Source organism: Leptodactylus fuscus, chromosome 7, assembly GCF_031893055.1.
Source record: "Leptodactylus fuscus isolate aLepFus1 chromosome 7, aLepFus1.hap2, whole genome shotgun sequence".
NCBI lineage: Eukaryota > Metazoa > Chordata > Amphibia > Anura > Leptodactylidae > Leptodactylus > Leptodactylus fuscus.
This window is the reverse complement of record NC_134271.1, coordinates 41675220-41747308: the sequence shown is the minus strand read 5'-3', so window position 1 is coordinate 41747308 and position 72089 is coordinate 41675220. Positions and strand designations below refer to the sequence as shown.

At 41.4% G+C, this 72089-nt stretch overlaps 1 protein-coding gene across 2 annotated transcripts; it reads right to left on the bottom strand.

The window, feature by feature from the left end:
* Positions 1 to 23039: 23039 nt before the first annotated feature.
* Positions 23040 to 35502, bottom strand: TPPP3 (tubulin polymerization promoting protein family member 3). 2 transcript variants are annotated; one of them, XM_075281726.1, is made up of 4 exons: positions 35256 to 35502; positions 26082 to 26276; positions 25701 to 25854; positions 23040 to 24853 (listed from the first exon to the last, which is right to left on the bottom strand). In XM_075281726.1, the coding sequence occupies exons 2-4, from the start codon at positions 26267 to 26269 to the stop codon at positions 24656 to 24658; spliced, it is 540 nt and encodes a 179-aa protein (XP_075137827.1). In that variant the 5' UTR covers positions 26270 to 26276; positions 35256 to 35502; the 3' UTR covers positions 23040 to 24655. The 2 variants fall into 2 exon arrangements, with proteins under 2 accessions (XP_075137827.1, XP_075137828.1); XM_075281727.1 differs by lacking the exon at positions 35256 to 35502 and adding an exon at positions 34853 to 34882.
* Positions 35503 to 72089: the final 36587 nt, after the last annotated feature.

The window sequence follows — 72089 nt, the reverse complement described above, 5'->3', positions numbered from 1 at the left end:
CATTTAGGCATGTAGACATGGTCAAGACAATCTCCTGTAGTTCAAACCGAGCATCAGTATGGGGAAGAAAGGTGATTTGAGTGCCTTTGAACATGGCATGGTTGTTGGTGCCAGAAGGGCTGGTCTGAGTATTTCAGAAACTGCTGATCTACTGGGATTTTCACGCACAACCATCTCTAGGGTTTACAGAGAATGGTCCGAAAAAGAAAAAACATCCAGTGAGCGGCAATTCTGTGGGCGGAAATGCGTTGTTGATGCCAGAGGTCAGAGGAGAATGGCCAGACTGGTTCGAGCTGATAGAAAGGCAACAGTGACTCAAATAGCCACCAGTTACAACCAAGGTAGCCAGAAGAGCATCTCTGAACGCACAGTACGTCGAACTTTGAGGCAGATGGGCTACAGCAGCAGAAGACCACACCGGGTGCCACTCCTTTTAGCTAAGAACAGGAAACTGAGGCTACAATTTGCACAAGCTCATCGAAATTGGACAATTGAAGATTGGAAAAACGTTGCCTGGTCTGATGAGTCTCGACTTCTGCTGCGACATTCGGATGGTAGGGTCAGAATTTGGCGTCAACAACATGAAAGCATGGATCCATCCTGCCTTGTATCAACGGTTCAGGCTGGTGGTGGTGGTGTCATGGTGTGGGGAATATTTTCTTGGCACTCTTTGGGCCCCTTGGTACCAATTGAGCATCGTTGCAACGCCAAAGCCTACCTGAGTATTGTTGCTGACCATGTCCATCCCTTTATGACCACAATGTACCCAACATCTGATGGCTACTTTCAGCAGGATAATGCGCCATGTCATAAAGCTGGAATCATCTCAGACTGGTTTCTTGAACATGACAATGAGTTCACTGTACTCCAATGGCCTCCACAGTCACCAGATCTCAATCCAATAGAGCATCTTTGGGATGTGGTGGAACGGGAGATTCGCATCATGGATGTGCAGCCGACAAATCTGCGGCAACTGTGTGATGCCATCATGTCAATATGGACCAAAATCTCTGAGGAATGCTTCCAGCACCTTGTTGAATCTATGCCACGAAGAATTGAGGCAGTTCTGAAGGCAAAAGGGAGTCCAACCCGTTACTAGCATGGTGTACCTAATAAAGTGGCCGGTGAGTGTAGATGCTCAGTCTAATAAAGGTTGGCAACCTCTGTGTAGCAGTATATAACTGTATACGTATCAAAGTGAACTTCGTTTTTCAGGTGAAGTTCTGATATTCTGTTTACTGTGCTATTCCTGATTGTACTTGGTGTTGTTCACCACCATGTTTCTGAGTTCAGAAGTGGAAGATATATGGTTTTGTCCACCCTTTATTTTTGTTTTTGCTGGAATTAAATATTACTTATTGATGTACAGTATACCTCTGACAGAAGAATCCGATGTACAACGTGTCTCTGTATAGTTATACAGTAACATATTGTATGTTATCCACTGCCTCCCATGTGTAAACAGTTTTGTATACATATGTATCAATATGTTAAGGAAATCATAGCAAATTATACTTTTCTGTAACGTGAAAAAAGACACACTAATGTATGTCAAAAAACACCCGGCCTTTTGACCTACAATTCTTGGGCCCTCTTGGGCCTGGCTTGTGTGCTGAATATGTTCACACAAGAATGGATCAGATTTGCTATTGGGGTTACATCTACACTTTGACCTAAATGTGGCTCTTCTTTAGCTCTTCTAGTTTGAGCTAAAATTTGCTAAAAGTTGCTGGAGATGCTGGTGTGGCATCTCACAAAAAGTGGCGTTGCTTAAATGCAGGGAACCTTCATCTGCTTTATCTTTTATTGGAGAAACGAAATAAATAACTCCAAGAAACTCACCGTGTACCAATCTCTACAAAGGGACTACACCATGGCCACCTACCTGGAGAGAATACGCCACCCCAAACACAGACAGACCCTGAGCCGGTACATCCTGAGCGCCCACAACCTAGAGATAGAGACGGGGCGATACAGGCAGACGTACAAGCCACGGGAGAAAAGACTGTGCCAGCACTGTGACCAGGGGGCCCTAGAAGACGAGACCCACTTCCTGCTACACTGCACCAAATACTCAGCTGTGAGGGCCGTCTACTACCAAAGACTCTGCCCACATCCCAGACTTCATATCTGCAGACGAGAAGAGGAAACTCTACATCCTACTGGGAGAAGAAGAGGCCACTGTGGAGATCGCTGCCCAATACGTGTCCAGCTGTCACCAAATAAGAGGAAGATGAGACTCCACGGACTGTTATATTTATCCCAATACACCCGCCCCACCCCACCCCCACCTCCCCATATAGCGGTCACCAACTAAGAGGAAGATGAGACTCCATGGACTGTTATAACCCAAACCAAACCACCCCCCCATACCCACCACTCACCCACCCGAATCCAACTCCCCCCCCCCCCTCCCGCCCACTTTACTAGCTTTGGCAATGCCAAATACCTATTCGGACGTGCCAATAAAGCTTTTTTGATTTGATTTGATCTATAGCATGCAGTGCTTGTTCTGATCCCCAGGCACTCCATTAGCAGAGTCTCATTCTTGCTTGCTAAACTCATTTGGACCAATAAACCGAGAAGCAATTCTAAATTCTTCTCCCAATATCCCAGGCCGTGTTCTCCTGACAGGTCACTGCCTTTGAAACAATCTGCTTGGGCTCTAACCCAGTTAAGACTTCTCCTCTACTCAGTTTATGCCATGATGGGGTCTCCCCCCCAGAGCTGTATGACCCATCCTATCTGTGGAATTGGGAACTTTATCTTAATGTCTTCTTCGCTGAACAACAAAAACAGAGATTGTTCTCCCTAGCTCATGGCTCATCATTACCCAGCCCAGGAAGCCGGCTATAAGATCCTGTCCAGGTACTAGCGGTTTCTCTCTAAGCTGCAAAGGCTACTACTATCAATTCCCTCTATTTGCTGGAGATGTGACACTGCAGAAGGGAACTTCCTACATGATTTTTTGAAGCTGTCTGGTTCTGGACTAGTTCTGGAGAGAGCTTTGGAGGATAGTCTCATCCTTCATGCATTACCCACTCCCTTTGAATCCTGCTTTGTTCCTGCTTGTTCTGTGTGACATTCTGGTCAAGACCTATCACCTTTCAATGCGGTAGGCTGCGTATTCCAGCACTATGGAGGCTTTGGGAACCCCCCTCCCTGAGGATTTGGTTTCAGAAGATTGAGGAAATATGAGTAGTGTTTTTTATTGGCGATTTTGCTTTATTTTTGGGTCAAAGTCAGGAGTGGATTTAACAGAATGGAAACATCTAAGTCAGTGGTTCTCAACCTTTCTAATGCCGTGACTCCGCAATACAGTTCCTCATGTTGCGGTGACCCCATTCAGTTTGGAATACGCGTCCATAACGGTGTGCGTTCCAGCTGAATAGCGCTGTTACAGACAGTAGCGCGGCTTCTCAGTGGCTAAAGCCATCAGAAATATGTATTTTCTGATGGCTTTAGGCATATCTCGCAACTTGTGAAGATTAGAAAGAGGGAGAAAATATGCGTCGCGCGTCGTGGCGAATTTAGCTCCGCCCACTTTTATGTTGACTCTGCCCATTCTCATTCATTTTTCATGTGCTCCCACACAGTATAATCCTCCTACAGTCACCCGTACATTTTATGTCCCCCCGCCATCTCTCCCCCAGTTTCATATAACCCCTTCATCTGCCCCCAGTTTCATGTCCCCCTCCATCTCTGCCACCAGTTTCATATCCCCCATCTCTTCCCCAGTTTCATGTTCCCCCATCTCTGCCCAGAGCTTCATGTCCCCCCATCTCTGCCTCCAGTGTCAAGCCATACCGCCCTTCATCTGCCCACAGTTTCATGTCCCCCATCTCTTCCCCCAGTGTCATGCCGTCCCCCCCTTCATCTGCCCACAGTTTCATGTCCCTCCATCTCTGCCTCCAGTGTCATGCTGTCTCCCCCTTCATCTGCCCCTTCATTATGTTCCACCTCAATGTTTAAAACAAACAACAACAACAAAAAAACACTTACACTCACCTTCCAACGCTCCCCTGCTGCCCACTCAGTCTCGCTCACTCATATAGTTGTAGCCGCGATGTGACGTCATCACATCGCGGCTACACTGCAGAAGTGGCAGCGCAGCGTATAAAGCAGGAGCTAGCTGTGTCAGCTCCTGCTTTAATCGCCTGTGTTTTCAACTCATCGGCGTCCTCCAGGCGAAACCGGGTCATACCTCCCACCGACCGGGACGGTTGGGAGGTATGTGGCGATCCCTGTGTTCTGGTCGTTCGACCCCCACCGGGGTCCCGACCCACAGGTTGAGAACCGCTGATCTAAGTGGTTCCTTTATATTTTCCACTCCTGACTTTGACTTAAAAAAACACAGCAAAATCTGCAACACTGCGTTTCTGGTATGTTGGGCCTTAGCATAATGGAAGATCTGACTGCTTACCTACTTAATCACAATAAGGCCTTGTCCTGGCATTAAGGACTGTGTTATCAGGACAAGTCAATATAAAAAATATTTTCTTTCTTTCTTTCTTTCTTTCTTTCTTTCTTTCTTTCTTTCTTTCTTTCTTTCTTTCTTTCTTTCTTTCTTTCTTTTTTATTATCATGGAACATAAGAAATCTGGGCAGTAAAGAGATATATTTAGTGAGTCTCCTAGGCTCACATCTCCGACCACCAAAACAGGCATAGACTATAGGTTGTGTTCGTTGAGTGTCTGTCATTTTTATACTGAAATCAGTGGAGAAAAAAGTCTTCCAGACTTGACTTTTCTGTTCTCTGATTTCCGGCAGTCTTTGCGCAGATGTGAACATAGCCTTAATAAAATTTAACTCAAAAAGAACTGTAGTGAGCGTGAAGCGTTTTGGGATCCAGCAGTTATAAATACAAATAAAACAGGATAATTGGAATAAAACTCAAGGGAAATTCTATGAACAAGGATAAAAGAACGTTGAATATGAAAAACATAGAATGTATCCACTATGTGACAGCTCTGTATTACTGCACTCAAAAATAGGGGGGAGAGAAGGCCATTAAAGCCATTAGTAATATTAACCCCATGTCTCCACAAAGATTTTTTGCTTTTCTATTTCCTTTTTTATTCACCGACTTCTGAAACCATAACTTTTTTTTATCAATCCATTCACAGAGCCATACGTGGGCTTCATTTTGTGAGATGAATTGTACTTTTGGTACCATTTAATATTCCATACAATGTAATAAGCTGGAAAACAAATCAGATTGGGTTTGTTTTTACATTGCTAAATATTTGGCTAAAATTACATATTACATATTCCGCAGGTTGGCACGATTAGAGTGATTTTATATATTTCTTTTGTTTTGAGTATGTTTTAATACCTTAAAACTTTGAAAATTTTTTCGCTCGGAGTCGCCATATAGTGACACCAGTAACGTTTTAAAATTATACAGGGTTGCATACAGCATATTTTTTTGCAGTGGCAAATTTGTACTATTTATTTATTGCATTTTGGAGAAGGCTTTTTGATCAAAGTTTTTTGGATGGCAAAGCCACAAAATAGTACGCCAGATATCGAGAACAGGTTAAAGGATATGAATTCAATAATGGACAAATTTAAAGTTTTAAATATGTCTCTCTATGTCAATTCATTATTATAATAATTGGCTAAATTTACCTGCTAATAACTATCTCTAGAAAAGTTTATTTTTTTTTTTACTTAATTTTGTTCTGTGGCTTCAAAAATTAAGAAAGAAAATCATAGTTTGGCGTAGACTGTCACTCCAAAAGGCTGCAGGAGCTTTAAGTTATGTCTCTGGTTATAAGTGGTGCAAGAACAATGGTATAACCTGAAATAAAATGTAAAAACTGATTACTAGGAATAATCGGGCAGGTTTATGATGCCCTCTATGCCAATTTTCTGTTGTTCAAAGGATAAAAAGTTACTAGTCTTCATAAATGTGCTCCAATGTCTTTAGTATATCACAACTGTTTACTATCAACACTGTAGGGATTGTAGGGTTATAGGTTGGACTTGATGGACTAATGTCTTTATCCAACTTCATCAACTATGTAACTATGTAACTATGTAGGCTTATACACAAAAAATTTGGTAAAATTCAATCTAAATCAGTGGTTCTTAACCAGGGTTCGACCGAACCCTAGGCCCTATGCACGGTTCATTTTGTGTACTAGTAAAAAAACATATACCTATGTCTTTAATTTGGAAAAAAATCATATTTGATTTATCACTAAAGAAGGGTTCGGTGAATGTGCATATGAAACTGGTGGGTTCGGTACCTCAAACAAGGTTAAGAACCACTGATCTAAATGATCATTATCGCTATCCGAGATGTAAGGAACCAGATCTGTAACTTATCCATATCATGTGGTTCTGTCCCAAGCTTCACAGTCCACAAAGCTCCGGTTTAAAGGGGTTGTCCCATCACAAGGATCCTATATATACTGCTTGTTAATGTGGATTTAAGACTTTACCTAAATACACTGCTTCAGCAAAACTGCTTTGTTTGTCCACTATCTTACTTTATTCAATTCATTGTTGACACAGCCCTGATGTATCTGCTCAAAAGTCAAGTGATGTATCTGCTGCTCTCAGGGGGGAGGGAGGAGGGGCTAAGTGCACGGGAGGGAGCCTGCGTCTCTAGCTATTCCTGTGTCTGCACCATGTGACCTAGGTCCTGCACTCAAATAGGGGAGAGGAGCTGCTTTCATTTCCGAACTCGTCTTCTGTTCTCCCAGTTATCAGGCTAGCTAATTCAATTGTGTTCATTATGGCAGAGACAGGCAGTCTCTGTATGTAACACAGAATGGAGTTGCTCCTGCCTGTACTTCATAGTCCAATATTGTACATATAGTGTTTAAGGACCTTTGATGACATCACAGGCCCTTCAGCCGCCCCATAGGATCATGTGATGCGGAGGGCGGAACTTCACAATAATTTGGGGGCGGAGCTAAACAAGAGGTTGCATGTGAAACCCCGCCCACCAAATGATGCAAGAAACCAGGAAGAAAGAAGATTTTACAGCAGTGAAGACTGGTGAGTATGCGACGTGGGAATACCCCTTTAAGGGACTGTATGAAGAGAACATAAATTACTATAGCATATCTCCGTCCCCACTTAACATGGGACCACATGCCATATCCCATTAGAGTAGACTGAATTAGTATTGAGTCTGACTGGGAATAAATCCTTGTAGTCATTTTTCAACACCTAGTAAAAAGCCTTTTGAGAAAAATAAAGACTATTATAACAGCAAATTATTCAATATTACTGCCATTGTTTTTGGATTAGGGTCTATTGATGCTGCAGTGTCCTTGTTATTTTGGCCATGTTGAACATTTACCTGTGTCTAAAGTACAATTGCTAGAAACTATATTATGTAGTGTTAGAACAAAGCATTATACTGTACCTGACTTTCAGATTATACAACTGCTTATAGAAAAAGAGGTGCAACTCGAAGCTCCAGAGCCAAATGCAAAACCCGAAATGGGGCCCCTACCTTGTGCCATTGAGAATACTGGTCTATTTTGTGATGCAGATGGACCTTTAGGACCCCCTGAGGGTCCCGGGCCCAGTAGTGACGGCTACCTCTGCACCCCCTATAGCTACAACCCTGTGAACAATCTATTTCTGTGCTGTATATGAATAGTATTTTTCTTCTGACTTTGTCAGGGAGTCAAGAACCAGCGCACATGTTGACTGAAGCCCTGTGTTCAGTCCAGTTTTATATATGAATGTGATAAGCTGTAGGAATCTAGGTTATTCTGATCACATTACCTACAATGCGTATGGCAGTGCTTTTCATAGAAGGGGAAATATTTGATTTCATGAGTGTGCTGTGGGAAGAGGGCATGCTATTTTCAGGGAAAGTGACAATGAAATGTAATGCTAATGGCTCTGAGGGTTGGTCTTCAGATGTAATGCTATGTTAGGTTAACATATGGAAGTGCGTTTTTCTAATGAATATTTACCTGAAGTATTCACATCTTATCAGTTATCAATTTCATCTCCATACTTACAGAAAAGACAAAAATAAGCACAAATACTCTGAGAAAGAAACTAGAAGATCTAAATACCAGAATCTCGAACCAAATGTCCGAAAGATAAGAATATTTTCTCATATGGTGAATGCCAAAATGGAAAATATGAAAATGGCCAGGCTGTATTTTTTTTTTTTTCATCATTTTCTCACTCCAAAAGTTGAATACAAATTTCAGACAACCTCCAAAAATGGTATCAGTAGTAAGAACAACTTGCCCCACAGCTCCATAGACAGAAATATAAAAATGTACAGTAAGTGTCATTTTGACTATACAGTGAATGCCGTAAAAGCAAAACTCAAGAAAATAGCACAAGTGCAGGCTTTTACTGATTCCACCCTATTTATTTATTTTTTTACAGCTTCCCAGTACTTTAAGCCCCCATACAGATCTGTGGACAGAATAATAAAAAATGTATTGCTTTTGAAAGTTGGGGAGTAAGGCTAGGTTCACATCTGCGCTCGGGTTTCGGTTCAGGCGGTCCCCAAGCGGACCCCTCCCAGCGGAAACCTAATCCGCATAAAAAGTGGTTACTTTAGGAAACCCGTGGACCCCATAGACTATAATGGGGGTCCACGTGGTTTCTGTTCAGTTTCCTCCCAAAAAGTGCCAAAAATGCGGGTGAAAAGTGCTACTTGCATGCGGAGAGGGGAACAAAATCCCCGTAAGCGCTGATGTGAACGGAGCCTAAGAAACAAAAAATGGCAGGAAGGGGTTAACCATAGTAAGAGGTATTGCATTTCCAATGGGCTCATGTAAAAGTGTTATAAATCAATTTATTTTTTTTCTTGTTCTTCTTTTCAATTTTTTTTGAAACTTTCATAGAAATCAACTTATTTTTGTCTATTTTTGTTCATTAAACCAGCTCATGGTTTGTATATTATAACAGTTTTTCTAGTCTTCACAATAAGCAAGTCTTCTACTCTATCTCAATGCATACCAACCATTAAACTCCCACAAAGGACACTGGTTGTTTGCATAAACTCTGCTGTAACTAATGGCAATGTTTTGGAGGTCTCTCAGGCAGTGAAGCAAGTCTCAGGGTTGTAAATGAGCTTACACACCCAGTGCACAGAATTCCCATTGGACATGGTCCATTGAAAGATGTTTCCTTTCCACTCTCTCATATGAAAAAATCCTAGAACAACAAAATCCTCATTGTTTCAACCCAGCCCTAATCTGTTATATCTCCTTGAATCCCACCTACATATATTCCACTAATCTGCCTTTTCTGGTACTAGTATATGAAAATATACCATATCAAATTATAAATATATAAAAATGTCTGGGGTTCTTTCAAAATATTCCCAGTGTCCAGTACTTTTTCTTAATTTTCTTCCTAAATCTAGGTTCACAACTGCGCTGGGCTTTCTGTCATTTAGGACCCAGAAATTATTTGGGTCCGCGAAATCAGCGGTTACCTGCGAACACCCACAGACCCCATAGACTATAGAGGCCAAGGATGTCTGTCGGGTTTCTGTTGTTTTTATACTGAAACTGGTGAAGAGAAAAGTCCTCTGTGCAGGATCTTTCTCTCTGTTGATTTTCTATGATGGAGTCTCAAACGGAGACTCCAACAAAGATGTGAACCTAGCCCAATGGATACACAACAGACTAAGACTAGGTGCACACTTGGGCTTTCTGTTGTTCAGGTTCACTGGGGACCTGAATGACGGACAGCCCGTCTGGTAAAATAGTGCTTACCTGTGGACACCCACAGACTCCATAGACTGTATTGGGGTTTACAGGGTGTCCGTCGGGATGCCGCCATTTTTATACTGAAACTGTCGTAGAGTAAAGTTCTCTGTACAGCACTCTCCTCTCTGATGATTTTCATTGGTTTCTGTGTGTGGGAGACTCTGAAGCAGATGTGACCCTAGCCTTATTGACAGTTATGCCATGATAATATCAAATTCTGTATCATTGGTAAGACTTGTGATTTCTGGTAATGTATCACTGAAAACCCAGAATAAAATGGCAGAATGTCTAATGGAATCAGGAAATAACTTTATATTTATCTGATTAAATTCCATCTTCTTTTACATAGCTGTGTCTCTGACTTTTATATCTTGGCATACATTTTTATAATATACAAGTGCCATATTTAAAAATGTCCGTATTAACCCTTGCAAGCTGTTCTGTAAGACTGTACAAAAACATAGTAAAAATAAATTTATACCAAAGTTTAAAAAAAAAAATCTTTACCAACTACACTCATATATAATCACAGTTTTTATATCCACACTGTATGGAGATTTATATTGTTTGAAGTCAGATATACATCCCTATGCTTACCCAAAGACATCATGTACGGTATAGAAAAAAAAACTTGTGAGTAAAAACCCAAACTGAAGAAGTTATTTTTCATGTTATTCTGAGTCAAAGTTGTTGATGTTCACAATGGGAGAATAGTTTTAAGAAAGAAGAACTAAACCTACATGGTGGTCTCTCCTTAAGGAGTGACAATATCCCCTTAACCTGGTCTAGAAGCCTCTCACCTCTGCCAAGTCAGTCTTGTCTGCGCCGGGGTGAAGAGATCCAATCAGATCGAAACAGCTGTCCTCAGCTGAGAACTTGGTAAAATCCCACATCATTGCAGCAAAGGCCTCTGGGAAGGTCGGGCATGATGTTAAAGGGAGGTCCCTCTAGTGGGCTGCATGACTGAGGCACTGTCTCCCCTATTTATATCTTGGGAGACAGATTTGCATATTCTTCCCATGATCCCTCACAGTGGAGTGTAAATGGCTTAATGAGACTCCACACACCTATATGTTGTTCTTTCCCTAAGGAGTGACAATATTCCCTTAACCTAAGCTGGAATTTATAATCTGTCTACTTCAGGAAACCTGCTCAGTATGACGTCCAAGGCGAATGGGCTACCGCATATCTAGCACAAAAATATTTCTCGTGGGGCTCAGGAGAACCAATCCTGGTAAGGAACCCAAGGATGGGGGAGATGTATGTCTTCCCTTAGCAAGCTCTGGACAGCAAAGCTTGCAAAGGCAAGACATACATCTCCCCACGAGAAATATATTTGTGCTAGATATGCATCAGTTATCACGCCTTCTTCACATTCTAACTGCCTGAGGAAGGGCTCTCACAGCCCGAAACGTTGCTCTTGGCTCTTTGATCTAACAATATCTACGCCCTGTATATGATACATTGGTCTAACATGGAATAAAATAAAACTAACAAGCAAGCTCAACTACCTGGAGTGCTGTCCATGACAACCATGCAACTATCCAAAGTGCCAAGATCTATTCAGAATATTTTCTGCCAAAAAAAAATAAATCTTGGAAAATCCATGCAACAACTATATTTTAGTGTCACTGATTCTGTTGTCATTGCTGAAATTGATTCTTAAAAAACATAAGATGCCAGGAAGTAACTTCTGGCACTTGTTGGTGGAATTTTTATAAGTGAAGATTTTTTTTTTTTTTTTTATGGTAGAGTTGGAAGGGACCTCAAGGGCCATCGGGTCCAACCCCCTGCGAGTGCAGGTTTTCCTAAATCATCCCAGCTATATGTTTAAAAAGATATTATTGCTTAGAATTTAGTAATTCAAGGAAATAAGACAATAAATTCTAGAGTAGTCTACTTGTACCGACATGTATTGTGCATGAATATGTACCTATGTATTGTGCAATAACTAATAAAGACAGAAGAGGGCAACAAGTTATATGTAATGGTTTACTTTACTGGCAAAAAATAAAAATACAGTAAGGGCGGGTTCACATTTGTGTCCGTGCACGCTTTAAGTAATCCTGCTGGGTTTCCGTCTTCTGCCCCGAGAAACTGGACAGGGGACGGAAACCCGGCAGTCAGTTTTCAAACCCATTCAAGTGAATGGGTTTGAAAAGTGTCCGCCCGTGAGCGTTTGCACCTGTTCGCAGCAAAACCATTTTTTATTAACCGGACACAAAGTCTTGCATGTCCAATTAATAAAAAATGGTTTTGCTGCGAACAGGTACAAAGCGCTCACGGGCGGACACTTTTGAACACCATTTCCCTTGTCTTCTATAAGAAGGACAATCAATATGTATATACTGGATGGCCATTGGTGTACCCAAAGCTAGAACCGAACTCAAAGCTTGACTGGAGATTCCAACAGATCAGTGTGATCATTTCATTGGTAAAACCCCTATATTAGTGAAGTGCAAGCACTGACTGTCAGAGTAGTATACTGAATAGTGCAGTGTTAGATGTTCTATACTTCTCTTTATCTGTGCCAGGATTAGCTGCTCCTTTGGACATAAGTTAAATGAGGCTCCATGTTATTTTTCAGGTGCACTGTATATACTTATCTGGATCCTAAAAAAGCTCATCTCACTCTCACCATTGTGGAAAATGATTTATAGCTTCCTGCAGCTGTTCCTGACTCTTATGTGTAGAGATTTGTTATATAATCTGAGGATTCTCCTTTAATCTTCATTTTCATGTTTTTGGTGACATTTTGGGGTCTTCAGAACAATTACTAGTTTTCTATGGTGTTATGGTATTAACTTGAAATGGTTGCCCTGGATCAATTAATATTGTAACTTGACTGTATCTGTGGCACAGTCAGGACTAGCCTTTAGTTGGATGACACACTGTACATACTGTAAGCCGATGGCTGGTCAGGTAATGGAGGGGGTGTACATCTCACCCAGACTACTAAGGTGGGCGAGATGAGAAAACTGCAGAAGGAATGTTTGTTCTCAGCAGACAACATTCGTCTGCTGAGCATTTTGGTAAAAGCTCGGTATTGGGCTGGATTTTTAGGAATGGCAGGTAGATTGTTAGTGGGACCTGTCATTCCACCCCCCTCCAGTCCACACTTTGGGGATGTTCCGGCAGCATCTCAGCTGCAGAGAGTCTGCACAACAAAGGAGCTTAAGAAGTCAGCTCCAGCAGCAGACTTTGGGCAGAGCTTGGCTGGAGAGCCAAAGAAAGAAAGAGGTCATATTTTTGGAGCTGTGTCCTGAATGATTCTACTGGCTTTTTTGATTTCTGTTATTCTAGGTGAGGTAACCTATTCTATGTTTAGTTAGAGCCTAGCCGGGCAGGTATTTATTTTTGTAATGTTTCCTTTTGTTGCTGCACTACCTTTTTGAGTGAAAATAAACTCTACCTTTGTTTTGGACTAAAGAATTTGGACTTTTGGTGTCTTATTTGTAGGCCACCATTAATTCTATGGTGTTATACATTTGAAAGGGGGTTACATACATAATACAAGAGCAAGTAAAATAGACTAACTTAGTGACCAACTGATTGTTATGGTTTGCTGGGTTTATTAAAAACAAACAAACAAATGAAACCCTAAGGAGCCCACTGGGCTCTGGACCACAGAAGCGCCCTGGTGTGAACAGGGTCTGACAGTTAATTAGACGTCACTGCCAGCCCTCTACACACCCTAGTTCGTTCTGTTCAATCACAGCGGCCTGTGTAGGTCAGAGCAGCCGCACAAGGACAAGGACTCAAGCAGCTACCAACTTAAAGTTTTTAGAAATAGAGTTCTACCTGAACTACAATTCTGCCTAACAAAATTTCTAACTAGCTAGCTAGCCTAAGCACACGCAGTGCATTTGTGAATTGACATTAGGGCAGCGGGCTGAGGAACCTCCCTCTTTATAAAGGGAAAGGGCGGTCCACTTTCGGCCAAGCCAGCTGCCCAAGGCGGAGGTGATTGGTTGATACGACTGTTAGTCACAGCCTGACCACAACCTCCGGCTGCAAGAGCGTTTAACCCTTGCTAAACCTGACTGCCGGCACAAGGAGGGAGTGACAGGTGGCAATACGCTACCGCAGAGAGACGGGCTGCGACCTCGACCCCAGTTGCCGCACAGTCCTAACACTGATACAGAGGGAGAGACGACCTGCACGGAAGTGTTTGCAATCTATAAGGGAAGGGTGAGGGAGACGGTAGGTTAGCATAGAAGTGAATTAGATGGTGTTGTGTTGACCTCAAAGCTATGGGAGGTTGTAGAGTTTCCTGAAGAAGTTAGTCTTCAGGTTGCTTTTGAGGGTTCTGATTCTGGGGAACGGTTTTCATGTATCGAGGTTTCACGAGAAAATATCAGCAGCACAGTCAAGAAGGGATTCCATGGGAAGCTTGTGCCAACAAACATGTTGCCAACAAGTCTTTATGGTAGTCTGGGCCCAGATAGAGAAGGAAAGTGAAATGTAAATGCTGCAAAAATGTACAGATAGACTGCAGCTAATGATTGCGAGGAAAAGTTGTGCAAGAGAATTCAAGCTGAGCTTTTGCACCAAAGTCTTTAGTTACATCCCTGTTCACAGCAAATTCCAGGGTATAGGGGATGCACAGAAGAAATCTTGGAAGAGGTTGTGTGAAGAGCAGATAAGCGGTGAGTGAAGAACAAGGTCTTGAGATAGAGTTCAAAATGGTAATGCGGACATACAAGGCCAATCCATCCAATTGCTCACTATTTGTTGGGCAATGAAAAAGGTAGATAAAAACAAATTAGAATAGGGGTGAGTTAACCAGGCAACAGAATTTAGGATGGATTGAAGGTGAGCATTTACGGAAAAGCCAAAAAGAAGGATGTTGCCGTTTCAGTGGTGGGGAAAGAGTAAATTCCATCAATATTTTTGAGTTGGAGGTGGCAGGAGGTGGTGAAGGCTTGGATGAACGGTTACCCCAAGGCAGTAATTTGTTTGTGGGACTAAGGTAAGTGCCGAGCTTGGGGTAAAAGATGATGAACTCCGTTTACTCCAATGTGAGTCTAAGAAAACAGAAGAAGAATGAGGCTATAGCTGCTAGACACTTTGGATAACAGATTGGCAATGTCTGGGCTAGACATATATTTGAGTGTTGTTGGCATAACAATGGTATGCAATGGGAATATATTGTTAGGAGTATTTTGTGTCGTGGGTATTGGTGCACACCTTCTGACTTGCTCGCACGCACTGTTGGTAGGCAGCTTGATTTCCTGGTTCATTAGTCTGTCCTCCCATTTGCACCTGGGAGGAGTGGTCTCTACTCTGTATTTAAACCCATGCCTCCCATGGTTCTGTGCTGAGTGTCGCTTTTACAGAGCTAGGCCTTAGCAGGAGGAGTAGGTGGTTATCTTGGATAGAGGAAGTTCCGTGGTTGGTTTTTGGGAGGTTTTGGGTGAACAAGTTGGTTTGTGTGTTTTCCCTTCTGTGTTCACCAATCCTCCCTCCGTGTATAATTGACTGTGTGAGTGAATTGCCTTATCCTTTGATTTCTACTCAGTTTCCCTGTGTTTGTTTCCTAGTGTACGGTTCCTTCCCATATTGGTTTGGGGAATTCCTTTCCTACATGTTTCCTGTGTGCTGCTTGTGTTGTTAGTCAGCGCACACCCTTGTCAGTCCCTGTCAGTAGCAGCTTCACTTGTTCGTTAGGGGTGACCCCCTTTAGTCTCCAGTCCCTAGAGATCTTATAGGGCATTCCTTCTCCCACTTCCCTCTAGGCCTACGGTGTCAGTGAGAGAGGAGCTGTCGGGGTCAGGTTTAGCCTGAGAACAGCCGACCTACACCCGTGAGGTAGGGACCGGGTTAGCTAGTGGGAGTAGTGCAGGGCGCGATTCCCTACTGCAATCCCTTAGCCCCGTTGCAGCTACCTGGACTGACATAACAGTACACTCAGCCGGTAAAAAAAAAAAAAAAGGAAAGGTTCGTTTGCATTATGACGGACCTGAAACAGTTGTACCAGGCGGTGCAGCAGATCTCCACTGAGATGGAGGGGATCAAGCTACGAATGGATGCCATCCAAGCTTCTGGCGTATCTCAAGTACAGCAGTTGGCTCAACACACAGCCTCTCAGGTGGAGGGCATACAGAGGCAGGTGAGTAGCGCCCCTGTGGGTCGGCCTCTGGAGCCAAAAGTCAGCTTACCTGAACCCTTCCGAGGTAAGAGGTCAGATTTTTTCCGATTTCAAAAGGACTGTCTTTTGTATTTCCGGCTACGGCCGTTTTCCTCCGGTTCTGAGGTACAGAGAGTTGGGATTATTATTACTTTATTGAGAGATGATCCCCTCATCTGGGCACATTCGTTACCAGCCGACTCAGCTTGCTTACTAACTGTAGAGGCGTTTTTCTCCACAATGGGGTTACTGTATGACGACCCAGACAGGGTACGCACGGCTGAGTATAACCTACGACGTGTGGTGCAAGGGGATCACGCTATAGAGAAATATTGCACAGAGTTTCGTAGGTGGGCAGCAGAAGTACACTGGAATGACCCCGCTCTACTTAGTCAGTTTGAGACAGGGCTCTCGGACCAGGTTAAAGATCATCTAGTTTCTCACCCTGTTCCTGGAGATCTAGATGAGGCCATGCAGCTGGCAATTAGAGTTGGACGGCGCCTCCGGGAGCGTGGAGACAAGAGTCCTGGGGGGGTTAGCCCTCCTCAATTCTCTGTTTTTGGAGAGGACCCGGGGGACCAACCCATGCAGATTGGGGCCACTGTGCGAAGTGCTAGACCCAAGAGTGAAGGGTCCCGCACAGTACGCTGTTTTTTGTGTGGAGGAATGGGACATTTAGCAAGGGTATGCCCCTCCAGAGAATGGTTCGCCAAGGAGGGTAATAACCCCAGGTCTATTGAGAGTAAGGGGAGAAAACCTACTAAGGAGGGAGGTGTGCATATTTCCTGTACTCAGACTGCCGGGTTGACCCTTGATGGATGGGTAAATGGGCAGAAGTGCCGGATTTTGGTTGATTGTGGTTCGGCAGTCAACCTTATTGACTCAGAGTTTTGCGAGCAACTAAGGGTGAGTCCTTTGGTCTTGAAGACTCAGATACCGGTGTGGGCTATTGATAAGACCCCTCTACAGCAATCTGTCATCTCCAAACAGGTGGAGGGTCTGGAGTTTATTGTGGGTGGCCACAGGGAAGAGATTGACTTGTTCTTGTTGTCTAAATTACCAGCACAAGTAGTGTTGGGGTGGCCCTGGCTGAAGCAGCATAACCCTATTATCAACTGGGAGACCGAGACAGTAGTTTCTTGGGGGCAGGGGTGTAATGGTCGATGTCTGCCCATATCCGTGATGTCTTTGTCTATAGATAATTTGCCTCAAGAAATATGTGAGTTCAGGGAGGTCTTTGAGGAAAGGGCAGCCAAGACATTACCACCACATCGCACCTATGATTGCTCGATTAAATTTATACCTAATGCAGTGTTACCCAAGACAAGGTTGTACAATCTCACTATTCCGGAGAGGGAGGCGCTCAAAGAGTATATTGAGGGGAGTCTAGAGGTGGGGCATATTCGCCCATCTAAGTCCCCAGTAGCAGTGGGGTTTTTCTTTGTAAAGAAGAAAGATGGAGGGTTGCGCCCTTGTTTGGATTTTAGGGAGATTAATAAAATCACGGTGCGGAATCCCTATCCCATCCCATTGATCTCGGATCTTTTCAGCCAGATTACGGGAGCTCGCTGGTTTAGTAAAATAGATTTACGTGGGGCGTATAACTTGCTGAGAATCAAGAAGGGGGATGAGTGGAAAACAGCGTTTAACACACCCCTAGGACACTTTGAGAATCTGGTGATGCCTTTCGGTCTAACCAATGCGCCCGCGTTTTTTCAGAATTTTATTAATGATGTACTAAGTGCCGTCATAGGGAGGGGGGTTGTGGTCTATCTGGACGATATACTCATTTACACCCCGGATTTGGAGACTCATTGGGAGAGAGTGAGAGAGGTTTTAAATCTCCTGAGGGTTAACCAATTAAGTGCTAAGCTGGAGAAATGTGTGTTCGCGGTCAATAAATTATGTTTCCTTGGCTATATCCTATCGGACAAGGGGTTCGAGATGGATCCTGAGAAGGTCAGGGCAGTCTTGGAGTGGCCGCGACCTGAGAACCTAAAGGCGGTCCAACGGTTCTTGGGATTCTCCAACTATTATCGCCAGTTTATTAAGGGATTTTCTGAGGTTGTGAAACCCATCTCGGACTTGACTAAGAAGGGGGCTGACTGTGCTAAGTGGTCGCCAGAGGCGCTAGCCGCGTTTGAAGAATTGAAGAAGCGATTCTCCTCCGCTCCCATTTTGAGACAGCCGGATGAGAGGTTGGCCTTCCGAGTGGAGGTGGATGCCTCCTCGGTGGGGGTGGGTGCAGTACTTTCTCAGGAGTTCGAGGAGGGTACGCATCCCTGTGCCTTCTTTTCTAAGAAATTCTCTGCCTCTGAACGGAATTATGACATCGGAGATAGAGAACTACTGGCAATAAAACTAGCGTTCGAACATTGGCGTCATTTCCTGGAGGGGGCCAGAAGGCCAGTCCAGGTATTTACCGATCACAAGAATTTGGTTTATCTTGGGTCGGCGAAGAGATTAAATGCACGGCAGGCCAGATGGGCTCTATTTTTTGCGCGGTTCCATTTTACCGTGACTTATGTGCCGGGTTCAAAGAATGTTAAGGCTGATGCTTTATCCCGGTATATGTCGACTGAGGAGGAACGAGAGGCGCCGGCCACTATTCTTGGGGATGGAGTGGTGGTAGCAGTATTGGGCACGAAATTGGAGAAAGCCTTGATCGAAGCGCAACACGCTGCACCTTCCAAGGTACCTAGAAACAAGCTGTTTGTCCCAACTACTCTCCGACAAAGTCTACTGAGGGAGTGTCACGAGTCGGTTCTTGCTGGTCACCCGGGGGTTTCAGAGACCATGAGATTGGTGTCTAGGAATTTTTGGTGGCCAGGGTGGAGTAAGGATGTCTTGCAGTTTGTTCAAAATTGTTCGGTCTGTGCAAGAGCCAAGGCGTCGCATACCCGTCCCCACGGTCTTCTACATCCGTTAGAACCTCCTAAGGCACCTTGGACTCATCTGTCTATGGATTTCATCACGGGCCTTCCAGTGTCTAAGGGTTTCACGGTCATTTGGGTAGTCGTTGACCGCTTCACGAAAATGTGCCATTTGATCCCGTTTTCCAGGCTGCCATGTGCCAAGACACTATCAGGGTCATTTATTAAAGAAATTGTAAGGTTGCATGGTCTTCCTGAGGAGATCGTTTCGGACAGGGGTCCGCAATTTGTGGCTAAATTCTGGCGGGCTTTTTGCAGCAGGTTGGGAGTTACACTGTCGTTTTCCTCCGGGTTTCACCCGGAGTCTAACGGGCAAACAGAGAGGAAGAATCAGGATGTGGAACAGTTTTTGAGGTGTTTTGTTCGAGAGAATCAGAATAATTGGGCTGACTTTCTTCCCCTGGCAGAATTTTCCTTAAACAACCATGATTCCAACGCCACAGGTACCACACCTTTTTTTTGCTCCGGTGGTAGACATCCTGTTTTCGGAGTATTTTCTTCCATTTCGTCCCCAGTTCCGGAGGAGGAGCTATTTTCTAAAAAGCTGCAAGGGGTATGGTCCCGTATCCGAGAGAATCTGGTGCGGGCGTCGCACCAGGCTAAGGTCCAGGCGGATAGGAAGAGAGGGGAGTTGCAGTTCTTCCCTGGTGAGATGGTTTGGTTGTCCACCAAGAATATCAGGTTGAAGGTTCCTAGCAAGAAGCTGAGTCCCAGGTTTGTGGGTCCTTTTAAGATCATCAAGATGGTAAATGAAGTGGCGGCGCAGCTGCAACTACCTAAAAGGTGGAAGATAAACCGGGTGTTTCATGTCTCCTTGTTAAAGAAGGCCAAGAAGGGAACGTCTCCAGTTAAAGTTCCACCAGTTTCTGAGTTCGGGGAGTATGAGATATCCCGAGTTCTGGATAGCAAATATGTTCGGGGGAAGCTACGGTATCTGGTGGCATGGAAGGGATACGGTCCTGAAGATAATTCTTGGGTTCTGGAGTCGGATATGTCAGCCCCCAGACTCGTGGAGAAATTCCACAAGGAGTTCCCGAAGAAGGATGCTCCTAGAGAATCCGGAGTCTTCTCCTTGAGGGGAGGATCCTGTTAGGAGTATTTTGTGTCGTGGGTATTGGTGCACACCTTCTGACTTGCTCGCACGCACTGTTGGTAGGCAGCTTGATTTCCTGGTTCATTAGTCTGTCCTCCCATTTGCACCTGGGAGGAGTGGTCTCTACTCTGTATTTAAACCCATGCCTCCCATGGTTCTGTGCTGAGTGTCGCTTTTACAGAGCTAGGCCTTAGCAGGAGGAGTAGGTGGTTATCTTGGATAGAGGAAGTTCCGTGGTTGGTTTTTGGGAGGTTTTGGGTGAACAAGTTGGTTTGTGTGTTTTCCCTTCTGTGTTCACCAATCCTCCCTCCGTGTATAATTGACTGTGTGAGTGAATTGCCTTATCCTTTGATTTCTACTCAGTTTCCCTGTGTTTGTTTCCTAGTGTACGGTTCCTTCCCATATTGGTTTGGGGAATTCCTTTCCTACATGTTTCCTGTGTGCTGCTTGTGTTGTTAGTCAGCGCACACCCTTGTCAGTCCCTGTCAGTAGCAGCTTCACTTGTTCGTTAGGGGTGACCCCCTTTAGTCTCCAGTCCCTAGAGATCTTATAGGGCATTCCTTCTCCCACTTCCCTCTAGGCCTACGGTGTCAGTGAGAGAGGAGCTGTCGGGGTCAGGTTTAGCCTGAGAACAGCCGACCTACACCCGTGAGGCAGGGACCGGGTTAGCTAGTGGGAGTAGTGCAGGGCGAGATTCCCTACTGCAATCCCTTAGCCCCGTTGCAGCTACCTGGACTGACATAACATATATGAGTTGGCCTAAGTCGAAAGTATAATTGGGGAATAGTAAGGTTCCAAAAGCCTTAAGGAACACCTATAGAAATGGGGTGCAGTAAGGAGGTGGTGTGTGAGTGGGAAACACTAAATGTGTGGCAGAACGAGTTTGTTGGTGATGCCAATGGATGAAACCGTATGTTACAGGAAGGAGCGATCAATAGTGTGGAAGCAGAGGACAGGTTTAGAAGGAGGAGAACAAAGTAGCTTCTTCTAGTTTTGGCAGTCAGTAAGTTATTTGCAATTGATCCACCCATATAATACCCAAATAACACAATGATACAGTGTACAAAAACACTACCATAAGATGCCACAACCAGGAAGTTTCCTCAGTAAAACTGCCCAATAAATAAACTACCATTCAGCAGTCTACAAATACTTTGTATCTTCAAAGATACTGGGCTGGAGCAGTGATTATATCCTTGCATACACTAGAGCTGTCATGTTGAGTTATTGTATACTACAGTTGTCATATAGTAGAGCTCTACAGCTGCTGTTTCATAGGTTCAGGCTCCAAGTGTAGGATCTGGGGGCAAGTAGGGCCATGAGCTGGTCGTCTGCTTGTGATTCCTATAGTATAAGAAGCTCCTTATTTTCTCATAGACTAGACTCACTGGAGAATTCTCTGTATACCTATAGGCCAGTCGAACCCTGAGATACTTACAGTAGTGACCCTGATAGCGGTTGGAACGTGTTTGCGTTTGTCTCTTCTGATCTGACCTCAGACTGGTTGATGCAGATTCCAAGATTCTTTAGCATTTTTTTCAGCCTGAGATGTGACAGACAGCTTGTCCTTCTTCTTGTCTCTTCATCTGGGCGGGGTAAGGATAATTCAGGGACGTGAACATGATGAAGGCCCTGTCAGTTCAGGGTCATGAAAAGTGGAGTTGAGACTTTTTTGTCATGGCAACTGAAACACAGTCAAATACACTGAAAACACCTGGTAGTAACAATCTTTATGTTTTTGTTACCAAAACATGGGGCCCCCATAGCAACGCTTGTATGTTCTCAAAATTTAACTGCTGTGCTGCCAGATGCCCTGACTACTGAGAGATCCTGGGCATACATACTGTTCATTGGCCGTTTATGATATTATTTTTCTATTATAGAGAGGATACATACTATACAGGAAGCCCAAAAACCAATGATGTAAAAAAAGATATATTTATTGCAGAAAAGGATTTTTTTCATACATATATATATATATATTTATATAGACAGAAATACATTTTAATACATTAACCATTCATTTTCAGAAAGGGGTAATAATATACAACCAAATACTGCGCTCTCTGCACTGTGTTACAAGGAGGATTAGATTCATTAGTGTGAATTGGTGTTAAATAAGTTAAGTCTTAGCTGTCTGTAACAATTGTATTGACCCTTGATATTGCCTTCTAAATAAATTATCTATAATGGAGCCACTAATATAACTGCATGTATCCTATACAATGCCTAGTATGCATACATTTCTAATAGTTTAGTGTTTTTGTTTTATTTCTTGCCAGCAGGTGTCAGTATCACAGGACTATCCCGTGACAAGTTCTAATAACTGAGAATTTATTCGATCCGAAGCCATAATAATGGTGATCAGTTATGTTCAGAGATATATTCTGCACCTATTACCATGCTAATGCACTAACATGATAGAAACAGTTCATACATATCATTTATTAATCTGCACCTGCCCTTATACATATATAGGCCACTTTTTATGTAAGCTATAATGTACGTCACAATCATAATTAAATACATTGGGTCATATTAGCACATTATAATAAAACAGGCATTCCAATATTATACTACTGCTTTCCTTATACACTTGCTACATATAATACAATGATACAGCAAGATGTAGAAGAGCATTTGGGCAGACACTGATAGTAAATGGTATAATGTAACCTAAGGCTTTGCATGTTCTGTTCATTATACAATATACGGTATTATACACAGCAGGGGGCACTTCATATTTCATAAGGCAATTTACGAGGCACCATTGGAAGGAAGTGAATGGACATAACATCTTAGATCCCCAGGCCCACAGTCTCTATTAGTGCATTTTCTGGACGAGGTAAGAAATATTGTGGGATAGTGAAACACATGGACACACTTCATTGCACTTAGCCATTTTGTGTATTTTGTTGCTCTCCATGTTTGGAACCAGTTTCTCTCTCTTGCACTGGTGATGGCATAGTAATCTTTTTCTAGTGCCAAAAATGATTTAACATCTGTGCAACGGCTCAATTGTTTTACATATTTGGGCAATATTTGTATAGCCAAAAATTCTGCAGTAGAGGGACAGGAAGATGATCTCATATGGACGTTTTGCAAAAGTGGTGTCATCTCACTGCAATTTCTTAGAGACCGGATACATCTTACTATCCCTTTATAGAGTGTTTAAAGGGAACCTATCATCATGAAAATGCAATCTAATCTATAGGCAACATGTTATAGAGCAGACAAAGCTTTCCGAGCCTCCTGATGTATAACATGCTACCTGAAGATTACATTGCATTTTCATGTGACAGGTTCCCTTTAAGGAACACGAATAGGTTTTAGGTTCATAATGCTTCATCACTATGTACGGTAAATAAAAAGCTATGCAACTTTCTAATATATTTCATGTTTTATTCCTCACTATTTTCAAAATATTAGTTTGGTAAGAATGAATAAAACACTGCTGTTTATAAGCCGAGGTTAGAAATCCTATAGACCTAAGTTCTGCTATTATCTTATATGGACACGGTTGTATCAATCCCAGCAGGGCTGGCTAGGTACAACTTTAGAGATTCTTATTCACTGACAGCAAAATGTCACAAACTATATTAGAAAGTTGAAGATATTTGCCTTTATATAGTGATGTGTCTTGAATTATTGCAATTTTCTGTTTTTTCTTACCAGGTCACATAAATTCTTCCAGAGTTCATAAAACGAAAATAACGTAACAGTATGCAATACACAAAAAGATCCCTGATATCTCTGATAACATACAGTATATTTCTTCCATTTAACATATAAACATTGCTCATTTATTGCTCCTTGATATATGTACCTTATAACATGTCCTGTTCCACACTAAAATACCCTTCTCTTCCCACTGCCATTGGGTGCAAATGGATTTTACTAAATAATTTCCATTCCACGTGTGCAACATGTCACCTAGAGGTGCAAGTTGAGCCTTCAGAGCCCATCATGCCATAGTGGATCAATATACACTCCGATAACCTGTCAGTAACCTCCGATAACCTCTGCCAGTACTAAAGCTAGGCTTTCTGGAGACAGCCATCATATCAGAGAGTGCAGCCAATACACTGGTGCTAGTCACTTGATAGAGGGAATGCAGCTTTCAAAATGGCCACATTTCAGGTGACAGTTTCACATTACATATTGCAGGCTGGGAAGTCATCCTATATTATAGAAAGGTTTGTGGTTAATAGATCAGGATATATTGATAACCTACAATAAATTGGGATTTTGTACATTAATAGATGAATATCTACCAGTAAGGTCATCAATTCTACCATGCACCATTCATAACCTTATATACCAGGCCAGTATAACCAGGACTCGTCAAATAAAGCTTCCTATTTATCACAGCTGAGTTGGGGGCGATTCACATAGTTGTTGGCATTTAACACCCAAGCTAGAGAATCAGTATTTTATAGGCACTGTACAGAGAGAATTTGGTATAAATCAGAAGTACTTCATCTTTCTCCTAGCAGACAATGGTGTGTCTAGGAAGTGTTGAAGAGAGAAGGAGATATATGCACAGCTACCATCATCAAGACTTGCTTCTCAGTGATGTTGTATATAGGCCTCAAACCCAACAAAACGTTGCTGAGAATGATATTTTGCCATAGATATTCTTGACTCGGGTTGACTTTGGCAACAATAATTATACTGCATGAATCATCCACTTCTAACATTATCCCTACCAGAATGACTACCTTAATTCACTGGCAACACAGGAGTTAATTATGTCTATGCAGGAGCTAATGGGCACTGTATACTCTTAGGAGCTTGATTTCTTCACTTTAGCATCATAGGTGCCTGCATTTTTGTAGGCACCCACATAGCCAGTGTTTTCTACAATGGTTTCCCGACCACTTTTGCCTTTTCCTTTCCCGGACTCATCAAAGCGTTCCTTGTGGGATCCGGTGTACTTGGTTGTATCTGTTAAACGCTCTACTGCTCCGACTGCTGCAGCTTTCTATAGGAAGGAAGATGTACAATAATGAAGTCAGGAAACATTAAGTCAATTGCAAAACATCTGTCCAGTCTCCCATTCCTTCTAGTTGTATTAACCCTTGAAATTACTGGATCATGAGAAAAATTTAACATTAAGGATCCTATGTTGTGACACGACTGCTTGCCACATGATTCCAGTGCTGACCCGCACGTCAGTCCTCAGACTGGCACCGTGCCGTATGTCATCATTTTTGTTGCAAAAAATCCTTTCACAAACAAAAGTGTGTTAAAGAATCCTAAAGAACAATGTTTTATTATACTTTCAGCTAATTAGCATATGAATAAAAACGGACTTATTCAAAATCTACTGAGGCAATTTACATACTAAAGGTAGGTGTGGAATAGCCTTTCTAAAGGCTATGCAAGGATGTGATTAGTTAAAAATGACTTTTTCCAATGATAGATCCTCTTTAAGAACCCTAAATAGAGGACCTACAGAATGTACCACCATATGTTAGTTAGTCAGCTATAAGAAGGCTTCTTTTTGAGGTTTGTTACGAGAACATAAAAATTGTGAGCTAAATTCTGCAAGTTTCTGAGCTTAAAGTGCTGGTCTGTTCATTGCATAGAAAGGCTTAGCTAAGGGGTTTGTCTGACTACAACTTGTTGACTGTTTCCAGGGACAATCAGACAATTGTGGGCTATAAAGCAGGCTGTAATTCAAATCAGGGCACAATAAATTATATATATTCTGTATTTTTGTAAAGATTCTCATCTTATTATAAAGATGGTATCTGCATATAACCTGTAAAATGGTGGTCAGCGTTCAATAGATCTAGTAATACTGTATGTTGTGTACATTCACTTACCGTGACGCCGGAGCTTACAGGTTCTTTCCCACCTACAAGTTTGTAGATAGACTCATATGCTTCTTCCTTGCTCTTTCCCTTAAATCTTTTCGCTGATAATTCCTCTAGCGCCTTCTTAAATTCTTCATAGTTGATAACCCTCGCTGACTTTGCTCTGCAAAATAAAAATAATATTTCCATATAGTAAATTCTACAAATGATTGATTTATTTGGCTGATCTTGTATTTTCTCTACTTCGCCTAAGGCTCTGTTCACACATATTTAGAAAGGAGCCATCACTGTTGTGTCATTATCTAACACGACACTGTTGTGTCATGATAAACTGTATTGTGTTTTATGTTGTAAACCAAGATTATAGGAGCAGTTATGTCATTCACATACTTTACTTTGGTGAAGACAATGTCCACATCTGTCCCCGTCACATTTTTTCCATCGATGACTTTGCATTCTTTACAAAGCTTGGCCCAGTTTTTTCCAGTCATCTCTTGACCTGTTGCCTTTGTGTCACCATAGATGGCAAACTTTTTGAAGCTTTCTTCTAGAGAAGCAAGGTCGGAATTTTCAGCCATTGTTTCCCTGTTAAAAAGACATACGTTAAACATAAAGTTCATATAATAAATGTAATGCATACTATGCATATATATTGTATGGATGATACTAAATACTGAACTGACTAAAGATGTGAAACTTTGTTTCTTGTCCCCAACTGGGAGGGATAACTGAGCTGGGGTTCAGGCCCTAAGTAATGGGAGGTAACCATATTATAATTAATGTGAGTACTGGGAGAGGGACCCTAATGGATAATAGCACTACTGGGTGTCCTCTAGTGTGGGAATAATGGGCTATACCCTATTCAAACTATTATACGCCTTTGGCTTGTGTTTTACATTACCAGTAGAGATGAGCGAACACTGTTCGTATCAGCCGATCCAAACAGCACGCACCCATAGAAATGAATGGAAGCACCTTACATTCATTTCTATGGGTGCGTGCTGTTCGGATCGGCTGATACGAACAGTGTTCGCTCATCTCTAATTACCAGCAAAGTGAATGAGATTTTAATAAACTCATCTACACATCGTAGAAAAAGAGTTGCAGAAAAGCAGCGTCTTCAAAAACATGTTAAGCTTAGCTGCCGAATTCTGACCGTTTCCCCAATAGGAGAAGAGAAAATGAAGAGAAAAACGCTGCAGAAAGAAATGCAATGCATTTATGCTGCTTACGGCTAAGGCCCCACGTCACGGAAACGCAGCTTATTTTTTTGCAGATTTTGTTGCGTTTTTTTGAGCCAAAGCCAGGAGTGGATTGAGCAGAAAGTAGAAGAATAACAATGTTCTATATATTTCCCCATTCCTTTTGTAGCCATTCTTGGCTTTGTCTTAAAAAAACGCAACAAAATCTGCAACAAAAAAAAGCTGCGTTTCCTCAATGTGGGGCCTATGGCTAAGGCCACATGTAGTGAGCTGCAGCCAAAAAAAACTTGCAGAAAAGTTCTCAGTGGAAATTGGAGATGAGTGAGTACTATTTGAAACGGCAGTTTCAAATAGCACACACCCATAGGAATGAATGGACACAGCAGGCACACAGGGGGTTAAGCGGCAGGACGCCGGCCGGCTCCATTCATTGCTATGGGTGCATGCTATTCGAAAGTGCTGTTTCGAATAGTACTCGCTCATCTCTAGTGGAAATGCATCAAAGTTTTTTCCGCAGTGTTTTTCACAGAAAGTTTTTCTCTGAAGATTTGCTGCCTCGATTATAGCTATACGGAATAGGTATAATTGACAAGCTGTGAATTACAAAAATAGAAGTGTTTTTGAAATCACAGGATATCCACTCCAATTTTTTCTTCTGCAATTTGTGGATGGGATTAGCCAGAATCCTGTACACTTTGCAGATAATGTATAATGCAGTGTTTTTTTTCCGCTTTTTTGCAGCGTGGGGCCCAGGCCTTATTTTAGCTTTGTTTCGCTACATGAGGCCTTAGCCTGAAGCTAGTTATACACAATGTCTGGTAACCAAACTATCCATCTTCCAATACAAATACGTATGGTGGAACGTGTGTGAATGCGTATATCAGTGGGTATATGGGAGTAAACTGCTGCTAGGCCCCTCTTTTGAAATCCAATCTTTTTTTTTTTTTTTTTTTAATCTGCTCACCATCATCTGTAACCTCCATTCTTATATTAGCACGTGACTAAATTTAACACAGATTATAATACGAGCATAAAGTAAAAGTATAAAATTATTAGTAAATGAATACATACATTCCATGCCCAACTAATAAGTCTAATACACCTTCCATGTATTTGCTCTTTTTAGCATATGTTTCATACAGCATTTGCCCCCTTGATGCACTTTGTCATATTAACATTATTATTCCCTACGTCAATTTGAACAGAATCCAAAAAGCTACAAGTATGGTGTCATACAGCACAAGGAAGAACACACTTTGTATGGCTGGAGAAGTTTTGTTTTGCTGTGTATTTAATAGCAACAAGTAGTTGCTATTTGGCATCCAGCATGAAGTTTACAGCTTGGTATTTCTACATATACTTTGTTGCTATGTAGCTTCTCTATGTATTCATTTATGTTAGGGAAGCTTCTTCGGATGTGCTAATATTGGATTTCATGTTTGTTCTTCTTGGGGATTGGACTCTGACTTCAAAATGAAAATGGATCTGAATTTATATCAAATAATTTCTGGTGGGAATATTTTCATTTGCAATCATGAAAGTGTTTTTCAGGTTCTGGGTTGAAAGTAACACACTCTTGTATTTTATTGTATTTTTGCAGAATTTTTTACTGCAGATTTTCTTCCCTTATCATACTTATAGGTAAAATGCGAGGATTTCTGCAGGTATAATTGACATGCTGCGAGTTTCAAACACATGGGTGTTTCTGAAAACACAACTTTTCTGTAGCAGATTTTTTTCTGCAATGTGTGGATGGGATTAGCCAGAATCTCATTCACTTTGCAGGTACTTTAAAACGCTACAACAAAAACGCTGCATTTTCGCAACATTGGGCTCATGCTTCAAAAAACCCCAAAAACTAAGTTCATCCCTATTTGCAGCTTTTCCAATAAATGCATCGTTGTCATCTGTCTCTTGATCTGAACAACTTTACATGTAAAAACATTCAAAATCAAAATTATATTGTAGCCAACATTATGAAAAGGACTTAGGCCCCACATAGCGGGCTGCAGTGAAAATGCGCTGAGGGAAAAACCATAGGGGAAATGTATGACAGCTTTTCCCACAGCGCTTTTCACAGAAAGTCTGCAGACTTTCTGCTTCAATTGTACCTGTAGGAAAACCACCAGCGTTTCAATAGGTAATTTTTTTTTGCATTTCCACTGTGGCCAAACTGCAGCATTTCCGCTATGTGGGCCCCCAGCCTTATCATGTGTTCATTGACAATACAGCATGTCAGCTTGCACATGTTTAGCTCCATTTATATGTAACAGTTATTGCGTCTCTGCAGTCAACAGTTAATCCATGCAGGGACCATAAATATTTATGGCTGTAAACAAAAAGAAAACATTTTTGGACGACCCCTTTAAAATAACTTATTGCAACGCAACAATTGAGAGCAACAAAAGACCAAATGTGGCTCCAGGAAAAGTGCCAGCACTTTTCAGCATTTTTTATGGTGGTGGCTTTCATAAAAACAGACCATTCACCCCTTGTGAACCCATCCTAAAGCTAGATTTTCATGGGTCCACCAGACATTTCAGTATATGGAGGGTTCCGTGAAAAAGACTGAAAATAGAACCTGACCTGCAAGGGCACAAGGTGTATATTAGTAATATAAATCAGGGAATGCATTGGTCCCTGGATAACCTCTATAATATACTGTGACTGCATACCTGTGAGCACACACTTGGCTGGCATCAAGACTGTGCCATTGTACAAGCCAGGGCAATATACTGTTTACTTAATCTTTTCCAAACTAGCAAACACTTTTATCACTAGATAGAAAGGCTGAATGTTCTTACAAACGAGACAAATATTTGTTTAGGACAGTAAATTATTTAGAAGTATCCCTATCTGCTTGTATGTCTTTTTATCTTTTACACATGTACCCGGGCAATGAGCTTCCAGCAGACTCAACTCATAACCTGTTTATAGGCACAATTCTATCCTGATGATGTTCTGTAGTCTAAACTGGCTCCAATAAAGTAAAGCCATATTACGTAATAGCTCCACACTTCATGTAATGATTGCTGAGGTCTCCATGTAACTTATGTAAAAAGTAGTAGCAGTTCCTTAATTTCATTCCAAGGATTAAGTAACCTCCTTGAATAAACTTGGCAATACTTTAAGGGGTTTGCCATATAGGATATTTATATATTTATCCTCTATTTGTGGGATAGATCAGAGGTCAGAGGTCAAGCCTATGTTCTCGGCCCAGTGTATAACATGTACGGTATGTAAAGGTCTTGTTTGCAATATTTAGACATGCACCTTGAGCCCCTATAATTGTTACACTGAGGGTAGAATATATTAAAATAGTCCATGTCTGCTTAAACTGTATTTAGACACAGGGCTAATTGGTTCTGTAAAATAGGATATCACCTCTGACCATGTCCAATATAGATGTATTTTCTAAGTTGAGATGATCTACATGATATATAATTGTGTAGTAACTGATCCACTACATCTATGAAAACCTTTTCACACTTATGACAAGTGTTTCGGTGTATCATAGACTGGCCTAGAATACCACAAGGGAATCAAATACTTGGGCCATTGGCTGCAGCTGTTTAGTCACTGAAGCTGTTAGTAAGGGAAGGGTATGAGCTTACCTCATAGGACAGAAAATACCTCTCCGCAACCAAGGCTATTGTCTGTACCGGCATATACAGTATATTAAAGGGGTTTTCTGGGGGCATCAATAAGCCTCATGCACACGTGCAGGTTCAAGGGGGGACAATTTTACAACGGAAGCCACTAAGATGACATCTGATTATCATCCGAGTGAATAATTGTCTTAGATGAGGGTTTTGTTCTGATATCAGAGCAGGATTGGACCTCTCTATAATAATCAGAAAGGAAAGTAGCATCGGACCCCCACCGTAAGAGCCAAGGCCTGCACGCCGCCTGAAACGTGAAGCCTTAGAAACTGCTCAGGGGCTCCCAAGAACATTGACTCAAGATCTGTCATTTCTACAGAAACAATGACTTCAGTGTGCTCAAAAATTCTGGAAAAAAGTCAGGGGCCACACAGTGGCTCAGTGGTTAGCACTGCAGCCTTGCAGTGCTGGAGTCCTGGTGTTCAAATCCCGCCAAGAGCATAAAACCATCTGCAAGGAGTTTGTATGTTCTCCCCGTGTTTGCATGGATTTCCATCCCATATTCCAAAAAAGACATAATGATAGGGAAAAATGTACATTGTGAGCTCTATGTGGGGCTCACAATCTCAAAAAAAAAAAAAAAAAAAAAATCTGGAAAAAAGTCATCCAATCTCTGCCTATATATATATATAGCGCAAGAGCCTTGCCTGGGGTTGTGGACTGGGGGTAAGATGTTTCACATACCCGAGGTAGGGGTTACTCCATACATCATATAGGAGTAGCGCCTGCATGTGTCCCAATGCTGTGCACTATTTTTGGCACTATGAGACGGCACTTCAGAGCTTTTCCCACGACTGATGAGAATGGCATATATGCTGAGTGTATAATAGGAGCGAGTATATAGGATAACTGTGCAGTGCAGATGATATTTCCCTAGTACAAGCAGTTACTCTGCGCATTCACCACCTTCTCTGTATCCCTGTGGGCCCTGCAGGCAGATCATGTCACTGCTATTTCTCATCCCGCTGATCTCCATGACAACAGTCTGTAATGGTGTAAGCAAAGTGTAAGAGAGAAAGCATTGGGTGGGGGCGCGGGCGCTTCTCGCAGGGATTGGATCAGAATTGTGTCATTCCCTATGTCTTCTTATTAAGGGTCATTAATTCATTGAAGTGCATGACTGTCATAGGGGACAGCAAGTCCTCAATGTAAGACGGAAGGATGCAACATCCAGCGCTGCTTCGTGAGTCCTACAAAGACATGGTCTCTGGAGACGAGGACACGGACAGCAGATGGCTGGTGTAAAATGGAGATTCCCTATAGGCAGCTTCTTAGTGTGAAGCTTTCTATTCCGCATCCTCACTGTACTGCACTGGCTTTTCTTTCTATTGTATTATTATTGTATTCTTACAGCATATTACTGGTTTTATTCACATTTGTACATTCATGAATATGAAGAAATGTATCCAGGGTGTGGCCCGACATGGAAGGAATTACTGCAGGGGATATACTTATTATACCGTCACATATCTAATGTATTCACTAATAAAGTAACATAGATAAGGCTGAATAACGACATCAAATCCAACTTATAAACCTTCCAAGTTGTGCTATTGTTCTCTGTTTTCATCACCTGTTCAGGCATCTATTTTACATGCAAAGCAGCATATTGCAGTGATGTAACCAGATTGTGATCAATAGTATCAATCCCTCCTTACTGGGATCCCAATGTCATTTCTTATTGAAGATGCTGGGACCAGTTTCACATACGACACCTTATTATATGAGGTCAATAGTGTCTCCCTGAAAGCTGCTGTGCCAAAAACACACCTAAAGTTGGGTCGTTTCTTCTGTAGCTCACCTGCAGGAATCGCTGTTCTTAAGGCCTTATTCACACATGCATTTTTTACGTGCATATGCTGTCAGTGTTTTCCACACACAAAAAATGCTACACTATACATTTAGTTTGATCTTTGATAAATGAGATGACATCCATATGCTCCTTTTTTTTTGCCCTATAGTTGCAATGGACATCTGTGATCCATAAAATGAACCAAAATAGAGCATGTCACTAATTTGTATGGACTCATGGTTCATAAATAAAATAGATATATGACGTAAAAAATACTCACGTAATACACAGATGTGTGAATAAACCTATTAGACTCTAACAAGGCCTAAATCAAGCTTTATGGATAGAAAACACTCCCTAGGGGGCTTACTAAGCATCTACTGCTCAACGTTGTCCTCCACATACTATATTATTTTCCTTGCACATTCAGTTTTTAACAATTTTTTATGTAGATTGTGAGCCCCACATAGAGCTCACAATGTACATTTTTCCCTATCAGTATGTCTTTTTGGAATGTGGGATAGAAATCCAAACACGGTGAGAACATACAAACTCCTTGCAGATCGTTTTTTACCTTTGGCAGGATTTGAACCGAGGACTCTAGCACTGCAAGGTTGCAGTGCTAACCACTGAGCCACCATATGGCCCCTAGTTTTTATCAATTATAGCAGGATGTTCTGCTTGTAGGAACAAATACAACCTTCGCTGCGTCATATAGCCTATTCTTTTTATTCTCAAGGTCCCAGTACACCCATTTTCAGGGCCTTGCAGCGTTTGTGCCTTTGTATGGCAAGATGTAATTCTGGAGAACAAGTGTCTGTTTACATAAGATGCAAGAATCATACAGTGCTGTGCTATGGTGGACTAAAGCCTGAGAATTTCTCATATAGCTCCTATACTACATGCTTTCATACATGGGACCGCTCACAATATAGCAGGTTAACAATCATACATATGCTGATGTGGCAGAGCTGAATATGTCACTTGTCATAATGTGTTTTAATAATGGGATGTGTTATCTGTAGTTTTACATAGGACAGCAGACATATCAACTATCTTAATTCCAAGACATAACATGCTTGATTCCCCAAGATTTACACGACAAACTTGACACTTGCTTTAGTAAACTATAGTTTTGGAACAGTTTACAAGATGATTAGTTCATTATTCTAACATTACAACAGTAATAGAATAATATTATACAACTACATATTAACTAAACGCTAATACACAGTATGTGCCATTCATAAATATCTAATATGCAGCCAACATTCCCTATCTATGGCTTTCTACCTATCTAGCTATCTAGTGCACAGATAGATAGATAGATAGATAGATAGATAGATAGATAGATAGATAGGAGATAGATAGATAGATAGATAGATAGATAGATAGATGATGGATGGATGGATGGATGGATGGATGGATGGATGGATGGATGGATAGATAGGAGATAGATAGATAGATAGATAGATAGATAGATAGATAGATAGATAGGAGATAGATAGATGATGGGTGGATAGATAGATAGATAGATAGATAGATAGATAGATAGATGATAGATGGATAGGTAGATGATAGATGGATAGATAGATAGATAGATAGATAGATAGATAGATAGATAGATAGATAGGAGAGAGATAGATAGATAGATGATGGATGGATGGATGGATGGATAGATAGGAGATAGATAGATAGATAGATAGATAGATAGATAGATAGATAGATAGATAGATAGATAGGAGATAGATAGATGATGGGTGGATAGATAGATAGATAGATAGATAGATAGATAATAGATGGATAGGTAGATGATAGATGGATAGATAGATAGATAGATAGATAGATAGATAGATAGATAGATAGATAGGAGATAGATAGATAGATGATAGATGGATAGATAGATGCTGAACATGTACTATGCAGTTTAAATGCATTGAAACATACTGGGAAATTTATCTAATGTTGCAATGCAGAATTCTGGGCTCAAAAAGTAGCAAAATATGGTTAGTAACTTCTTGGACTTACAATATTTGTGCAAAAATGTTGTAATATTTAGCATTTTTAGACTACTTCACTTTTCACAAGTGGGTGTGGTGAACCTGCTAAACTAACCAAATGTATTAAAAAATCAGAAAAGGTCACAATGTCATTTGAATAGCTGCGTAGCATATAAACTGGGTGACACCCCAGGACAGAAGTGCTATATTTACGGGCACGCCAAACGCATTAAACATCATATACTGTATAACAGTAAGAGCATACTAAAATCACAAGATGCAGCACTGAATGTGATATGACAATTAGATTTACTGCAGGTCTATGTAATATAGGTAATATAAATGACAAATGACATACCCAGCTCTATTGCATCTGTGCACAGAAAAGATGAACCAGTATCACACAGTATCATGAACAATCCCTCTTACCAAAAAGCATAGAAATGTTACTAATCCCTGTAAAATGATATGAATTGTAACAAAACAGCCAGAGCTTATTCACAACCATTGCAGTCATTTCCCAGCCTCCATGAACAGATGTAATGCACAGTAGCGCAGATAAAAATACTACAGAGGGAGAGACTGGGGCAGTGTTTAGAGCACGACATGCCTGGAGTAGCCTGCAGCCTGCATGACTATATTCAGCAGAATACATTGCAGCACTAAAACCTAGAAGGGATTCCTGCCAGGCTGGAGAAGGTTTCATGCAGAAAAGTACATAAGACTCTCATTCTATTCTCTTTTACATTGCACCTGCAAACAAGGGTCATGGAACAGAAAAAGAGGAAAATGAAATGTATATGTTTAGTGTAAATAACTGAAAAAAGGAAGATTGGGTTTTTATTATGGAAGGAGCGGGCTTGTGTTGAGGTATGTGCAGAGTGTCATAGCCAGAATCCTGTTCTTACCTCCTGATTCCCTCTGTTCTGCTATAGACGCCTCCTCTCCCCGCCTGGCCCTGTAGAATGAAATGCTGCTTTAAAGACTGTAGGGCTATTATCTTGTGTTTATTCCTGTATCCATAGAGACATCCTGTAAAACATCAAGGGAGTGTAATATAAATATAAGTGACCAAGGTCATTTACAGGCGTAAGAGATGTACCCTCCTTGCTTGTAGCAGACAAGATTTAACTTGGTAGAGATCTTCAATGCAAGTGACTAGATGGGCTTCTGTGCCAGAGGGGTGTGTCGTAGCAGAACAAAGACGCACAAATAGCCAGGGACATTCATTCATTAACTGGCTAGCATTTTCCTGACTGGGCTACTAGAACTGGCTGGCTTTGTGACACAATTCCAATAAACAAATCATTTTCTAGATCTTTATTTAATGCTATTGGCAGTTTTTGCAGGATGGGACTGACATGTTGGAATCATTCATGTGATGAATAAGAAAAAGCAAAAGAGAGATTTTTTACATTTTCATGAATTACTTCTGGAAAATCTTTAGGAAAATAGTAGGAATTTAGTTAAATAATTTTAAGCAATTTCCTAATTTATTTTAATAATTGAATGTTATTACAGAAACCTCTTAGTTCTCACAATTGAATAAGTTATGGAATGGGGCAATGTTATAGGGTCCATATTACAAGTTCACCAAGTGACCTCTACCCCCCTTCATTTTCCCCCACCATTTTGATTTCTTCTGAATGGATACATATTGGCTTCTATGGTGATGTAAGGTTACATGGTTCATTTGGACCTGGTTGTGGCCTGGCAGAAACCCTAAAAGGCAGCCACATTATAAATATGTGGAACCACTTAAATGGAACCTGTCCCCAGGATTTTCACCCCGATACCCACAACACAGTTATGTAGGGTATGAAATCTCCTGTTTAACTTTCTCTCTTTTATGTTATAAGTCGTCTCATTATAAGAATTGCATTAGAAGTCTGTGTGCAAATTACTATTAAGAGTCACCCCGACCTGTTTTCTGTGGCCGAAAACACACTGAGAGGCTGGAGATGTTGATATGTCGGGGTTTCCTGCTAGTCATGTTTTGTTGTTGCAGCTATTGTAAAATAGCAAACCTCATTTTGACAATATTGTATTAAAAATCTTGTATAAATAAAGTTTTGGGGTTATTTATCATTGATTTTACACCAGCTTTTGGTATTAAAAATGCAATTTTTGGTACATGATTAATTTTGAGCCACCCCTTGTACCTTTTTGATGTTTTGTGCCTCATATGCCACTTTTCTGATTTGCTCCATCCAATTTGTGGTGCTTTTTTCATGGTGGTTTTCAGGGGAATATGCTGCTGTATATCACTGTTGAAAATATGGCAGTATGTCCATCTTGTGTGGCCCCAGTCTAATTCTGCTACGGTGGCTGAAAAAACTGGACGAAAACCTGCAAGTGTGAATTTATCTTAGTAATTGTTGATAGCTGCAGAATTGTTTCAATGGTTGGAAAACAGCAATCTATAGCACATGGAAAAGGTCCACTTTGGACACTGAACTCATTACCTAAAGGAGATTGGGTTGTCATCCTTGCTGTCTACACGATGGGGGTCTTGGACCCCTTGCCTGACACTACGGTTTTCTGGTGGGGAATTATGATTGTTCTTAATTCTTTGGGTTTCAGGATGGAGGGCTGGGCTTCCCCCCTAATGACATCACTCAAAATGGATATTGGAAGTTATATGGTCTCACCTCAGGGGACAAGGGGAGTTCTGATTCTGGGAAGGAGGTGAGCACATGCTTGGTTACTGACTGAAGAAAATGCCTTGGGCTATCTAGCTGAGGTCCAGAGACTCCGACTACAAACTTGTTTTGGTATTATTTTTTCTATCTTTTATTCCCATTTTATTTCCTGTATTGTATTTTGCCTTATTTTTAGAGATGAGCGAACACTATTCGAAACGGCCGTTTCGAGTAGCATGCTCCCATAGAAATGAATGGAGGGGGTTAAGTGGCCGGTTGCCGGCAAAGTCTGCGTGCCGGCTGCTTCCATTCATTTCAATGGGAGCATGCTATTTGAAACAGCTGTTTCGAATAGTGCTCGCTCATCTCTACTTATTTTGCCTTATTTGCTTGACATCCACTGATGAGTATTTCTGTATAATGGTAATGACTAGTACCAACCCACTCAGGTTAATAAATATATAAAATCTATAAAGCACATTTCATATTATCCTATGAACTCAGACACACAAAGGGTGTAAAAAGGGTGATTGCAGGTGTACCAAGCGGCTTGGCATAGTCATATTCTTCACAATGGAGTTCTGGACTTCACTGCGGGGAGACTACCATGTAGCTATGGTCCCAGTATAGATGGCAGCTGGACAAAGGCCAGTGAGACACCGGTGCAGAGCATCAGTGGTCACACTACAGCATGGTCACATACAAGTAGGGGTGTAAGTATGCCAAAGGTCAGGGCAGTCAGAACGAGTATCGAAATCAAAACCAAGGTCAAGGTCGGTAGCGATAATCAGACAGATTAGGATGAGCAGACAAATATGGAGACAGAAAATAGGCCAAAGGTTGCTCTGAAAAACATCAGAATATAGAACAAATCAGCAGACAACCTGTAACTAGAACATAAGAAAACCGTGAAACTATATTGCTCTGGCAGGGAGTGGCTAGTGAATCTGGATTTTAAAAACTCAAACCGACAATAACAGGTTGGGGAAGGGGTGCAGGTGCGCACTGTAACCTTTTAAGTAATGGAGAGGAAGGCCACGCCTGTACTATGCATATACATCCAACACCAGGATCAACAGAAGGAAATGTATATGTATAATAGCAATGTAGAGGAGCATGGACTACACAATGCATAGCAAAGGTAACCCGGTGGTTATGCTTATTGGGAGTTGTGGTATGTCGTCAGGTGTAGACAGCTGACATTACATGTGGCCATAATACAGATCAAAGTTTGTACCACTTTGCATTTAGTGGCCTTTTTATTAAAAGATTCACTGATATCAGCTAACCTGCATGAAGGTCAGGGGTGTAGATAAAGATCCACATGGCCCCCTGGGAAACGTCTCTTCATACCGGCCTGTCCTTCTCTTACAGCAGTATGGAAAGGTCTTTTAAGTGACCCAGGATTATTGCTAGGCTCTCAAAAATGGAGTGCACAAAGCATATGTTTTCATGTGTAGGAATGCATAGGACGTCTTTATTTGCGGAACCAGGTGTACTTTTTAGTTACCATTTTGGGGAATGTTTATTGCTTTGATCACTTTTTATTCAAAATTGTTATCAGAGGTGAAACAGCAAAAAAAGCGGTGGTTCTGCACCTTTGATTTTTTTTTTTTCCCCTGCTACATCATTCACTGTACGGGAAAAATATTTGTAGACTAGGAATTTTTCGACAAAGTGATACCTAATGTGTATGTGTTTCACAGTAATTTCTTACTTCTATATGTACTCTAGGGAAAGGGGGAGGTGATTCAAATTTTGAATTTTTTAAAAACTTTTTTTATATTTTTTAGATCTCACGGGGTTTGATTGTTAATGAAATGCTTCGCAAAATACCAGCACTTCTATCACAGGCTGCATAGAGCAATCTGTAATAGAAGACATGCAGAGCCTTCAATAGGCTCTCAGCTGTCAAAGCAATGGATCGCCAACCCCTGATCTCATTCCTTGCGTAACCAATCATTCCCAAAATGCCGGCGCCCATGTGCCGTTGGAAGAATGGCTCCTTGGTCAGCTTTGACTGGGGTGCTGGGGGTTTTAATGCTTATGATCACTTATTGGCACTGATGTGGGCATTACCGCGGGGTCTTTGCTGTACAATACTATAATAATTGGCTATGGCAGCTGCTTAGGAGCTTTATATAAATACCCAGCAACCTCTATTACAGTATAAGTTTTGGCAGTTTGCCGGTCTGAAAAAATTTGTTGTGTGTTAACACATGAAGGAAAGATCTCAGCAATGATCTTAAAGAAGCATTTGTTGCTGCCCAAGAATCAAGGATGATAATGTAATTTTAGGCCTAAAATTCTACAGTGTAAAAGATTATTCGCGAGCAGAAAACATTCAAGACATCCCAACAAATTCAGCCTATGCAATGCACAGAGAAATTGCAAAAAACTCAAGAGCTACACTTAAGACTCAGTTACTATGTTAAATGTTCAAGTTAATTTAGAAAAAGACTGAATAGATTGTTTGGAATGGTTACTAAGAGAAAGCCTGCCTCGTTTTTGGGACAAAATGAACATGGCAGCACAGATTAAGTTTGTAAAGTTACATCTGAACAAACCGCAAGAATTCTGGAACAATATTCTTTGGACAGACGAGAATAAACTCGAGATTTTGGCCATAATGCACAGCGCCACATTTGTGAGAATAGAACACAGCTTATTAACACAAACGCCTCATATCAACTTTAAGCAAAGGGGGGTGGGGGAAGATTTGGGTTTGGGCACAAGACTGATAATCTATTGAAAAAAAATCTATTTTCACAAAGGACTTTTTCCATTTTGGTTCCACTTTTTCAATAGATTATCAGTCCATCATGTGTTGTTCATCTGTGGTGGGTACCTTATCTTTAGACTATTTCAGAACCATATTTATTTTCTGTTCTGATAAGAATTGATAAAACTAGATATCAAAAAGGGTGTACTTTGTTTTTCTCATGACCATATATATATTGAAGACACCAAATCTATAAGATAACTTTCCTAATATGGCCGGCTTAGTTACAGTGACTCAGCATTGTTTATTGTGTATACCTCTATAATGCATGGTCAGATACGTCTTTCACAAATTGAGAGGCGAATATAGTGCACTTATATCTGTGATGCCTTCTGTAATTGTAGTGCTGGGAATGGAGTAAAAGCTCCTATATAGATCAGCAGCCCCTTCCATTCTATCCTATGAGAATACTATAACGCTTATCGACTTTCCATCTGCATTTTCCACAGCCTCCCTTCTTTGACTATGTATTGATCTGTTGTTAATTTTAGCATTAAAAGGTTAATGTTCTTTCTGACCCTTGGCGGAAGGGGGAGGTATATAGGGCAGACAGTGCATCATATATCACAGTGCAGAGAGCAGGAGACAAGGATTTAGGCTGGCAGACATCAATGGAGGCAAAAGCAGTGAATTAGTCTTAATGTAGGGATGACAGGGATCTGCGGGCCAATGGTGACTGCTATGAGCCACGACCCTTATAGCTATGTCACTGATGGATGTGTATTGACCTCTTAAAGGGGTACTCCCATGACGCTTGTTCACTAACTTGCATGCTGTTGTGCTCTCTTCACTTCCTGCTTTTCTCGGCACATAGGTGGGCGGGCTTTCACTTGCACGGGATTGGTTGTAAATGAATTACCACAGTGTGAAGCTGATGTAGCAAACATGGATTTGAGTCAGCTTGCATTACATACAGAGGTAAGGACTCCCTATCTCAGCCCTTATCAGCCAAATTCAATTAAAACAACTGATAAGAGCTCAGAAATCCCTGAGCTCTCTGAGAAGCTCCACTACTTAAAAGACACAAACAGCTCAGAGCTGCTCCCAGCCCCTCCCTCTCCCCCTGAGAGCAGGCAGCTGCATCACTTGACAAATGAGCAGATAATCCCAAGGGCCATAGAAACGGAGTGTAAACAATGAAGTGAATAAATTAAGATAGCGGCCAAACAAAGCAGTTTTGATAAAGCAATGCATTTAAGAAAAGTCTTAAATCCACATAAACTAGCAGTATAGATAGGATCCTTGTGATGGGACAACCTCTTTAAGGCTGTCTTCTGCAGTTAGGTTGTGATCATGGCAGTTCTATGAACTGAAGGAGCAGAAAGAAGCTGCAACCATGCTCCTCGCTACAATATGTTAAGTAGCTTCTCATAATGCAATTCCCTTCTTTATTAAATGCTATTTCATGTTGCAGTAATATGTAGATTTTTTATGCTTTGTAACCTGGAGCTTCACAGGTCTCCCAAACTGCTAAAACAGTTAACATAGTTCAAGTGGCCATTAGTCATCTTAATACCTATGGATTTCCAGGCATTGAGGAAAATGTGTAATCCATCAGCGATTATTACAAGAAGGAAGCTTTTAAGTGTTAAAGCACTTCACGTGGTAAGATGTTCTACCGTTACTTAAAGTTATTACTAATACACATTTCTATCGGAAATAACACAGAACACCTCTTATCTTGTTTTGGGTGTAAAAATCTTTTGATACAGCAAAAATAGTTTATTAAAAGTGACAAACAAAATAAACTAATTTTCTAACTCTTGCAATAATGGCCTTCTAAAAAAAACAGGAAAATACCAGAATGTAGATAAGTAAAAGATATTCTATCAAGAAACTGCTGATTGATTGGCAGATTTGTAATAATAATTCTAATAAAAAATTAATAATAATATCATAAACTTCTTGTCCCTGTGTCTGTCTAGACAATAGCTTTTGTACATACAGTTTATATTACCATTACTATTGTTACAAATAGAATATTAGAATTGTAATATTCTAGAAATGGATATTTCTGATATGTGATATGATAACATTAGAGGCTCTCACAATACGGGCTGTTTATGACACTCAATGACTAATCTGTGATCATGGTGGTAAACAAAAGTAGAATAAAAGAATATACAGGAAAGGCCTGGATGGAGACAGTACCATTCATGTACCATGCAATGACGTTATTGTCACTTCTAAGACAATGCCTATGATTAAATCAGATGCCTGTTTATTCATTCTCCTCTTATGACATCCAGCCTCATTGGTGTGATCCTGCTGTCATGACTCTGCCTGTCAATGAAGCTTTTCATTGTCTTGGCAGAGCAGAGTCTCTCCACCCATTACTTGCTCAAGACGTCCAATGTTACAAACCAGTATTATTTTGTGGTAATGAAAAATCCAATAGCATTAATGTCACCAGTGGATATTTGCATGTAACTGCATAGGATGGAATATATAGACAGTGGCAAATTGCACATTGAAAAGAAGGGGCCCCAATTCATGTCTTCACACTGACCTGAAGAGCCCACTACTTCCTAGCTGGCTCTTTTCTTGACCTTCGATATAAATATTCATGAATGCCATCCTTAGGCCACTTCACTTGTTTGGCCGGGTTTGCACGGGCTCACACAAACCAACTTAATTTTGTGCTGACGCTAAGTTCACAGCTGCGTTCGGGTTTTCATTTGTGGGGTCTGCTTCAAGACCACTCCCAGGGAAATCTAATCCGCTTAAAAAATCGATTAGCCACGGACCCCATAGACTATAAAGGGGTCTGCTGGGTTTCAGTCTGAAAAAGGCAAAAAATGCAGAGAAAAAAGCGCTGCTTACAGAGGAGAGCTGGTGCAGATGTGAACCTAGCCCGACCATATGATACATAAAAGAGTCTTATCATAGGAGTTTTCTTTAGGCTCAGACCCCACATTGTGGAAAGGCAGGTTTTGCAGCTTTTTTTTTTTTTTTTTTTGCACCAAAGCTAAGAATGGCTGCAAAAGGAATAGGAAATATAAAGGAAGCTCCAGTACTTCTACCTTCTGCTTTGCCCAAAAATGCATAAAAAGATTGTGTTGCATTTTTTCGTCTCCCATTGATTTTGATTGGTTTTTCAAGGTGGAATCCACCTAAGGCTGGGGCCCCATGGGACGTAAATGCCGCAATTTGCCCGCAGCGGAGATGCTGCCGTAAAAATCGCAGCGTTTTACAGTGCAAGCAAAGGGGATGGGATTCATGTGAATCCCATGCCCACTTTGCGGAAAAAAATGCAGTGCGGACACGCTGCGATTTGCAAAGCCGTTGCGGCTTTGCAAATCGCAGCATTTCAATTATATCTACGGAAACGCCGGCGGCTTGCCCATAGATATAATTGTACCAGAAAGTCAGCAGAAGAAAACTCCGCTAACTTTCTGTTGATTCTTTCCACAGCGCTTTAGCACTGCGTGGGGCCTTAGCCTAAAGGTAGGTCAAGTTGCTTTTTTTTTTCCTCTAGCTGAACAATCATCTAGAGTAAAACACTGCCATTGACTCCCATTGAAATGAATCAGCCTGTAAAATACTCCATGTGAACATACTCTAACTGATATACTGGTTGGTAAAAGTAGGTTCCAATTTGCGACTGGCTAGTACTTGAATAAAGGGTCTGCACCAAGTATCTAGAGCTATATCTGGTATTGTAGTTCATCTCTACTTAAGTGAGCTGAGCTGCAATATCTAACATTGTGCTGTACTTGTGAATGGCTCATCGTGCGGGTTTCCACTTGTGAAGTCAGTGATGTTGGGAAACAGTTTATTTTACAATTGTTCTTGTAACTGGATCTCTCCTATTTTTATAAAAACTGATAAATAATAGCTAAGTGGATAGCCTATAAACATCTTACCCCCTCTCCACTCTCAGCAGGGTGGCAATTTGGCCTTGAGCTAAAGATCTGAGTAATCTCAGACAGTCTGGTTGCTAGGAATTCGCGGCCTAACAGCTAAAGTCTTAAATATGTTGTCAGACAACTTAAACCTAGCAACTAATCTTCTGTGGGCAAAGATGCGACAACATCACTCAGACCAGATGTTTAGATCTATTTTTTTTTCTGCCTTATTAATCAGATTTTGGGACAAATCATCAGGGATCTTTCATTCAGCTAGGGCTTGTCCAAATCAACCACTGTAAAGACTTTTTAGTATACACTACTCACTAGGCTAGGTTCACATTTACACTGGGCTCTCTGCTGGGGGACCCAAATGACAGAGAGCCCGGCCGCCAAAACAGTGGTTACCTGCGGACACCAGCAGAACCCATAGACTATAATGGGGTTTGGCAGATGTCCGTGGGTGTCCGCCATTTCTATACTATATCAGACTTTTTATATTGTATAGGACTTTTCTCTTCATCAATTTCTGGTGGTTTCTGCGATGGAGTCTCCAACGGAGATCCCCATGAAGATGTGAACTTAGCCTAACCAATATAAAATGTTTTGTTACTAATTCCTATTTTTACATCCAAGTGAAAACTCATTGCCCTTAGGCTTCATGTACATGACTGTGTGCGGTGTCAGTGTGCTAGCCATGTTTGTCACGGCTAGGACGTTGTCACTGACCAATTTTAGTCTATGAACCCATATGTGCCTATGTATGTGGCCATGAGCCTGAAGCAAGATTCAGGATAGGTCACAGGATGGCCTACAGATACCATCACTTTGTCTTCCTTGCCGTACCAACGGACCTAACACATACACACAAATGTGTGAATGAGGCCTTAAACTGTAATGCTTACCACTGGGCCCCTGCCCACCAAATTTACACCAATATTTTGATCCAAAAGGTCAGTAAAATAAAGAATGCTAACTAAACTGAAGCTATAGCATATTTTAGGGACTCTTTCACCTCTTTTAACTTGCAGAATCGCTTGTCTTTATCTGTAGTAACATTACTTCCTTTGGAAAATGTATCAAAGAACCACCGGAACATGATACATTACCATTTGGCAATATCATTATGAAAACCATTTTTATTCTTCGTTCATGAGATCTGGACCACAACATTATAACAGTTTTATGTGAATAAAGCCTAATACATTTATAATGGAGTTCTGCCACTTTCTACTATACCTTCACAGAAATCACATATGGACCTGGGAGGGGTAGAGGTTTGACAGAATGCTTCCAGCCTAGGCCAGCAGAAATCGGGCTGAGCCATGGTGTTCATTGTGAATGGTAGTTGAGCTCTTAGTATGAAGTAATGTGTATATACAGTAGTATATACATATCATATTAAACATCACAGGGATAATGTCACGACCGGTCTTGCATTACGATACAGATATATCCTGCTACTATATTCCGCTCTTCATGCTGGCATCATTTCAGAGCCTCTTGTTCTGTGACTTCAATTTGCTTCAGCTTTGACATTTACAAAGAAGCAGTTTTATGGACTGTTTGACTCCCTCTCCTTTATTGTAGTAGGCATCATTTCATAAAGATCTCATTTCAAAGACAGGCAGATCTAATGGGATACAGATTTTATGTGGCTAAAATTCTACACTAAAATATCTGTTGATGTATTTAGATGTCTTAGTTCTCCCCTAGAAGTTATTAGAAATATTTCAAGGTAAAACTAGATATTGATCATATTTACCAATAGATTGTGGAATTATTGGCATACCTAATAAGAAAATCCTCCAGGTCATCAGATTGGGGCTTGTATGATCCCATTGTAATTAAGAATGTACCAAATTCAGTTCTGAAAATGTAGCCGCAGAATGTCTGGCTAGACTCCACCCGTTGTATAGGCCACACCTTAAAGGGGTTGTCCAGGATAACTTGAAATCCCTACACTACTCTAAACAGCCTCCCCCCTCCTACTTTCTAAATAACATCAATTATCAAAATTAATAGTTACCCACATGACCACCCCGGGGACATTTTCTGATTATCCGGTGACGATCCTTTTCTCCATTTCCGGAAATAGATCGTCACTACTACTCCCCCCATCCACTCCATTATACTTACCATTCAGGCTTCTTCCAGTGAGACATCTCCTTCTCCTGTAATGATGCTGTCTGTGCGGTGTGTGCTCTTCTACACTGTGCACGCTGCCGCTGCTGGTAATTCACCTCTACTGCGCTTCCTTGCATGCACAGAAAAGGGGCCATCTCGCCAGAAAAAGCATGGAGGGGTAAGTACTGTATATAATATGGGTCAGGGATTGGGCTGAGTTGGTAGGGAAGGGCAGGATAGCTAGAGAGACATGGAGGGGGGTGTATGGGAGGGAGGGAGGGAGTGAGCAAGGAGGGGGGAGTAAGGAAGGAAGAGGGAGAAAGGTGAGAGGGTTAGTAAGGAAGTCACATAGCAGGAAGCAGAAACAAGTAAACAAAAGCAGAGATACCACCAGCCCCCAGAGACCCCCAGAAATCACTCAAAACATGCTAAAAGTTATGTGGGCTCATTCATTAACCCATTAGTAGCACTAAAATACATTTTTTAAAAACCCCTTTAAATCATGTATGGCTTTATTGACTCTTCCAAACTATAGCAGAAGGTTTGCAGTTCAAAACACCAATCTCTACTCAAGCCTTTCCTTTTTCTCTATCTATTAATAATACAGATAGTTGAATGAATGCACACAGTTCACTGTATTCATATGTCCTATATATATTATCTGGGTCAAAGGTTAATTTCAATTCCCATTGTATCTAAATGCATAACAGTGGCTTGTTGAATAGTATCTACTGGCCCCGAGATCCTTCTGCTTAGGTTTGCTAATATTTTACTGTCTGGCACAGATAACTAGCACCCTTCATCTCAGGAGAAGGCCAAAAGTGTTCCTGGTCAATATCCAACATCAGCATTTAGTGCACTGTGTACTGTGTGACTATTACTCTTTGCCCTGGAACGTGGAGATTCAGGGTGGTCACTCAAGGCTGCAACATCTGTTACAAGGTAATAACCATTAATAAATGTGATGTTTTAAAGAATTATAAACCAGATAGACGGATAGATAGATAGACAGACAGACAGAGACAGACAGACAGACAGACAGACAGACAGACAGACAGACAGATAGATAGATAGATAGATACAGTCCTATGAAAAAGTTTGGGCACCCCTATTAATCTTAATCATTTTTAGTTATAAATATTTTGGTGTTTGCAGCAGCCATTTCAGTTTGATATATCTAATAACTGATGGACACAGTAATATTTCAGGATTGAAATGAGGTTTATTGTACTAACAGAAAATGTGCAATATGCATTAAACCAAAATTTGACCAGTGCAAAAGTATGGGCACCTCAACAGAAAAGTGACATTAATATTTAGTAGATCCTCCTTTTGCAAAGATAACAGCCTCTAGTCGCTTCCTGTAGCTTTTAATCAGTTCCTGGATCCTGGATGAAAGTATTTTGGACCATTCCTCTTTACAAAACAATTCAAGTTCAGTTAAGTTTGATGGTCGCCGAACATGGACAGCCCGCTTCAAATCATCCCACAGATATTCAATGATATTCAGGTCTGGGGACTGGGATGGCCATTCCAGAACATTGTAATTGTTCCTCTGCATGAATGCCTGAGTCGATTTGGAGCGGTGTTTGGACATTGTATTGCTGAAATATCCATCCCCGGCGTAACTTCAACTTCGTCACTGATTCTTGAACATTATTCTCAGGAATCTGCTGATACTGAGTGGAATCCATGTGACCCTCAACTTTAACAAGATTCCCGGTGCCGGCATTGGCCATAAAGCCCCAAAGCATGATGGAACCTCCACCAAATTTTACAGTGGGTAGCAAGTGTTTTTCTTGGAATGCTGTTTTTTTTGGACACCATGCATAACGCCTTTTTGTATGACCAAACAACTCAATCTTTGTTTCATCAGTCCACAGGACCTTCTTCCAAAATGAAGCTGGCTTGTCCAAATGTGCTTTTGCATACCTCAGGAGACTCTATTTGTGGCATGCTTGCAGAAACGGCTTCTTTCTCATCACTCTCCCATACAGCTTCTCCTTGTGCAAAGTGCGCTGTATTGCTGACCAATGCAAGAACAAGAACTGTCCCTGTGCTCTTCCATTTCCTTACTATGTTCTTCACAGTGGAAACTGACAGGTTAAATCTCTGAGACAACTTTTTGTATCCTTACCCTGAACAACTATGTTGAACAATCTTTGTTTTCAGATCATTTGAGAGCAGGTTGTCCATGTTCGGCGACCATCAAACTGAACTGAACTTGAATTGTTTTGTAAAGAGGAATGGTCCAAAATACCTTCATCCAGGATCCAGGAACTGATTAAAAGCTACAGGAAGTGACTAGAGGCTGTTATCTTTGCAAAAGGAGGGTCTACTAAATATTAATGTCACTTTTCTGTTGAGGTGCCCATACTTTTGCACCAGTCAAATTTTGGTTTAATGCATATTGCACATTTTCTGTTAGTACAATAAACCTCATTTCAATCCTGAAATATTACTGTGTCCATCAGTTATTAGATATATCAAACTGAAATGGCTGCTGCAAACACCAAAATATTTAGAACTAAAAATGATTAAGATTAATAGGGGTGCCCAAACTTTTTCATAGGACTGTAGATAGATAGAATGAATTAAAAGTAAATAGCAAAAAACTGCTTAAGCAAGAGGGAACAGTAGATAAATAAAGTATAAATATTTCAATATGACAAAATACATTTGGAGCAAGTTAGATATTCTGTAAAGAAGTATAGACTAGATATCTGCATATACACATAAAACATAGAGACAGACTGTTTTTGGGAAGCGAAGATTATATTGACATTCTGCCATGAAACTCTCATTATCTTTGACCTTCTTTGTCCATGGTGGATAAATGTAAGTATTGGCTGGATAATATCATTAAACTTCCTGGAAGAAGCTGCAGGATGGGAGCCATACGTCATTTCTAATTTAATATCACTGCTAGATTGGATAGCATATACTGAGGCCAGAGTAACCCTTTTATGAGATGGGTTGCTGTCTGCTTGCATGTGTTCGGTTGGAAACAGATTTATTGACTATATTTACATGACTTAAAGGCAGGGCCGGCTCCAGGATTTTATGGGCCCTTGGGCGACAGAGCCTCAGTGGGCCCCCTTGTGGAGGAGGTGGGAGTCGGGACACTGGGCACCGCTGCGGGCGGACGAAGCGAGTGACGTCACGCAGGAGCGCAGCCTCACCTACGCCATACCTCCGAACTTTTGAAGAGTAGAAAGAGGGACAAAATGTGTGGGTCCGCCCACTTTTATGTTGACTCCGCCCATTCTCATTCATTTTTCATGTGCCCCACACAGTATAATCCTCCTACAGTCACCCGTAAATTATATGCCCCCCCTCCATCTCTCCCCCAGTTTCATATACACCCTTCCTCTGCCCCTAGTTTCATGTTCCCCCTCCATCTCTGTCCCCAGTTTCATGCCGTTCTCCCCCCCCTTCATCTGCCCCAGGCTCATGCCGTTCTCCCCTCCTTCATCTGCCCCAGTGCCATGCCGTTCTCCCCCCTTCATCTGCCCCAGTGTCATGCTGTTTCCCCCATTCATCTGCCCCAGTGTCATTCCGTTCTCCCCCTCTCCCCTGCCCTTCATCTGCCCCAGTGTCATGTCGTTCCCCCCTTCATCTGCCTCAGTGTCATCCCGTTCTCCCCCCCCTTCATCTTCCCCAGTGTCATGCCGTTCCCCCCTTCATCTGCCCCAGTGTCATGCCGTTCTCCCCCCCCTTCATCTTCCCCAGTGTCATGCCGTTCCCCCCCCCCCTCATTTTCCCCCAGTTTCATGGGCCCCCTTCATTATGTAGATGATTATAAAGATGTTATTGTGTTACATTCTGTAATAAGTAAAGTAAGGGTACGTTCCCACTACTGTATTACTGCCATTTGTTGACAGCAATGGACATTAATGGTAGTGGAGTAATGGACATAGATGGAGCCCCCTCCTATTTGCCTATAATGTAAAAAAAAACATGACTGACACTTTCTTCTGTCAAGTTTGTTTACTTTTGTGACAACTTCTATTATGTCAAGTCATGAAAGTAAAGTAAGAAATGTAAAAAACATGGAAGTATAAGGTTTCCGTCATGTTTTGTTTTGTTTGTTTTTTCCCATGGGGTGAATGCTACATCTGATCAGATCTGTCTACATCTGACTTCTAATGTCTGACACTGACATCCTGTGACAGTTGAGAACTATGGACAGTAAATAAGGGTAGTGTGAGCCCACTCTAAGGTCACTGAATGGTGCATGTTCATGGGGCAATAGCTGCCGTGTCTGTGAAATATGACAAATTCTGTCATTGAGTCTTTTTTCCTTGACCTTTGGCATCGCAGGTGTCAGTATTTTACATGTATTTTTTGTACCGTCTTTCAGGTTTGCTGCCAGCGTAGATCCAGGAATTCAGATGTATTAGGTCTCTGTGAAGTTGCCAGATGACACAGGAGCACTGTCCCTATATTTGTCTTCTGGCCTCAGCAAGGAGATGCATTTCTTCACGCCAAAAAGTTTGTAGAGAATTTAGATAAATGTGACTATTAACAATTTATTTAGAACTATAAAATAATATTCTACATGAAACCATCAGACTAAGAATTGAATTTACAGAATTCCCTTATATTCTGCTCTTGATAATCTTATGTCTGGTCATGATCTGATAGTAGCCTTCTTTTCACACCTTCTCTTTTATAATCATCACACCATCCTTCTGCAGTTTAACCGACATGACCACGTACTTTAAAGATAAAATTGACATCTGTCAAAAGATAACCGGATCACCAAGCAGTATCAGCCTCTTCCCTCGTACCTTCTTGTGGACTCTTTCTTTGACCTATCCTCCCAGTGCCTTTCTTCTTCTTTTACTTGGACAAATGACCCTTTCCTTTCAGAACTCCTCTGGTCTTTTCCTACTGCTGTTACTACTTACCTTACTAAAAATTTTGACCTGTCTCTACTGGAATCTTTTCTTCCTTTTTCAAACATGCTTCGTAACCCCATTACTGAAAAAACCTCCCTCATTCCATCCAGTGCTGCTAACTGCTGACCCATCTCTAACCTCCCCTTCATCTCTAACCTCCCCTTCATCTCTAAACTCCTGGAACACTTGGTCTATTCCCACCTAATCTGCTATCTCTGTGCTCTCACTTCTGGACCCTTTACAATCTGCTTTTCATTCACTACACTCTACAGAAAGGGCCCTTACAGAAGTCTCCAATGATCTCCCTAAATCTCTTCTTATTCTTCTGGATCCTTCAGAAGCATTTGGCACAGTAGACACCACCTTCTCAAGGCCTCAAGGACGCCTCTCTCTCTCTTGGCTCTCTCCCTATCTTTCTGAATGGTCATTTAGTGTATCATTCACTATTGCTATTGCTATTTCTTCTCCTTATTCCCTTCTTATTTGGGTTCTCCAGTGCTTGATTTAAGGCTCCCTCCTCTTCTCTCTTTCTTTGAAGAGCAATACAATTATTTTTTAAATTTGCCAGGGATGGTGAAAAAAAATTACTTTTACTCAGTGCTCCAGTGTCTTTCAACGTGGTGCGGTCCTCCCAGTCCGTTGTTGTCTTCCAGCAGAAGTCTTAGCTGCACATGACCGCTGGGGCCACAGCACAAAAGCGATATGGGAAAAACTGCGATGACAATGCATTGCGGTTTTTCCTGCATTAATGTACATTAAGTTTGCAGTGGTTTCCTCTGTGGATATTCTCCTTCTATTACTGTATATCAATAGGGAAACTGCCAGTGTTTCCATAGGTATAATTGTCATGCTGCAATTTCCAAAACCACAACAGTTTTGGAAATTGAAGCTTTTCCACTGCGTGCATTTTTTTGTAATGTGTGGATGTAATTCGCAATCATTGTACAGGACGGGATTGTCTGGTAGAGGTTACCACCATTGTGAACCCACCTGCTACTACTACTCACAACTTCTACACCCCCCTCTACTCAGTTGCTGCACTTAAAGCACCTATTGCTTTAGGTCTTAAAGTTTAGGAGTAAGGAAGAGTCCGAAAGAGCCTTACATAACCTTGGATGCTGACTTAGACATGCACTGGCCTTTTAAGAAACTGGGAGTCACACAAGTGAAGCATAAATCATTGGCAGCATATTTAAGTGGAGACATCTTTTTATAGAGCCCCTTTTATGGTTATTACTGATTCTCCTTTTTATGTAAGTAAGTAACTAAAGTCAGTTCTTCTGACGAAATGAAATTCTAGCCATAGAAATGCCGTTTAGAATTTGGGACAGGTTTACTAATCCACACAGTCTTAGACAATGCAAACACAGACGAGACAAATGTCTAAAAATGCACCAGATTTTTCAGTAGATGACACCGGATTAAAGTTTGATGCATCTTTAGACTTTCTAGCCTAAGTTTTTTGCCACCAATTAGCTGGCTTAGTTTTGCAAGAATTCTGCACACAAATCCACCCCTTTTTCAGTAAACCATGCCACCTTTTCATTTAGACACTGGTGTAGCCTCATTCAACAAGAAGCGGTGGCTAAAGCCGTGACCCCACTTCGCGAAAATGCAGCTTTTTGACCGTGTTAAAAAACGCTGTGTTTTACTTTACCTGCAAAGTGGATGGGATTTTGGCTAATCCCATCCACACATTACAGAGAAAAATCTGCAGCGGAAATGCTGCCTTTTCAAAAATGTTTATGTTTTTGAAAATCGTAGCATGTCAGTTAAACCTGCAGAAACGCCGGCGTTTTCTGTGTAGGTATAACGGGTAGAAAACCTCTGTGGACTTTCTGTTAAAAATCATGCAATTTTTACCACAGTGTTTTTTGTTGAGTCTCACTCCAAAACACATATTAAATGTGGTGCACATGCAAGTAGGCATTGTGTGTGTGTATGTGTGTGGGGGATTAAGCAACAATTCAGTTTTACCCAGATTTATAAAGCAAAAATAAGAGAAAAATATTTTCACTGTTAAAAAAATAAATAAATCTAAGTATTAACTAACAACAGCGGTTACTCCTTTATTGTATGACTGATTTATTCTCAGTCCGGTCTGTTATCTCTCTATGTAAACACACAGATAACACTGAGTCCATTATGTACAAGCATCTGCATATTATCTGATCTGCATAAGTGTTGTGAAGCTTCTCAAACCTGTTCAGCAAGATGGAGGAGGGGGAGAAATACAGGAAGTGAGAAGAACATCCTGCAGGCAAAGCTGCTAAAAAACTGAGATGGGAAAACACCTTTACGCTATGCCTCCTTTTTCTGAGATGTCACACCCAAATGTTTAACAAGTAAGAAAATTTTTAACTCAAATTAGTCACACGAAGTCAAAGCCTAAGCTGTGCTATATATATTCAAAAGTCTAGTCGTAACCACAACAGTAAACCTGAGCCAATGGCTGTATAATAAAAAGTTCATTCTTTGCCATTATGGAAGTCCTAGAGACCGTATCCTACTCTCTGAGGCATTTGCATCCACTTCTTAGCTGAGAACAGGTTTAGCAATGTCCAAGTTTTTAGCCACTAGATGTAAAATAGCGATCTTCAAAATGATGAGGAGTGTTCGCAATATAAACCAGAATGTTGGATCTAGAACTGGCCATACTCTTTGGCTGACAGCTATTCTTCCTGACTACACCAATAACGTATACTTGGCGTGGCTCATTATACACCTGGGTTATGTAAAAGACATGTATGAAACATAATATATCAGAAGGGGTAACTATTTACTCACTTACACTGTAGTTTTGTCATAACTAGGCTGTACCCTATGGATATATACATGTCAAAAAGAATGTAAAACATATTGACATCTATACAATGACTTGGGACATTCTGCTTGCACATAAGACTGTTATGGTGCAATATTATGTTTATACCTTGTTGACATTGCAATGCAGGTTGTTTCTATGCTAATGTGATCTGAGATAACTAGTGCCCTTTGCCTAGGTTACTCTTTACCCATAGCCAGTAGCAATATCTGGTATTCAGTTGAGATTCTGATGGTGGACATGGAACGTGCAGTAAGAGATTATCTATCTGGTCTGATGTTCTCCATTGTAAATGATAGGTGCTTGTAATATGTATGATCCCTGCCTGGAACCCTAAAAAAATCTAATAATTTTCTTCACGTCCATGGTGAGAAAATAGAGCTAGGTCTGCACAGTGTACCCTTTAGAATATGTAAGAAGATGGAAACCACCCCCTTCCACAGTTTTGCTCCAGTTGTGCCTTAAATGGGGTGGGGGCTGTAATTTGTAGCCCACTCGGGATAGACAATTACCAGCCATTTTCTAGAAAGCCAAAGAAATGATTTATGGCTAGCAACCCAGCAAGGGACTGGTGATAATCCAGTCAGGCTGCTAAAACAGTGGTTTCCTGTAGGCACCCCATAGACTAAAATTGGGTCTGCCAAGTGTTCGTCAGGTGTCCGATGTTTTTATAATAAAACTGGCGGAGAGAAAAGTCCTCCATTGGCGACTCTGGCGTAGATGTGAACCTAGCCTTAGAGGTGTGGTCATACAGAGGGCATCACCTCTCACTACTAAAGGGGCTCCCCCTTCTCACCTAGATGGTTTCTGCCTCAAGATATGTTCTAACACCTGATTCCCAAATAAGTGGAAAGGTAGCTTCAGTGTGTCCACATTGGTATATGGTGTCCATAAACTATAAACAAAACTGTAAGAATGAGTTAAAATGAGTTTTTCATACTTGAGTTTCTGAACCTTTATTCCACTTAATTCACTAGCGGTATTAGGTCTCCGTGTATCTGTCCTGCTAATGTTGATGAAGAATGTTTAAAAGGGGAATCTAAAATAAAGTCTTTATGAGTTTAGGTCACAATACTATACAAGCCTATGGACAGGAGTGGAACTCTTTTTGTTTCTTAATCCCAGATAATTCTTTTAACATACTGTACATTATTGAAATACTTCAATTGAATCATTTTCTACCCATTTTACTATCCTGTATTATAAGGAATGACCATCTGCAAACAATATTGTTTTCTTGAAGAAGGTTGCGTTTTATTGCCTGTAAAGTATTATTCTTCGTTCAGGCTAGACTTTTTACAATAGGTTTTATGGACACAGTAAATGAAACTAAATTACATCTAGCGCACACCCAGGCGAACGTTCTTATTTTTCTTCTCTAAAAGCACGCTGCCAAGAAGAGCACAAACATTTCGAACAATGCAAGACAAGTGAATATGTTTTGTGCTAGTTGTGAAAGCAAACTTTGTCACTAAGGCGCCCATCCTGCTACAGGGAAACCATTGAAGTTTTATGAACTTCTTGCAGAATGATAAAGCAGTTGCTGATAAAATCTGAAACACAACACAGGGTTTAAGTAATCTCTTAACTCCATAATTGCTAAAGTGTCTTTGTGAGCTCTGCTAAGCTCCCGGTGTCTAGGGAACCATATCCAAGTAATATGATGTTGGAATGGAAAAGACCATAATGGAAAAGTCCACAAGACTTTCTTCAAGGCATTACCATCTCTGAATAATTTATATCTGGGGATTCATACTGACATGATGTCTGCAGAAGAAGGACCATATGTTTGCAGAGCAGCTAATGCTTGAATAAAAGCAGAATGTAATTTCCGGCAAAGATTGCAAAAAGATGGCCTACAATGAATGCTAAATATTACCTCCACCATAAGCGGGCATTAACATTAAAGGCTTGGCTTTTACAGTCTTATAGAGATAAATGGAGGGGCATCACACATGCATATCTTCCAACTTTTGAAGAACAGAAAGAGGTACAAAATGTGCGGTGCGCACAGCATGGCATGGTAAATTTAGATCCGCCCACTTTTATGTTGACTCCGCCTATTTTCATTCATTTTTCATGGACCCCCACACAGTAGAATCCTCCTACAGTCATCCGTAAATTATATGTCCCCCTTCCATCTTTTCCCCAGTTTCATGTCCCCCAATCTCTGCCCACAGTTTCATGTCCCCCCATCTCTTCCCCATTTTCATGCCCCCCTTCCATCTCTGCCCCAGTTTCATGTCCCCCTCCATCTCTGCCCCCATTTCATGTCCCCCCTCCATCTCTGCCCCAGTTTCATGTCATTCGCCTCCCCCTCCTTCATCTGCCCCTAGGTTCATGCTCCCCCTTCATTTTGTTTCCCCTCAATGTTTAACATTAAAAAACACTGATACACACCCTTCCCTTGCTCCCCTGTAGCTCTCTCCAAAGTTTCACTCACAGAGTTGTAGGTGCGGTGTGAGTGACATCATCACATTTGTCCTACCTCTCCAGGAGCCGGATCGCAATGGTGAAGCAGGAGCTGAGCTGTGACAGCTCCTGCTTCACTCACATGTGTATTCAACTAATCTGCATACTCTGGACGCAGATGAGTTGAAACCTGGACATACCTCCTGCCGACCGGAACAGCGGGACAGGACACCGAATCCGGGAATGCCCCGCAGAATCCGGGATGGTTGGGAGGTATGCACATGCACAAACTCTACTTCATTCAAATTGGGGGATTCGGGACCCCAATTTTCATAATTGGTGGTGGTGGAATCTATACTGTAAAGATAAAATGTTCTACAGGATATTAATGTACAGTACATTATGCCACAGTTCTCCACCACTTTCCAAATATGTATCTGCAGCCAGTGAATGAGAACACTTTTAGAAGATAAGATAAGATAAGATGAGATAATCCTTTAGTAGTCCCACAATGGGGAAATTTCAGTGACACAGTTTCATAGATGTTACAGTAGTATATAACAAGAGAGAAAAAACACATACAGTACAAGCTCATGGCAGATAGAGAAATCCTAGGAATCATAGCAACTAAAAAGAAAGAAACACAGACACACTGCAGGATCATTTGGTTCTCTGTGTGAAGTGATGTTAATAATACAGCCCGACCGTGGTTGGAGGACATGAGGAGGGGGGTCACAGCATGTAGATATAACAGGCAAAAAACCATATTTTTTTTGCCGAGGTGGGGGACATATGCAGCTATCATGATAACATGTGGCAGTTCCTTTGGTAGGTGGTGAGATCTCATGCTCACAGCTGATAGTTCGGTATCTTGCATCAGCGCTATTGTCCATTAACCACAAAAAATGCCCCAAATGTCCTTCATCACAAGCCCTCCTCCTCCTTTCTTCTTACCACTGTGTTCTACTGCCCAGAGAAGTCTGAAGCCATCCAGGTAGACAGGGTGCTGCTCTCTTGCCAAGCTTCCATAAACACATGGGTAGGTGGGTGATGGTAGGTTCCCAGGTTGTAACAGAGTCCCACGTGTCCACAGTAAAAGAAAGAAATACCAGTCAGCTGTAGGCATCTTCCCACATCAGCAATAGACTCCAAAAAATCATTTCCTTGAAAAGAAGAAGTCTACTAGTGCAGCTAGTAAAGTTCAGAGGGGTGGTTGCCCCAGTCTCACTGATTCTGGGGCCAATCTTGGGGCCACCACAAACATCAGCAGTAAGAATCCAGCAATGTCAATTGTATCCGTGTTTGCCGCTGGCTTTCTGCTCTACCTTTCCTAACTTGTAGGTTGCAAGCCACTCCAGACCTGCAGCCTACAAGGCGCCCTCATCACAACACGTCTATGTCCCTGCTCAGATAGGTGTAATGATGTCTATGCTTCTGTATACAGAAGTGTCACGGTGCTTTAAAGGCTGTAGGCTAAATGGCTTGAGACCTACAGGTTAGAGGAAGAAGATCCTGGGATCAAGGGTAGGTGAGTGTAATTTTTTAAATACTTTTTTAAATATGGGAAGAATATGCAAATATGTTTCCCAAGATGTAAATAGGGAAACACTGCCTCTGTATGCTGCTCTCTATGGGAAGCTCTCTGAACATCATGCCCCACTTTCCAACAAGCCTTTATTGCAATGATGCAGGTTTTTGCCAAGTCAGTATCATCCCAACTATGGACAGCACTGTTTCGATCTGACTGGATCTCATCAGCACAGCGTAGGGAGAACTGACTTGGCAGAAGTGAGAGATTTCTAGACCAGATTATGGGGATATTGTCACTCCTTAGGGAGAGACCACCATGTAGGTGTGTGGAGTCTTACAAAGCAATTTTCGCTCCACTGTGGGGATTATGGGAATAATATGCAAATATGTTTCCCAGGATGTAAATAGGGAAACACTGCCTCTGTATGCTGCTCTCTATGGGAAGCTCTCTGAACATCATGCCCCACTTTCCAACAAGCCTTTATTGCAATGATGCGGGGTTTTGCCAAGTCAGTATCAGCCCAACTGTGGACGGCACCGTTTTCATCTGATTGGATCTCATCAGCACAGTCTAGGGAGAACTTTTATTAAATATAAATGCATACTTATTTTTGACACCTCCCTTTCTGCCTGCATAAGTTTTTTTCAAATCCTTGAAAAACCTTTTAACCCTTTAAGGACACAGGGTAGTTTGTACATTAATGCTCTGTGACTTTCTTCCATCTATGCGGACATGTGGACGTAACTGGTGGTAGACAGTTCTCCTATTCGCTTAAATGGCAGTGCTGATGACAAATGAAGGAAAGTACTCAGCTATCTCCAGTGCTCCCTTTCACTAAACTGGAGATCACTGCAATACAGTACTTACTGTCGCTCCCACTGAAGTGAATGGGAGTGCCATCCACCACCAGTCGAACAACTCCTTTAAAGTGGGCAAGGTTTAACAAAATACAAACTAGTCATGGACAAGTAATGGATGGAATGCATCAAAACTTATAGGCCATACCCTTTGTACTGTTCCACACAGTGTAATGCCCTCTTAGTATCCCCCACCTTCTAACGAAACATTAATGCCAAGAACATGGCTGGGAGAAGGTCTATCCCTTTATAATTTGCTACCTGTCTGAGATGTGTTTCTGGACATTGGTATGGCCATCAGTCTGCTTAGTGACATTGATCTAGAACTTGCATGTAAAGGAAATGTGTTTTCAGGCATCTGAAACAGTTCAGAGCACCCAATAAAACATTCCAGGGTGCAAACACAGGTGATCTGTAATACATCTGGAAAATAGCGCGACTTCTGCCGCCATGTATTACTACTAAGATAATACAAGACCTGCACTGGTGTAGCCCCAGCATTACCAGGGATTGGCTAGTGAGGCCCGAGTATCAGAAGCCCCAATATAAACATTATTATTAGAGATGAGTGAACACTAAAGTGTCCAAGGTTCGAAATCCGATTCGAACAGCTGCACACTGTTCGACTGTTCGAATGGATTTCGAACCCCATTATAGTCTATGGGGGGAAATGCTCGTTTCAGGGGTAGGCAACATTCGATAAAATCATACTTACCAAGTCCACGAGTGACGGTCGGGCTGGATTCTGCTTGAAGTCTTCTCCCGGCGCAGGGTCCCTGCGTCCTCTTCATGGTGGAATTCACTCTGCCTAGGCATCCGGCCTAGGCAGAGCCGACTGCGCATGCGCGTGCGGCTCTGCCCAGGCCCGACGCCTGAGCAGAGCCGACTGCGCATTCGCGTGCATGCGTGTGTATGCCCGCGCATGCGCAGTCGGCTCTGCCTAGGCAGAGTGAATTCCACCCGGAAGAAGACGCGGGGAGCTGCCAATCAACGCTGGTTCTGCATCGAACCTTAAACTTCGAACAGCTAGTAGTGTTCGATCGAGTATTTCGAATACCGTAGTATTCGATCGAACACCTACTCGATCGAACACTACTCGCTCATCTCTAATTATTATCTATTTTACCAAACAAGTATTCCATAAACAGATGTCCAGTAAATTCTGATCCCAAAATATGTTTGTTTTTCAAGAGAAATCCTGTCCTCCCACTTGGGACAATGTATTGAAGTATCCATATTGCTGGACTCTCCTTTGAAATCCTTTAGGAATAACAATACTTTGTATAATAAAGTAAAATGACTGAAAACCTCTCTAAACAAATGTATTATCTTTCTTGACAGGGTATATTAGCACTTTTAGCCATATTAGTAAGCTATCTTCTGACATTAGAAGAAAAACAGGCATCTAATAATACGAATTTATAGGAAGAATTGACACTCTTGGGCCATTACTTAGAGTTATTATAGGGTCTTTGGAGTAGCAGGGGAAAACATCTGCAAGAATGTTGAGAAAAGTACAATCCATAAGACGTCAACATCTGTTAGAAAGGATCAGATATTTAGATCATAGTTAATTCATTAATTCATAGATATCGTCTTCCTATTATAAATCCATGAACACTCAGGAATACATATACTGATACGTTATGAAGCCTCAATAGCAGATGAGATAACACAGCGCAATATTTATATAGATATGCATCCATCTTCAGTAGTCCTGCTCTTCTGCAACACTCATCGGATAAATTACTCTTTACTGTGAGACTGTTGTGTTTCTGGCGATGGCTTATAATTCAGAATGTAAAAATCCAACAGACCAATCCTCTCTGCTGACATCCGCTGCTGAATGTGCCCCATAGTTATTGATTTTTGGATAGTCCTGCTAAAATTGGTGGGGTCGGCCAATATTGATCTAATATGTATGGCTTGTTTAAAAGGATATTCTCACCGGGGATATTTATGGTATCCACTGGGTATGCCTTAGATGTCTAATAGGACTCATATCTGCCTAAACAGGCATGTTGTACCCTTGTGTCGTGGCTGTAGGGAGACTCAGCTATTCAAGTTCAGAGCCACGGATAAATGGCATATTTTCTGCTCACTGCATCTGCAAAGCAGGGGTTAGGAACCCCCTTTCTCAACATAGATGTGGGTCTTATAGATAAAAATGTATATAGAAAACTGTTGTGTTTTCCTAAGAAAAACAATATGTTTTAAGACTTTTGACTCCAGGACAACAATGGTGAGAGAATTATTGGAAAAGTGCCATACGTAAAAATGCCAACGATTATTTAATGGTGATGTTGGTAATAATGATGATTATTCGCTACCATAACAATATAAGATTAATGACAACATGCAGTACTGTATCTTCCAGTAAGGGATATGTGATATATTAGAATCAACAAAGCAAACTACGGAGAGGCGGCTATTAGTGTTATTCATGGTAGTGTCAGTGAGATAATGCATGGGAGACTCTTTGGAATAAATCTGTACCCAATAAACACTTCATAATTGCTTCACTATGTGAAAAAGAAGACCAGGCATCCATCCACAGGACACGTGAACTGATAAAAGAAAGCTTAATGGACAGAATCCTCATCAATAGCTAAAGAAAAAGGATGAATCCTTATAAACCTCACTTATCTCTTACTAGTCAGCCTGTGTATATGATATTCCATCCAGGGGCGTAACTACCGCCATAACAGCGGAGGCAGCCGCCACAGGGCCCGGGACAGTAGGGGCCCGGTGATAGCCACTACCGCTGCTATCATTATACTCGGGGGTCTTTGCAGACCCCCGAGTATAATGATCGGTGGACCGGGAGAGGTAAGGGAACGTAACAAACACTGTTACTTACCTCTCCACGATCCTGCCAGGCCTCCTTCCTTCCAAGGACGGCAGCGGAGAAGACAGCGTAGGAGCCGGGGGACAGGTAAGAAACAGTAATTTTTTATGTTTTTATTCCCCCAGGTCTCCGATTATTATACTCTGGGGTCTGAAAAGACCCCAGAGTATAATAATTGTTTATGGGTGTCCACTATGGGCTATAATACTGTGTGCAGGGGCCACTATGGGCTATAATACTGTGTGCAGGGGCCACTATGGGGGATAATACTGTGTGCAGGGCCACTATGGGGCATAATACTGTGTGCAGGGGCCACTATAGGGCATAATACTGTGTGCAGGGGCCACAAAGGGACATAATACTGTGTGCAGGGACCACTGTGGGCTATAATACTGTGTGCAGGGGCCACTAAGGGACATAATACTGTGTGCAGGGACCACTGTGGGCTATAATACTGTGTGCAGGGGCCACTATGGGGGATAATACTGTGTGCAGGGGCCACTAAGGGACATAATATTGTGTGCAGGGGCCACTAAGGGACATAATACTGTGTGCAGGGGCCACTAAGGGACATAATACTGTGTACAGGTGCCACTAAGGGACATAATACTGTTTGCAGGGGCCACTAAGGGACATAATACCGTGTGCAGGGCTTACTAAGGTACATAATAGAGTGCGGAGGAGGGGGTTAGTCGAGGTCTTCGGCGTCGGTTGGGGGGGGGATCCATGTCAAATGTTCGCCCCACCATTCCTAGTTAAGCCACTGATTCCATCCATCCATTGAATGGAATCAGGGACATCATTTCTTCAGAATTTCCATACTGTAAAGATATACTGATAGGGAAATTAGATTGTGAGCCCTACTGGGACATTGTTGGCAAAATCTGAAAAGCGCTGTGGAATATGATGGCTCTATACAAGTAAGCAAACCAATATTAATAAGAGAAGAATTGCATATTAAATTCTGTCCAAGATAAACATTAATAACATAATACTCTTAAAGGGTTTCTCCGGGACTCAGGGCATTTAATTGGTGTAATCCTGGAGGATCAGCACAGTAATAGGGCCAGTGCTCTTGTGAGGACAGTATCCAATTTATTGTGCGCGCACGTGATATGTCTTGTCCTTATAAGCATCTGTGCTTGGTATTGCTGGTCAGATCCATTTAACCCCTTAATGATACAGAGCTCATATGGCCTTCTGATTGAGGGCATTTATCCCATCAGGGCAGCTGTGACTGCGGCATATGAAGGCTCAATTTCATTTTCCATTGCTTTCCTCTCCACTAGAAGGCTCCCATGTAGACAGCCATCCCTTGCTTTGACAGCCAGGAGCCTTCTGAAGGGTTTCAGGTCTGCTTTTGGTCTTGTAGTCTTTGATATAAGTGATAGCATGATCACAGGTTCAAAGCCTCTAGTTGGGGGCTATAATGAAGTTATCAAGTTTTAATCTGTTTTGTATTCCAAAACTAAAAATTCAATTCCCCCCTTTTTTAAAAAAATAAAATATATTAAAAAAATAAACACAGGAATTACTGCATCAAAAATATATATAAAAAAGTGGAATGCCTGAAAAATGCAGTTTTTTCACCAAATAATGATAATATCATCTAAGCAACAGTGATACCACCCAACATCAGAAAATCGATTCCTTCCACCAATGCAATGTACAGATTTGAAACGATGGGAAGAATATGGAATATAGAATAGAATATGAATATAGCTCCATTGCCACTCCCATAAGTTGCATGAAAAATCCACCATTAAAAATAAACTAGTTAGAAGAAAATACGAACTGGATGATCATAAGTACAAATTGTTTCAAGTCAGGCAAACATGAATACTTGAATGCTGAATACGTATATGAATATTTCTTCGGGTGGTAGGAAACAGCAAAAATAGCTAGACAATGAGAGATAGAGCTATACAAGCTCTCTAGTTTGCAAGTGATCCAAATATAGCCTTCTATATACCTTACCAATTGCATGTCATAAATAATATGTTTTGTATCTCGTAGATGACCATACCAACAGATAAGTGGTGACAACAGAGAGTCTATCAGGGGTCATGTGATATACAGTCCATGGTCATGTGACGCACACACAGGTACATGCTTCGTTACCAGGCAGATGTCTGATTACTGTGCTGTGGCTATAGCATGTCTGTTAGAGATGAGCGAACAGTAAAATGTTCGATATTCGATATTCGTTTCGAGTAGCCGCTCAATATTCGTCTACTCGAATCGAATATCGAACCCTATTATAGTCTATGGGGGGAAAATGCTCGTTTCAGGGGTAGGCAACATTCGATCAAATTATACTTACCAAGTCCAGGAGTGAGGGTCGGGCTGGATCCTCCGAGAAGTCTTCTCCGTGCAGCGCCCCGTGGCATCTTCCGGCTCTTCATTCACTCTGCCAGGCATCGGGCCTGGGCAGAGCCGCCATTTGAATAGCGAGTGGTACTCGATCGAGTACGAGTATTTCGAATACCGTAATATTCGATCGAATACCTACTCGATCGAGTACTACTTGGTCATCTCTAATGTCTGTCCATCACATGAAAAAGAACTTTATCCACCGTGAGTAACCAGAATGAATGACAGTAAGCAGAGATCTAGAAAACTGTGAGGAATTTATACAGAAAGTATATTGGAAAATTGTATATTAAACAAACAGCCTGCTGTGAGGTCTTCACATATCTTCCATATCCTTCCACTCTGATTTGTGATACCCCTACCATGTAGGGCGGGATTCTGATATCTTCACTGAGATGTCCTTATATTTAATAATCATTCTAGTATATTCTCTTGGCTTTGTAACAGAAATCATGATACAGTGCCAATATTGGTCAGAAAGTGGCCGACCCCTTTAATTTCAACGAAGTCTTGGTTGGTCCAGGAAATGTGACTGGTCCCGGAAACAATGTCCATGTGACAAACACAGCCATGTAAAAGCAGACTATGGAATAAGCTCGGACAGGAACACTCATCTACATTTGTCAATGTGTGAAAAGTCATGCACTGTCAGGAGGACACTAAGCAAAGATTATGTAATTTACTCTTCAATTCCCTCCACTCAATGTTGTCAACATAAGAAAAGTGATAGTGACAGCGAATGATGGCAGGGAAAGTATTATGAAATGTAGAATTGTAAACCATCTGACTGTTTTCCTTGCACGTTTTTGGTGGTGGAGCAAGGCTTCTATCTCTACCAAGTGGCTTATTGGGAAAAATAGATTTTTGTACTAGTTATGAAAATAAGAACCTCACCTATACAATATGTGATATGATAAATAATTATTTGATGTGACATATATTGTATATGCACCAGAAAGATGAAGACCTCACAGCAGGCTGTGACAACAGGAATAAAAACCACATGTAAAATTACATGTGTCTCTGGCTCCAAGTACACTAGAATGACTTTTGGATAGTTCAGGCCTAAAATATGTCACTATATGTATACAATGCACTCTATATAACCTAATAGGCATGGAGAACTACTGCTCTCGCTGGGTTATGGCACCTGACCTGCAGACATTTTAAAGGGTTATCACAACTTATCCCTAATTATTTACATTAGATTTTCTAAATTTAGGACTGTCTGAATGGGGTGGGAGTGACCCTCCCCCCTTTCTTCCTTTTTTCTGCGCCCCCCACCCATCTCTCTACCCCCCCAACCTCCTTTCTCTATTTCAGCAACTAATACCCTTTTACCATGTTTAAAGAGAACCTTTTACCACCTCCGACATGTTATTTTATTTGCATAATTTAGTAGATGCTGCTCCACTCACTCACTCACTCACTCACTCACTCACGCAAAGTTGGAATTTTTTCTCTACCCCCCATCATTCCAGATCTATCTATGCTATTAATTTTGGTGTGACTCTGTGCTCTGACACTGGCTGCCTCTGATTGGAGCTCTGAGTTACGCCCCCTCCCTGACACCGCCCACCTGACAGAGCTTAAGTAGCACATCAGGCATCAATACTAACTGCTCTTGTTACTTGGGAATGGTGGGGACTAGAGAGAAAATTCCAACTATGCTGGAATCAGTACAGCAGCACCTATTAATAGATACTGTGTGGCACCTTCACATGGAGTAAACGCGTGTGTATTTTGGCAAAATACACGTGTAAAATAAGACTCCCATTGACTTCAATGGCATTTTTTTACACGTGTAAAAAAACACGTCAAAATACACATCAAAATACACGTCAAAATACACGTGTAAAATGTCATTGAAGTCAATGGGAGTCGTATTTTTACACGTGTATTTTGCCAAAATACACGCGCGTTTACTCCGTGTGAAGGGGCCCTCAATAACTTGGATTGGTCGAGGTGGTAAAAGGTTCTTTTTAACTGAAATCTAAATCATAGAAAGAAAGCTTCTCTATTAAAGGGGATAGGTTATCAACTTAAAGGTCCCAGAAAACCCCTTTAAATGACTCCTCTAATTTCTTTACATGTATGAAGCCATGGGGAAATGCAGAATCTATCCACAACTTTACCAAATAGTCAGTCAGTCTGCCTGTCTATAATATATTTACCGTGTTTTCAGGTTCATCATATAAGTTGATTGTTGGATTAATAAAACCATTAATGAAAGTGTTTCTTTCACAATCTCAGGACCCTCCATATCTTCCATATCCTTCCACTCTGATTTGTGATACCCCTACCATGTAGGGCGGGATTCTGATATCTTCACTGAGATGTCCTTATATTTAATAATCATTCTAGTATATTCTCTTGGCTTTGTAACAGAAATCATGATACAGTGCCAAACCCATTGCATGCTACAACCCCCGGCCAAATTGATTTGCCATAGAGTTCATCTGCACTATTCTTCCTATCAGTTCTGTAACAGAGGTCCAGATGCAAATGTGAATATAACTGTATTGTAATAACTGAAATATTCACTATATTGTAATAAACTTATAGTTCAGAATGAACCGGCACACCAAAATGTGTATGTTTTCATTTCTATAAGGTTTGTATTTGAGTAGTTAGTAGCATCTAGTATGACATCTCTGAGCCACGGACTTTCCTACATTTCACCGAGCAGGTTTATTCTGTTTCTTTATTGGGTGTGAGAAAATCTGCATCTAGGAATTGGATAAAACAGATTAGTAGAATCTGAATGGCAGCCACAAGTCTTGTGCATTTGATATTTTTTACAATGTATGGGAAGAAAAAGTAAATTCCTTAATCTTTTAATGGCCACATTAACAATGTATCTGTTTTCCATATGTTGCTTTATTCATTGTGTTACCGGGATAAATCCCTCAAATGATCCTGAAAGTGAGAAGAACATTAAGGACATGATGCATATGACATATGACACTCTTACTGCTTACTATAAAGTCCTGTTTTTCCACTTGATCCATTTGAAGTCCGCTCCCTGTTTTTCCCCATCTCCACCTCTCTCCGGAGAGGAAGGACTCTTTCCTCCAGCATACACACTCCAGCCAAGCACATCAAGCGGGGTCACACCCACCTAGAAACCAAAACATATCACAACGTTGGTGGAAACATAATTCCCCTGTATGATGTCTTGTGCTTTCCAGAAAGGTAAATTAGAGGGAACGCAGACAGAGACCCTTTTATTAAAGGCTGGGTAACACAGTATACTGTATTTAGCACTTTGTGGTTTAACTTAGTACCTGAAAATTCTGGCTTTTGTCCCTAGACTTGTATTATTCCCTGTTTACTGTGCAACGTCTATGTTTTGTGGATCAATTTTCCACCCAATGTCAAGACCAACTGAACGATCTCTTTCCTCCTTTTACTGTACATCTAATGTGTTTTAGATTTGAAGATATCCAGAACTACCGGCCTTATTTCTGCTTAACTGTATAGAAGAAATACAGCAATAAAATGTCCATTTCGACTATAAGACATATAATGTATGAAAGTGTTGGGCAGAGTGAACATAAAGGGAGCAAACCTGTCTTAGGCCTGGTTCACATCTGCATTTGGTACTCTGTTCGGGGAGTCCACTTGGGGACCCCCCCAATGGAATACCGAATGCATTAAAAAGCAGTTCGCTAAGAAACCACACAGACCCCATAGACTATAGTGCAAGCAGCACTTTTCTCTCCGCATGATTCGTGCGGACACTGCATTATAGTCTATGCGGTCCATGTGGTTTCTTAGCTATCTGCTTTTTAATGTGTTCACTATTCTATTTGGGGGTCCCCAAGTGGACTCCCCAAATGGAGTACCGAACGCAGATGGTTAGGTGTATGATGGTATTAAAGAAAATGTTGCCAGACTAAACTGCCTTATGTAACAGTGGCATAACATGGGGACAGGTCAGCTATAAAATGATGTACAATAGTAGCTAGTAGGGCCCATACTAAAGCATCCAGCATAGTGTACATAGTGTACATACACAACATTTACCTACTTTGAGGTCCTATTGCAGGAGTCTAATATAACTGTATATTCGCAGTCACTTTCCATTTCTTTCTCCACTATTTCAGATCACGACACCAGGCAGCAGTAATCTATGCTGTTATTATAGAAAGGAACCTTTTCTAAAGCATTCCCGTGGAGGACGTTTAATAACACAAATTGATCTCTTATCAATAAGTGTAAATAAATCGGTTATTTTCTATGTCAGGTATGGGCTTGGACAACCACTCAAGTGACATGCACAAAGGATTGTTGTGTACAAAGCCTGTGGGGTGTGAACAGCCATCGTTTTTGGCTTGTGTAACTTTCCCTCTACATAGTCATTGCTTGCTCATTCAGTTACATCTTACGTATTCTTGACTTGTTTTTTCATATTGCCACAAACATATCCATAGTGATGTTATTAAATGGACATGTCATTACATGGAGCTAAATGTATTTCATAACCGTGTAACCAGGCTCTTTGTCTACCAAGCTTCTTCACTGTCAGTAATCGACTGTTGTGTAACTTCTGTTCTTTATTCATTATTAAAGAGGCCAGTTAGTCTCACACACTGTCCATTCAAATGAATAGGCAAGTCATCCAAGATACCAAGATAGCTGTGACCGCTCTCCATTCTGGCTATCATAATAGGGTATGTGGATATTGTGGATATGGATTATCCTGATGCGACAGACCTTTAACTCCTTCCCGCCGAGGGCATTTTTTGATTTTCATTTTTCGGTTAGGACTCCACCCCCCCCCTCCAAACCCCATAACTTTTTTATTTCTCCACTCTCAGAGCTATATGAGGTCTTAATGTTTGCGGATCAAATTGTTCTTCATGTTGCTACCAAGTTGGGAGTTGGTATTGCTTTGATCACTTTTTATTTAAATTTTTATCAGAGGCAAAACAGTGAAAGAGCGACGGTTTGGCACTTTTTGACTTTTTTCCTGCTACGGTGTTTACTGTACAGGAAAAATATTTTTATACATTTTCAGAGTGGGGGTTTTCGGACACAGAGATACCTAACATGTATGTGTTTCACAGTATTTCAATACTTTTATATGTGTTCTAGGGGAAGGGGGTGCTTTGAATTTTTATTAATTTTTTATTTTTTATATTTGTTTTTACTTTTTTTTTTTAAATTTTGTCTGCAAATATTAGACCCCCTAGGGGTCTTGAAACCCAGGAGTTCTGATCACTAATGCAATGCATTACAATGCTGATGCTAATGCATTGCATTGCAATACCGAGGCTTCTATTGCATGCTACTCTATGTAGCCCTTGAGGCCTTTGAGGTGACTTCAGCATTCCACCGGCAGAGTTTTTTTTTGCCCTTTGGGTGAGTTGAGCCTTGCACCAGCAGAGTGTTAGCCCCCTTAAAATTGTTAGCTCCTAAAACGGTGGTTCCAAAACCATCGCTCTTATTGTGTGGGATTGATGAAGTGGATTGTACTGAGGACCCAGACATTGACCTTGATTGTAATTGGGAAATTGATAACATTTTGGCATTAAGTCCTGGGGGTAACTTTTATTTAGAGGACCGCAAACGTTGGAGAATTGGCTGCAACCACTACTAGCGGTAATGGTCCTCTAATATCTCTACATTACATCTACAGGGTTCTGATCAGGTGTTAATTGTTCAAACAACATGCTCCAGTACTTTAGATGTAGACCAGAAACCATTTTCCCTTCCGACACCAGATTTAACCAAGCATCATCCTCATCATCATCATCATCATCATCATCCTGCTGAGATGGAGCCACTAAAGGAAACCTTGCCCTCCAAGGCATGTTCTGGAGCTGAGACTGAGCCAAATCTAAATTTTTTTGACCTTCAGGTGACTAGAGCCATGCATCAGCAGTGTTTTATTTATTGGCGCTTGGGGTGACTAGAGCCATGCAGCAGCAGTGGTTTTTTTTTGTTTAGTTTTTTTGGCCCTTGGGGTGACTAGAGCCTTGTAGCAGCAGTGTTTTATTTTTTGTCCTTTGGAGTGACTAGAGCCATGCAACAGCAGTGTTTTATTTTTTGGCCCTTGGGGTGACTAGAGCCTTGTAGCAGCAGTGTTTTATTTATTGGCCCTAGGGGTGACTAGAGCCTTGTAGCATCAGTGTTTTATTTGTTGGCCCTTGGGGTGACCCCTAAAAAATTAGATTTCAGGCCTTTGGGCTGGAGCCTTAAAAAATTGCTTTGCAGGCCCTTAGGGGGTATCCATGAAAAATTAAGTACCTGGACTGTGGACTGGTTACCCAGCTGGATATCCACGTCCACGTCCTCGCCCACATCCCCTGCTGCTACTGACGAGGGGCACTGCTGGCAGCCCCTCTCCAGTACCTGGACTGTGGACTGGATACCCAGCTGGATATCCACGTTCTCGCCCACATCCCGTGCTGCTACCAACGAGGGACAATGCTGGCAGCCCCTTTCCAGTACCTGGACTGTGGACTGGATACCCATCTGGATATCCACGTCCACGTCCTCGCCCACGTCCCCTGCTGCTACTGTTGAGGGGCACTGCTGGCAGCCCCTCTCCAGTACCTGGACTGTGGGCTGGATACCCAGCTGGATATCCACGTCCAGGTCCTCGCCCACATCCCCTGCTGCTACCCTGCTGCATAATTGGCAGGTTTACTGTATGTTTCTCACACTGAGAACAAGCTCTCCCTATCACTCCAAAACGAAAATGAGACGAAGATGGCTGACACTATTCTTATGTATCAGAGGTCACATGTTTTCAGCAGCCAATGGGTTTTTTCCATTTTTTTTCCAATGCCTACATTGTCGTAGTTCCTGTCCCACCTCCCCTGCACAGTTATTGGTGCAAAAAACGCACCAGGGAAGGTGGGAGGGGATACGAATTATTACTGCGTTTGCCGCGTGTTATTCAATTGGAATCGAATATATATCGAACAGCCTGATATTTGATCGAATAATAATTCGATTGAACGCTGTTCGCTCATCTCTATTATTAAGCATATCACATGTGAACATATTAATATTGCCACCATATAAAACTAGTACTTTAAATAATTCAGATATCTATTGTTTGTGTCTATAAACAAGATTATATAGTGAATATCTGCACATACAACTTGTTGTGGTTTCCTGAAGTTACATAATAAAACTGCAATATTTCCTCAACATCTTGTAGACTCAGGGCGTAACTAGGAATGGTTTGGCCCCGTGGCAAACTTTTGACATGCCCCCCCGACCGCCTGACTGACGCCAAAGACCTCGACCCCTGCACAGAGTATTTTGCCCCATAGTGTCCCCTGCACACAGTATTATGCTCCATTGTGGACACCCATGAACAATTATTATACTCTGGGGTCTTTGCAGACCCCAGAGTATAATAATTGGAGGCCTGGGTGGATAAAAACATTAATAAAACAATGTTACTTACCTATCCCCGGCTCTGTTGCACTCTCCGCTGCTGTCGGCCATTTTCAATGACGTTCGGGACGTCATGCGATTGGGGGCCTGTGTCGCGACGCATATGGACGCAGGTCTCGGTCCACCCAAACACCGTTTTTTATGTTTCTTACCTCTCCTGGCCTCCGATCATTATACTTGGGGGTCTGAAAAGACCCCAGAGTATAATAGTGCTTGTGGGTCCTGCAGCGTCACTTACCGGTAAGTAAGTAGGGCCCATTACCGGATGGAGTTACTCCAGCAGGTAACGGCCTATTTAAAAAAAATGCAGTGGTAGTGGCTGTCACCGGGTCCCCTAATGTCTTGGGCCCTGTGGCAGCCGCTACCGCTGCTACGCGGTAGTTACGTCCCTATATAGACTATTCACTGTCTTCTAAAAGATTTCCCACTTTTAGAATCAGTTTGTCTCAGATTTCTTGCACAGATTTTTTTTGAATGAAATAGAGAACTCTTCATTCTTTCCATCATACAAATACACAACTTTTCCTCAAGTTTTTGTTAAGTTTATAAAATGTCAAGTCTGCAGTTTTTTTTATATCACTCCTAAGACTTATCATCTCATGTGAGTCTTGCATAATTGTTGGATACGGGCTTAAGTTGAGCAATATCACCAGATGGTTTTGAAGATATTTACTGATATTTCTTAATATAATTTGCTATATTAAGAAGGTAATGCTAAAAGTGTACTGAAGATAAAATAAGTATAAACGCTATTTGTCTGGTGACCCGTATGTAACATTTTTGCACAAAATATTGGAGACAGTTACTGGAAAGAGCTGCAGTGCGTGGACTTATGAGATGCATACTTTTATAAGGGAATGTGTCATCTTTATGTTTACCTATTGTATATTTTTATTTGCTTTACAAATTATGTAGATGGATTTCAGATGGATTCTGAAAATAAAACTTCCCAAACAATTGCAGAATTTTACTTTTTTCCCCATGTACTCCAAAAGTGAAATTAAAGCCGAATAAACGTTCCATGTATAGTAATTAGAGATGAGCAAGTAGTACTCGATCGAGTAGGTGTTCAATCGAATACTACAGTATTCGAAATACTCGTACTCGATCGAGTACCACTCGCTGTTCGAATGTAAAAGTTCAATGCAGAACCAGCATTGATTGGCCGAATGCTA

Coding starts and splice junctions, on each gene's coding strand:
- TPPP3 (XM_075281726.1), bottom strand. CDS start 26,269: ATGGCTGAAAATTCCGACCTTGCTTCTCTAGAAGAAAGCTTCAAAAAG. Junction 25,855..26,081: donor ATTGTCTTCACCAAAGTAAA/GTATGTGAATGA, acceptor TTTATTTTGCAG/AGCAAAGTCAGCGAGGGTTA. Junction 24,854..25,700: donor CTGTAAGCTCCGGCGTCACG/GTAAGTGAATGT, acceptor TCCTTCCTATAG/AAAGCTGCAGCAGTCGGAGC.